Source organism: Diospyros lotus, chromosome 1 (assembly GCF_014633365.1).
Source record: "Diospyros lotus cultivar Yz01 chromosome 1, ASM1463336v1, whole genome shotgun sequence".
NCBI classification, from domain to species: domain Eukaryota; kingdom Viridiplantae; phylum Streptophyta; class Magnoliopsida; order Ericales; family Ebenaceae; genus Diospyros; species Diospyros lotus.
This window is the reverse complement of record NC_068338.1, coordinates 28,338,381-28,410,469: the sequence shown is the minus strand read 5'-3', so window position 1 is coordinate 28,410,469 and position 72,089 is coordinate 28,338,381. Positions and strand designations below refer to the sequence as shown.

Below are 72,089 nucleotides of genomic sequence, written 5' to 3'. Positions count from 1 at the left end.
GGTTCATAGCGACCTGGTTCTTGGCGGAGTCACCAATGAGACGCTCAGTGTCGGTGAACCCGACGTAGGACGGCGTCGTTCTGTTGCCGTGATCATTGGCTATGATCTCGACCCGATTGTGTTTCCATACACCAACGCAAGAGTACGTCGTTCCTAGATCGATTCCGATAGCCGGACCTTCTCCTTTCCCAGCCATGGCTCCTTTGTTTGCTTAGCTTCGAAGGGTAAGTGAAAGGCGAGAAATAGAGACAGCCAGGGTCTATAGAGAGAACACTTTATAAAGAAAGAGGGAGAGGAATTACGGTTAGGGGTAAACAAAATACAGCTGTTTGTAACTTATGTACTTTCTAGAATGTTCCTTACTGTCGACCAGTCCGATGTTATCTTTTTCCAATTCCACTGGTTCCAGTCAATGGATTCAGATTTCTTCGGCCTCGTCCTCGGACACTGTGGAAGCCCAGTCCAGTCCAATGTTTGTGGAGGATGACCGGTGTCCAGGCTTTATAAAGGTTAGGTATACAACAGTCCGATTGGAGCGATTTTAAATTAAATTTTTATTGGTGATTTATTTATTTTTTAAATTATAATTAAATCATTGTATGTTTGAAATTTAAACTATAACTTAATAATTTTGATATTTTTATTTATAATAATTAATAAAAAATAAAATATAATAACAATAGTGATCTTTTTTATTTTTATCAAAAAATTTAAAAATTTTGACATTTGTCAATTAAATTAGCCCGCCAAAATTATTAATTTGCATGGTAATTTACTCTAAATTATTAAATAACAAATTATGAATTTATTATTTACCTGACAATCAATTAAAATGTATAATTTTATAATTAAATAAAAAATTCAAACTCTTAAAAGCTTAATTTTATTTGGGATTTGGATGGGTGAATGATTTAACAATTTACTGAAATTCAAAACTTAAATTAAATCACTTTAGATAATTTTTAAAATTATAAAACCATAACCAACCGTTTCTTTAGGAGTTTGGCAATTTAGCTCTATTTGGGTTAGTTTGGTTTTAGCCACTTTTTTGAAAAAAATTATTTTCATCCACTTAAACAAATTAATTGCTGAAAATAGTCACTTTTTAATTTTGACTCTGTCAATTATTTTTGTAACTCTATCATTTTTTTATAAGTTTTAACCTATCCAATTTTGACCCTATCACATTTTTAATTAAGTACAGTTTCAAAAAAAAAAATAACTATAGAGTGTAATTACTTTATTTGAGTGGCCGAAAATGATTTTTTCAAAAAAGTGGCTAAAAACAATTATGTACATTTGTTTCGGGCTAGTTATGAATTCTTCCCAACTTATTTTGGTATTTAAAAGAAAACAATTTGGACAAAAACAAAATAGATTTGGCTTAAGTAAACATTGTCTAGCAGTGTGCTTCCTTTTGTTTTTGTTTCTAATCTGTAAATCTTGAATTAGACACGATATTGGTCATAAATATTCTTTATCTGTATGAAATTCTCACAAGTTGTGAATTGAAATTGTGTGTATGATGAAGCCTTGGGAAGATGGCTTTTCTTTTTAGCCCTTAATGGAAAGTGTCTGGAAATGATTTATTAATCAAATTTATTAATTTATTTTAATAGTAGAATTTTATTAAAAATAGTTAATTTTATTATTTAATAATTAAATTTATTAAATAAAATATTATAAAATAATTTTTTTTTCAAAATTTAAAAATAAACAAGTTTTTTAGTTTTTTATTTTAAGAAACAGTTTTTAAAAATATCAAAAAGAACATTTTTTTTAAAATCTTAAAATAAATATTCAAAATTTAAAACTAAAATACAAAGAAAACAACACTTAATCCATGCATGCATGCTTGTGACAACAGATGAATCATTTACCCACCCATTCATAAGTTATTGATATCAATTAATCAATCAAACCCAAACCCATTTGTTAAAATTTTCAGTAAAATATCTTAATTAATTTTGAAGAATTCCTAATAAGTTCATTTCTTACTCCTAGTTGATTTCCTTTTTAATTTGTAATTTTATTTTCTAATCAATTTTCACCTTTTGTTAGGCAAGGAAACCTTATTTTTTATGAACAAAGAAAACAATCTATAAATAGGATACTTGATTTGTTATTCAATATGAGCAAATTATTTGTGAGAGACAGATGAGCGATAGAAATTATGTGTAATTTGATATTTTACTCTTGGTAATAAAATAGTTTTGATAATAACTATATGAAAATCAATCTCTATCTTATGGAGAAAATCAATCTTTAAATTTCTTTGAAACAAAGTTGTGAAAATTCCTATAGAAAAAATATTAAGTATGGTTGAGTGTGATTTGTTTCAAAATATATATTTGATAATCTCAACTTGCTTTCAAAAGAATCGAAATGAGGATTTGTTAAGTTTTCATTTTTTCAAAATGGATAGTCGACTATGTGGTTCATTCTGTTGACTATGCCTGAAAATAGTCGACTATGCTGTTAAGGATAGTCGACCATGCATAAGAATAGTCGACTATGCTGATTTGATCTGTCGACTATTTAAAGTTTTTGTCGACTATTTTTGGATCTGTCGACTATCATGTAAGGATAGTCGACTATGACTTTTCACCTGTCGACTATTTTTGTTCATGAATTTCAAAATTTTCCTTGTATTTCTGATCTGTTGACTATGTAAAAGGATCTGTCGACTATGATAAGTTTTGGTTGAGAAATAGTCGACTATGCTTTCTTATCTGTCGATTATGCCCAGTTTTATTTGAAGAAATAGTCGACTAACCTATTTGATCTGTCGACTATGTGTTTCACATAAACTTACAACGGCTAGTTTTTCAATCTCCAACAGCTAGTTTCTCATTCTTCAACGGCTCAATAACGGCTAGTTTTGTGCAAGACTTTTGGGATGCTTATATATACATATCAAAGAAATCAAGAGAAGGCCAATGGACGAGAACGAATTGATTTGAACTTACATTTTATATTCGTTTGTATTTACAGTGTTCTGTGCTTTCATTGTTATACTTTTCTCTTCAAGGCTTCGTTCTATTATTGTTAATACATTCATTTAAGCCTTGTTTAATCTTGAGAGACATTGTAACTAAGAGATTCATCTCTTAGATTCTCTCACATTCTATATTTCTTATGCTTCCTAGCTTGTGTAGCTAGAGGGTCCATTTTGAGTGGGAGGTTTTGTATTTCCTAGCTAGGTGCTAGAGGGCTTGCTTGTATAAGCAAAAGGTTGTAATTTCTAGTCTTGGAATCGAGGACCTACTTGGTTTAAGTAAGGGATTTTTAGTGGATTGTTTGCAAAATCCTTAGTGGGAGCTAAGGTAATGGTTTAGGCTTGGTTAAGTCAAACCACTATAAATCCTTTGTGTTATTTATTCCTTTTGCTTTACATTTGTCATTTCATATGTTCTATGTTTTAAATCACTAAAACCTCAATTAGGTCAAAAAGTTTTCAAAGTTCTGTCAAGATTTTTTAAAATATCCAATTCACCCCCTCTTAGTGTGTGCTATAGCACCTACCCGTTTTAACATAATTGAGATTTGAGTTTAGAGAAAGGATATTGAGATTTGTTATTGAGATTTGTAATTGTAAACTTTACTACATAATGATATCTTTTTTTATCGTTATGACGACCGTGATTTTTTCCTTTTAGGGTTTTCCACATAAAGACTCGAGTTTGAGTGTGATTAGATCTTTTGTTTTTTATCTTATTTTTCAACAAATGGTATCAAAACTTTGGTTATCAGTCGCTTAATACACAAAATATATGTCAATCATGATGAAGTTTGATTTTGAAATGTTCGATGGGAAGATCAATTTTGTTTTGTGGCAAATACAAGTCAAGAATATCTTGATCAAATATGCGTTACACAAGGTGTTGAAGAGCAAACCAACTCCTGAAGGCTCTGAAAAATTTGATAAAGTAATATACTAAAGGTGTAAACAATTTGGTCATGTGAAAAGGGATTGTGGCGCTTTATAAGCGAGTTTGGTAAAAGGCTTTAAAGATAGTGATGTTGGAGTTCATCTCTTAGATTTGTGGAAGATGAAAATATTCTCTAAAAAGATTGATACATCCTCATGGCATGCCCCTAGACCACCAAAGTTCCCATGAAATTAATGAAGATGTTATACTTCTAGTAGGTCCATAAATTTGCACATGGGCATTGGCTTGGCGATGATGCAAAGTGTGTGGTGGAAATGATGTCGATGTCTGAAGAGCTCCAAAGGAAGCCAAGCATGGGGTTGCACCATAGTTTTTCAGCAAGTTGCTTTTTGACATTGTCCATTGAAAATCTTAAGGCAGTATGTGCCTAACTGGTTGTACCTTTTATGGTGGGATACGGTGATCTTGGTGATAGAGGTCATGGTGATTATTGACAATAGATAATCATGGTTATCGTCGGAGAATAGATGAATATTTTTAGGAATTCTAGTTGAGATGGTGGTTTGTTGGGATTTTCAGTGAGAAATTATAATTAGCCTTAAGAATTTCCTAATAAGTCACTTTCCTATTCTTAGTAGGTTTTTTGTTTAGTTTGTAATTCTATTTTTTAGTCAATTTTCACTTCTTGTTAAGCAGGGAAATATTAGCCTTGGTGAACAAAGAAAACAATTTATAAATAGGATAGTTGGCTTGTTATTAAGTATGAGCAAATTATTTGTGAGAGACCAATAAGAGTTATGAATTAAGCGTAATTGAAATTTGAGTTTAGAGAGAGAATATTGAAATTTATAATGATATTTTGTTTTGTTATTCTAAAGCCTATGTTTTTTTCTGTTGGGATGAGCCATAAGCTTAACCCTAATCAACCCTTATAAATTCAAATAAAAGCGACCAATCCCTTACACAAAAGAACGGACAAAAACATACAAAAGCATAAAACAAATAAGCAATATCAACATAAGAGATTTACCGTGGTTCACCCATTAAAAAGGGTTACGTCCACGTTGAGTTTCGACAAAAGGAGTTCACTGCACTATAGGGATAAAAATTTATAGCCATCGATTACAAACCAAAACAACTCTCTGATCTCATTGTACAAAAATAATCCCTCAGAAATTTAACTCTGCCCCATAACCACAATCTAAGATTAGAGGCTTACAACTTAGAGAATAGAACAAAACAGAGCATCGAAACAGAGAGAATGAGAACAAGAGAATGATCAAAACAAACCCTAGATGCAGTGGATAATCGGAGGCCGTCTCTTGCATCATCCTGAGGAGACTGTAGCTGATATAAAGGAGACTCAAGCAGTGGAGATCGAGTCGTATAAAGGAGAGAGTAGAGCATCGACGATCGGGAGAGAGAGACAGACTAAAAGACAAAGATCAGCACGCCAAATGAAACGGCGAGGGGATTGCCGTTTTGGCCCTCCACTTAGGGCCCTAAACACTGTCATTTTGGGCAGCCATAGGGGTTGCCAAAATGACCCTCCTGCCCCTGCCAGAAACGGTGCCGTATTTGAAGCTTCACTTATAACATTTTCTTTTTAGAGTTTTTCACATAAAAATCTCTTGTATTCGAGTGTGATTAGATTTTTTATTTTTTATCTTTTTTTTAACACCATTTATGATGGGTTAGTTTATGAGTTTGGATCAAACGGCCGAAGATTTTAGATATACCATTCAACATCAGTTTTTCTTTTTTGAGAAAATTCTGAAGTTTAATTATTTAGGATAATCCAGTTATTTCAAGGCCCAATTCAAATCCATTCTTTAGCGATATCTGGAGCTACAAAACTTGGACCTATTCGGGCCCTAGAAACAGGGTAGTTAATTACCTTGGACCGAGACTGGCCCATGAAGGGAAATAAAAAACTGGTTCTCATTCATTGGGCAGGTGGACTGGACTAAGACTTACACAAGTGGGGGCAAAAAAAAAATCCTCCTATACCATCAAATTAGTTAATTTTTAATATTTTTAGCAACTACCTTTATTAATTTATGGTATTTAATTTAATATACAATGGTGAAATATAGGAAATATATTAATTACAAATTAACACATATCCAAACTAAAGAAGATTGAAATACAGTGGTGAGGGCAGTGACATGGTGACATGGCATGCCAAATTTGCATCATCTTGTGAAATTAAAATGTTTACTCTGGATGAGGAAATTAAATAGAAGAGGTGGATGCTTCAAAATGGTAACAGCATGAAATATATATGACTCTTTACTTTCTTTCCTTGACTATATAAAGTGTGAATCATGTCATGCCATCTACTTTCATGTTACATGCATGTGCAATAATTATCAAAAAGTTTCGCCTTCAACGCTCAATCAACTGCATGCAACCTCATATATATATATATATATAATATCATACATGCATGCTAATACAAATGATATTTTTATAACAACAACGTTTTGTCAAAAATGAATTTATGGGAAATGAAAGGCTCCAAATCATATCCTTATGATTGTTAGGAAGTCTTAGTCATAACGTTTTCTTTATTATAAACAATGTAAAGTAAATTAATTATACATTTCTTAAACTTTAGGTTTATGACTAATTAATAATCTCTAAAATTTTATTTTTTTTATTAAATTAGTGTTTCTCTTTTCAAAAAAAATTAAAGATTGATTTAGAGATAAATAAAAGTTTAATGGGTGTCTAGGTTAAATATATAAAGTTTAGGAAGTGTTCGATAAATTTATTTAACACTATTATTAAGGGGAGAGTGTCGTGGTTAATTTTTAAAAAAAATTAAAAATTAGTTAGATGAATTTTAAAATTTAAAGATTATAGGTACAAAATAGTTAAAAGTTAATAACATATTCCATGAATTTACTCGTATATATGTGTATATATAATATCTATAAAAATAAACAGACAAATATACAGACATATCCATGGACGGTTGACATCTTGGGCTTCATCAAGGGACCATGTGGGAGCCTTTATTTTCTGAAGCAGTTGATCCCCAAGCAATTTCACAATCCACGTCAATGGAGGATCCCATGCAGAGCTATATGTATGTAAAAGAAAAAGTAGGGTTCTATCCTCAACGTCCTTAGTGTGCTGTTGATTCGAGAAAAGCATACCATAGATTTGTCCAGAGAGAGAGAGAGAGAGATGAGGAAGGAGTAAAGGCTGCAAGGTTTGCTTCCTTTCCAACCATGCATCTATATATCCATCTTCAAGGAGAGAGAGAGAAGGGGGGGAAGCTGCTTTTTGCCATGAAAATGAGTAAAAAGACTCTCTCTCCTCTGTCAAACAAAGAAAAGAAAGCTAGCTAGCCAAGGAATTAGATTCCTACACTACACCACCGTCAACCTTCATTATTTCCACTAATCTCTCTCTCTCTCTCTCTATGTATAATACAAAACTTTCATTATTATAATTTTTTGAATTAAAGATCAATGAAGCTCATCAGCTCGATCCATGTTTAACATGTCCACTGAAAAATATGAGTTTCAGAAACATTTTTGGACAAAAAGCTGACAAGTTCCGCTCACGTGATGCTATAAATTAATATCTTCAATTATAATAGTAACCTGATCAGCTCATCCTTATAGGACATCGATCATACGTACTAATTAATTCTACATGCAATCGGAGCTTACATATATTTAACTATCCATTATGCCAATTCAATCCGCTTCATGTATTCAATTACCTTGCAGTTTTCTTTTTCTTTTTTTTTTAACAGCACATCAAAGTCTCATAAATCCAATGCATGTATTTTCTTTTTCTTTCTTGTGATAATTAAATGAGGAAAAAGAAAAAGATAGAAGAGAGAATGCCTGATCTGACATTAATATTAACTGAAAATATATAAGTAATAGTCTACTAAAAATAGATTCCGACATTTCATAAAAAAAAAATTTGATAAATAAATTCCAACATCCCTCAAATCAAAAAATTCAGGTCAACTCACTCACTGATATATATGGATGATCTGTACGTGAGTAGGGTCTCAACCAACTATTCTCCACTGTTCAATCACTAATAACCCATCCAAAACATTCAAAGGTAGTATGTGATGTTGTTTATTAAATAAAAGTTAAAAAGAACTTGTAACCAGACAATTAACTTGACTTGATGGATTTGAATATATATATATATATATATATAGCATGCTGAACTGGGTGTCTTTTGTTCTCTCAAATAATGAAACCATGAAACCCCAACATGACATTGATCAAGCACTAGATTAAAGACAAATCCAAGTATCCGAGGCGTTTTGCATGGTAAAATCTTTTTGAGGACATTATTAGTTGTGTTATCATATTTGTCATTGTTGTCGCAATCATCTTTATATATAGTGTACTAAACAAACACCTTTTGCTTTTCCTGGTACCCAAAAAAAAAAATACACAGAGTCACACTCCCAAATCATTCTCTCAAACTATTTATATTATTATCATCTTGAGGTAGCTAGCTTTTCCATCAAGTTTCTCTTATCGCATTGGAAATGTACATTGTTCGATTATGCTAACGCGGTATGACTTTTATTCCGGTAACTTTATATCTTTTATTAGGATTGGATCGTAGATTCGGCACACATAAAACAAAAAAATAAAAATAAAAATTTAACGTAATTTAATTTCAATATTTACAGATAATCTATTAAAGAGTAATTTTGCACTGTAAAACTATAAAACTCTCCCAAAACATATATTTTTGCACAGAGATTCTTTTAATTCTCTCTAATCTACATATATAATCAATTATCTATATCTATTCTTCTGAAGACTATTTATTCGTTGTTAATAAGAATCTCTCTCCACAAACACAAAAATATAAATTAATTACGTCACCTCAGATTATTGGTGTGGTCCAATATATACAATTGACCTAAGTGTGGCGATTTTATAAGCAACAACTTTAATTGGATTTGGTCTCTAATATATATCTCTATGATCCCTTATTAATTTGCAATTAAATTGAATTTGATTTATTTGAAAGATTGAATCCCAATCACACATGAATTTAAGAATATTTTTTTACAGCCAAGGCACAGTGCCAAGCGAAACTCACAAAAGACAGATGTAGTGAGAGACAAGTTTAGACCAATATTCAAAAAAATTAGAAAGGGCTAAAGCATAAATCAAGATCTATAAGCCATCCAATCAACCAAGGGAAAACAACAATAACACAATGGAAAAACGGCAAAACCTAACCGAAAAAGCAAACAAATTAATAATCAAGAAATTAAACTAAATCTCCAACCCTCAAGGCTCCTCGGTGATGACACATCAAAAATCAACATGGCGCACACAAAGAAGAAGCATTCGATCAGGCGATGGGACAAAGATCAAGATTCCACACTCAGCCCCAAACGACACATTTAATTAATTTTTCTGAAGATCATTAGTTTGATCTTAATTATTTATACTAACTGCAGTTCAATCCTTAGTTCTTTGTGGTTCAATTTTGGTCATTGTATGTATCTCAGTGTCAGATTCCGAATTTCTTTTTGGGTTGTTTTGGAAGCGGGTGTTTGCGTTATTGGGACTGCATTTTGCTGGCGTGGTTGTGAGGTTGTACAATTATTCTTAATTATTAACAAAATTCTCACCTTTTATAAAACAAAATTAAGATGATAGACGAGTACTCCAAACAGGGTTAGGAAAGCACCCGTCATGTCCAAAACTAGCAAAATCTTCCAAGATCCCATGGGTGAGCCCATTACTTTAATTAGGAGTTACCTAACAGATATTGAAAAGCTTGATTAGTTTGTCATGGTTGAAGGATGAGGAGAAAGCATATTTTTGGCAACTATACATATAACTAAAAAAATCAATGGTTAAACATTACCTAGAAAAATTATGTGACAGTATTTTTTCATAAATTTTGCACAATCTATTTATTTTTGTTTGGAAAAATAAATAAATTATGCAAAATTTATGAAAGAAAGGGGAAAATGGGGTGCATGAGTGAGTGGAGGCCTTTAATTTATGGAACAATGTTTTAGGCTTTTGTGGTGTTTATCTATGCCCATTAATTAATAATTAATTTAGGTTTGTTTCAAGTCTTTTGATGCCTTTCTTTTCTAGACGTAGGTGGTGGAGTCTCATCTGAATTGTTTGCTCTTAACATATCCAATTTGGAGCAATTTCTTTTACAATTCACTGTTTTCATCAATGTTAAAAAAAAAAATGGGGAGATGATAGTGGTGGCTAACGTGCATGCTTTTCCACCGCCCAAGATCCGTATATATTCCGTAGGTTGATATACATATATATTTATAGAGAGAGAGAGAGAGAGAGAGAGAGATTAAATGATTGAGATATTAATTAAATATAGTATATGGAGAAGTACGTAGGACCCATGGAAAAGGGGTGGAATGGCAACATGAAATTCCGACCATGAGAATCTGATGAGGAGGAGTGATTGAGGCTGGACTATACTCCCTGTCTCTACATCTCCAGGCCTTGGGGCCCCTCTCTCCATTACAATGCTTTTCACGAGAGCCCATTTGTGTGTATATATATATATATATATGGCTTCTCCTCTCCTCTAGCTTTATCCTGTATCAGTACCCTATATATCAATCAAAAAAAAATTTAATTGATTATATAAAATTGCATCAACATCTCTGAAGCTGGTAAAGTCAATGGTAATGTGTTCAAACAATCCAGTCTTAATTAATTGCAGCCATATATATTGCTTAAGTTTGTTGTGAAGTCGGAATGGGAATGCATTTACTTCCAATCAGTCAATGAGATTCAAAGCGCGAGTCTGATCAACAAGTTTCCTTTAATCTTTCACTATTCTTCTACAACTAGAATGGGGATAAAAGACAAGAGCCAACCAGCAACAAACCGAGAATAAACAAAGCAAGTGGTTAGACCTGACCGACAAACTAGAGGCCAAAACCCCACCCAAAAACCAATACATACCAGGGTCTCAAGAAGACAATGCGCCCAAAGTATAGACTACTTCTGGGAATATCTGGGCGGAGCAAGCAAGGGTTGAGAGAGCTTTCTCATTCCAAAGGGGTTAATTGAATTAGCTTAACAAGCCCTACAAAAGGAAATGAAAATGACCTAAAAGGGCCACTACTGATCAAGCAAAAGCAATAGCACCAAGCTTATAGCGCCATATATCCCTAAAAAAACAAGCAAGACATATATGGCACAACAAAATTAAGAAAACAGGCCTAACTGACATGTAGATAACAATATAAACCTAAAAAAAGAGATAATCAATTTTATATTTTAAAAATGTCTTTAAAGATCTTCATTATTTACTATTTTTGTTTAAATACTTTATTCAAAGACACTTATAAATCTCTGTTGTTTTAAAAATGTCTTTACTTAGAGGTCCTTCTACAACTTATTTTTTTTTTACTCAAACAACTCATGCAAATACATTTTTAAATTGACCAAAGAGTTATTTGAGTAAGAAAAGTAAAACAAAGGGATCTTTAAAGACATTTTTAAATTATAAAAGATTTTTATACAAATATCTTAAATTACAAGGGATCTATATGTGATTTATACTTTTCCTAAATTATGAAACAATGGGGCTAGCTAGGTTTTGGTTTGAAAAGAATATATTTTCAAAAAAAAAAAATTAATAGAAACTTGTGGGGATAATGATAATCTTAAAATCATCATTTTAACTTTTTTTTCTTAAATAAAAGATATGAACCCAAAAAGGTTAGGGTAACTACGGTTAGGCACAAATTACACGTGGAGGGATATCGTGATCTTATATATAAAATTGTCACGGCTAGACAATTGATAATTAAAAGAAAGTCTTGTGACTATTTAATTATTTACAACATAAGATCCCTCTATTCAAACAATATTAGGCACCAATTATGCATGAACGAAAAACATAACCTTATAAGATTATCACGTCTAAAAAATTAATAATTAAAGACAAATCTCGTGACTACTTATTTGACATCCCTTTAATTTTAGCATGAGATCCCTCTGATCAACCAAGCGCCAGAGAGAAATTAAGCTATATATGAACCTAAAAGAGTCTACTACTGCAACCACATGCTAGATGGCATGAACTACACGTGTAGGCCTAATAAGATCATCTTTTAATTAATTAGAATTTTAATTGGTGGGTTATTCACAGTAAAATAATATACCTATGTTTAATATATTATTTTGGATTATAATTTTTTTATTAATTTCTACAATATTATTCTTTGGTTCTAAATGAAGGCATATTAATTGCTAACAAATTAACATCTTAATTAGTTTATGTGTGTTAAGTATATAAGGAAATAAAAAAAAAAGAGTAAGAAAAGAACCAAAAAGAGAAAAAATAAAATCCAAGATGGAATTACAAGTTCAAAATTAACAAAAGCTCGGCCTCAGCTCAGGCATACTCAAGTCAAGACCTGACCAAAGTCCCAACAAAAGTACACGGATTCAAATGCTTTGACCACTTCGGTTGGTATGAGCCGCCGGCGGCCGTTCCAAATCAATCCCTACTGGTTCTGGGTCGCGCAAAGTATGAATTTATTAATTCTAAGGGCATATTCTAGCTACCCAAACTCCTTGTTCTTTGAATTTCTTTTTTATAAATTTACGCAGCATTTTTTTGTGTTTAACAAAAATAATTAATATTATTTTTGTGTCTTCACGATCGAATTATATGAATTTCTCTTGATTTTATTGATGATACAATATTTTCTCCCCAAGTTTAATTTAGGTTTCATATATAGTAGGATTTTTGCATCTTAATTATTTTGTGAAATTTTCGTTTATTTCAATTGTAAGTACATTACTTAAACCATAATTAGGGTCTAATTATAATTCTCACAGATATATACTTCATGAAAAATTTGGAAATTAATTACCAATGGCAACTACATGCATGTCATATTTCAAAATTTGTGTATAGAGAAGAATTTCTCTTCCATCCATGCCCCTTTTAAAGAATCTCTTGTGGTCATTTTCAGAGAAAGTGTTACATTTGTATAATATTATAGAGAGTGCAAAGACCTTTTGTGGTCATTTGCAGTTCACTGTGGGCATGGTCAAGATGTAGTTCACTGTGGGCATGGTCAAGATATCTTAAATAATTTCCTCTAATCAACTTTGACTTAAATTTTTTTAGACTGATTTATCCATGACCATTAGTACTGCTATAGTGATTGAAAAAGTCATTTGTTTCCACGGGCAAATATGCCTTGGACAGTTTTGTTTAAATTGTTGTCTCTTGTGTGTTCTATCTTTAGCTTATGTTTGGATAAGGGGCAGAGAGGGAGAGGGGCAGGACGGGAGGAGAAGGGAGACCCTTTTCTTTATTTGGATGAAATTTCATAATAAATTAAAGTGGAGGGTCCTTCGTCCCCTTCCATATGTCTATTTTGTTTACACTCCTATATTGGGGCGTAAATAGAGAGAAAGGAAATATATTTACAAATATAATTATTAATTTTACTATCATACCTTTGTTATTTTTATATTTATTTATAAATTTTAAAAATAAAAAGTCAAATTCATATTTTTTTCTTTTTAACTTCAAATATGATATGTTGAATAATTAATTTTTATAATTTAGACTTATTGACTACTTAATTATCTAGTTAGTATTGAGCAATAGACATAGCATTAAAGGGAATTAAAGGGAAAGGGTGGGTCTGTCGTCACCCGCGAGTTGTCAATCGAAGCAAAAAGGAAGGGTCGTGATCGGTTGAAATGGGGACAGTCGATGGGAGACTTGCAGTTCTTCCGTTCTGGTTGACGGGAGACAGGAGCAAATACAACTGCCAAAGACACAGAGGAGTGGAATGAATGATAAGTTCAATTAGTTCTTATTTTGCTTTTTCTTTCTTGTATTTTTCTTTTTTCCATCTCACCTCGCATGTAATTATAGGGATCGGTCGAGATGACGACGACCATCAAGAAACTCAATTCTTCCATTCAAGTTGACGAGAGACAAGAACAAAGACAACAATCGAAAGTGAAGGGCACAAAAAGAAAGATTGATTCGATCAATTTAAATTATAAAAGTTAAGTATTCCATAAATCAGATTTGAAGCTTTGAGGGATATATAATAGCTTTATATATATAGTTTAGGGGAGAAAAAATAGGTTTGGCCAAAATAAAATGATATAATTATAATTTTATTTATTTTAACTGTCCCATCTCCAGTTATATTACATGCATGCAGTTAATTACGTTTTACTTTCCTCAAACAAATTAAGAAAGTGTAAAAATATTACGTTATTTTATTTACTTTTATGTTTTGTTCCATTACTATATAAATCATTCCGTTCTTTGTCTCGCACCTCTTCGAAACATATATAGGGTTAGAATGTGCCTTTACTTGCTCTGATTATTATTTGTTTCCAGTATTTGTATCATATGATTTGGAGCAGCTTAAACCTCATTTTGTACGGCCTCTGATGTGACTAATTAATCTGCCTCTTTTAATTATTTTACTTAAAAAAAATACATTATACCAAACACAGTGACCAGTGTACGTATGTTTGCAGCTGCAGGATATATATCTTCTAAGTACTATAAAGCTAAAGTTTATTAGATACATGGAAATGTATTGTCTATTGTGAGTAGGGCATCGCCCCATACTTAAATTACATACATGGGGGGTACTGACTGATCCCACTTCTCCATGGCTACCAAAAAGCTCTCTCTCTCTCTCTCTGCAATATGCACGAGGATTGGCTCTCTCTTTTCCGAGCACTAACTCGCAGTCCACAGCATCGCGAAGAAGCTTAAAGGCGAAGAAACTTCGTCCACTCAAAACCCTAAAAATATAATAAAACAAAAAGAGAGGAGAGGGAGAGGAAAAATAATAAAAAGCCTCTCCCATCTTTCCTTCATCTTCTTTCTCTCTTTTTCTTTCTCTCTCTCTCTCTGTCTCTTTGTTGTTTCTCAGCTGGTATTCACCTCTGATTGTTGATTCTCCACCATATATTTCCAAAAAACTCATCAACCTTTTCAAAAGAAAAAAAAAGGATGGAACATAAAAACATGGTTTTCTCATCTGTTCCAGTCTGCTTAGATCAAACCAATTGGCACCAGGTAAGGGTTTCTCCAATTTCTTTCCACATCTCTTCGTCACCAAGAAAAAGCAGATTAATTCCAAAAGATCGATATTCATATTCTTTCATGATCTCTTACTGAATATACCAGACACTCTCTTAATTTCTCCTGCACTTTCATTTCTTTCGATTTTTCAGTTACAGCAGCCGAACCATCAACTAGGAACCGCCGATGAAAACCCTCATCAGCTTCAGCCATCGCAGGCACTTCAACCTCAACCGGGCACGATCAGGCCGGGTTCCATGGTTGATCGAGCTAGGCTAGCGAAGATACCGCAACCGGAGGCAGGTATAAAGTGCCCCCGGTGCGACTCTACCAACACGAAGTTCTGCTACTTCAACAACTACAGTCTGTCACAGCCCCGCCACTTCTGCAAGGCCTGTCGCCGTTACTGGACCCGAGGCGGCGCCCTAAGGAACGTCCCTGTGGGCGGAGGCTGCCGGAGAAACAAGAGAAGCAAGAACAGCACCTCAAAATCAAATATCACGGCGGCTGAGCAGCAGACCGGACCTAAATCAACAAGTGGTAGTCCTTCCAGCTGCAGCACCGATATTTCCGGCCATTTTCCCCAGCCATCGCCGCCGTTGCCTTTCCTGGCCGGTTTTCAGAGTCTGGCTCATTATGGCGGAGGGAACATTGGCTCGAACGTCGGTGGATTTGAGACCCAGATGGCTGCTGCAGGCGGCGGAGGGCAGGCCAATTTGGCGTTTCAGTTGGGAAGTAACTCGGATGGAAACGGCGGCATTTTGTCAGGTGGAGGAGCAGATCAATGGCGATTGCCTTTCCTGGCCGGTTTTGAGCCGGCCACAAATTTGTATCCATTCCAAGGCCAAGGCGGAGATGGCCAGCTTAGGTCAATGGCATTGAGTACTGGAATTACTCAGACGGCTCCAGTGAAAATGGAAGACAACCAATTAGGGTTACAATTGCCAAGGCAGTATATGGGTATTCAAGAAAACAATCAGTATTGGGCTGGGAATCCATGGACAGATCTTCAAGGTTTTAACTCTTCTTCCTCAAGCCATCTGCTGTAACTTCTTGAAGCTTCCATTTGTTGGAGCCCTAATATGCTAACACTAAGCTGCATGCTGCTGAAAGCCTTTTCAAGCTTCAACAGTTTCAAAGATAGTGAGGTGCTGAAATTGCAGATCTCGCATCCCCATAAGTAATATTCTGAAGAAACTAAGAAATGGTAGTGTTGGTGTTTGTACTTATATTTTGTATTTGTTTATATTATTTGTCTATGCTTTCAGAAACTCCTGTTTTGTGTGGTTTTGTTTTGTTTACATGTGTGTAGGCGGACATGTGTGATTTTGTTGCCTTACTTAAATGCTGGTTTTCATCAATTTATGCTAACTTTTTTCCTTATTTTAGTCACTAGCATTAGACTTTGTTTGCATAGAGAGACACCACTACTCCTATAGATCGTAGCTTCTCTTCATCTGAATGCTTTGTATACAGTTCAATTTTTTGGAAAAAAATTAGAACTTGTTAAAGACTGGATATAAGTGTAAGAATGTGAATGTAACTTTATAATTCAGGGAAATTTCTTGTATGAAAAATTTGTAAATTTATATTCCATTTTATTGCTGCTTTAAGGCCAATTTTGATTTCTAAATAATTTCTGTTAAACATGTAGATATTCATCATATCTATTAATTGGGGGGCAGGGTGGGCATATATAAATGAAGATGATAGTACAGTTATTAATGATTTTGTAATAATATAAGTGGATGTACTTTTTTGTTGGGTTCTTTCGAAGAGTTTGACAATGATCTAGAAAACGCCAAAATTCCCCTCACAACCATGCATTTGGATCAACTGAATATTTGGTTACAAGAATGATGTACATGGGTTAAGGAAAAACGCCACCGAGTCCACCTGCCCTGTGTCTCTCCACCATGAGTAAATAAGTATAGGTGTGTGTGTGCGCGCTTGCGCTTGTATATATGTAAATAGTAGATTTAGATTGCCTTTAATTCGTGGAAAGATGATGTTTTTGTCAAAAATATTCGAAGCTATATAATAATTACATGTATTATTGTAATCAACGACTGGGGTTGGCATAGTCTAAAAGGAATCCATATATGAAAATGACTTGCTTTTGCTAAGACCAAGACCTAGCTAGCAACGACAAATAAAGCAGACCATGAAACTAAAACAGGGACCAGAAGAATGGGATTGGCTGGTAAAAGCAACTCTACGTATCTTTCTCTCCATTGCAGACGCCGGTCAAGGTTTAGCTGTAGCTAGCTAGCACACATGCAGCCAGAACAGTTAGTCGCAAAACCAACCACAGTACTAAAGAGACGACTAATAAAGAGAGAAAGAGATATGGAATTGTTCTTGTTGAATCTTCTCAATCAAAGGATGGTTCGGAAATTTATGTTTGATCTGTCCCCACCTGGATAGGCGTGAAATGTTCCTTTGTCAGTCTGTTTTCTTCCAGCTTTCGCTTTACTCTCTCTCTCTCTCTCTCTCTCATGCATGGCTCATATACAACATCTGATGAGCTGTGTGTGTGTGTGTGTATATGTATATATATATGCTTTAGCCTGTGCTTATGTATAGAATATCAGATAAGGGTTTCTAATCAATTTATAATGGATCTGTTTTGATTGATAGCATAATTCATAGGGCGTAACAAATTAAGGGAATTTGGGTTATTTATTCGTTGGATCATCATCAGTTGGGTAATTGGGTTGGGACTTAATGTATGTGTATGTATATATATATATATGGTAATTGGTTGTTTAATATGTGAGAAGTTGGAATCTGCAAAAAGCAGTATTAAAAGCAAGAGATAAAAGTATCTCCTGCAATGAATTTCATTTCGCTTTATAATTTCACTTTATTCTTGTGGATGTTATCATACTGCTAGCTTGCTCATTTAAGTTTAGCTACATATATCTATCTCTCTGCTTTCTAGCCTTAATTTGAATGCATTCATATTCATACACTTTATTAATTGTCCCATAATTCCATTTACCATATTTCCAAGTTTACAAAGGCTTTTTCTTAAAATTTTCTTATATATATATGTGTGTCTCTCTCTACTTACTTGAACATTCTCAATCATGTTATAAACTATAACGACAAAGACAATTGATAAATTGATGTCTGCTCATGATAGGCAGTATAACTGACGAAGACATCATGCTATCAAATCTCCAGTTACTTCATTATTATATTGCAAAAATATGATATCTATCTCGAATCCACACCCACACGCACTCAAATATATATATATATATAACAATAAATAATTAAGAAAAAAATAAAAACAAAAGTCTTAGATCTACAAGGTCCAATAAATATTAGACAATAAAAAGACATTATTTGATTTGCTAAATATTATCTTCTAATTAGTAAATAGTTTTATATAACTACAAGGTACATGTTCAATTTTCATAAATAACTTTATTACACCGTTATAACTTAATGAACATAGAAATCTAATTGTAAAAACGTAATATAGTTAGTTCTTTAAATAATGCTTAAATGACGTAAGTGTTAACTTGTTGTCACAAGAACAACGTTGTCAAATCTTATAAAGCGAAATTTTGTATGATATTATAATTAACGCATCATTAATTATATAAGATTGAATAATTTGATTGAAATATTTATTTTATTTTTATTTTTTTATTTGAAAGGTATGAGCCCAATAAAATATATAACAAAATGTCACCTTAAAAAGAAACAAGAAGCCACCTCCCACATGAGGTCAAACACAACGAAACAAGCTTGAGTGATAAAAAATGCTCATAGAATGAACAACCTAAGACAAACACAAAGGGAGCCCTAGCGATAAAACCAACAAACAACTACAAAGCAAATCAAACTAAAACTATAACTATATATATAGAGCATCAAAACAAAACAAATACAAAACCCAATCAATCCATAGCAATGCCACCCTTCTTAATTAAATTTAAAAAAATATATAGATTTGATTTAGGGTTTGTTTGGCTAAGCGATTTGATCGCTTATAAGCTATTCATTTAACTTATAAGTTATCAATCTTATTTTGTTATGTGTTTAGATTGTTCAAAGAACTTAAAAGTTAAATAATTTAAAAGCTCTCATACTTGTTTTTTCCAAAATCTCCCCACCCCTAGCTTTTCTAAAATGTTGCCTTTAGCTTATTTGTGTTGATCGATTAAATGATGATTTTACCCTTATAGATTCAAGTTATTTCTAACCATACCCCCATCTTCATCCTTTGCATCAACTGATCTCCTGCTGCCAAACCCATCTTCGGTCACGCCATAGTCGTTTGCATCTCGTCGTTGCCATTTATGGAAACGGGAAACATTTCTGATAGAAAACAGAAATGTGAAAACGGACATTTTTCTAAAAAAATAAACATAAATAGGGTTCAAAACGAGAATAGAAAATATTTCAACAATGGAAAAATGGCTCCTATAAGGTGTTTCCATGCAACATAGGTTGCCATCACCCTAGCCCGTCGTTGTCACCATCGCCCTAGCCATTCACATCTTGCCCTTGCCTATTGCAGCCATCGCCATTGTCGTCACTTGTTGTTTGAAACTCTTTGTAATTAGTGTATATACATATATTGTATATATATATATTAATCAAATGATAATATATTTGAAGGAGAAAAATAAAAAGTGCATATATATAATGTATTAATATATTTTTAAATAATTGTATATAATTTATCAATATCTAATGATAAAATTTTACATTATTCAACAATATATCTATTTTCATCTTTTTATCAAGTTCTAATAGTTTATCAATTCTTTCAAATTAAACACATAACTATTAACTAATAACTTAAAGTACATTTATCTAAACACGTTATCAGCTTAAACGCTACCCAAGTTAAAGGCTTTACACCACTTAAAAACTGCGATTCAAAACGCTCAACCAAATAGGGCCTTAGAGGTTGTTTGGCTAACCCTTTTTTTATATACCTTATATATAAGCCTTTATATTTATAAGTTGTGTAAAGTTTAAAAGTTGGGTAGCATTTAAGTTGATAACGTATTTGGATAAATGTGGTTTAAACTGTCATTTTATATAGTTATGTGTTTGTTTTGAAAGAGCTGATAACTTATTAGAACTTAACAAAAAGACAAAAATGGATATATTTCTGAATAATACAAATAAAATTTATAAAAATGCTAATTTTTAATAAAAAAATTATAAATTGATATCCAACTGATAAAATTTTTCCATTACATATTGATAAATTATATACAATTACTTAAAAATATATTAATACAATGTTTTATGTTTAAATTTAGATTTAATTCATAAAAATGTTAAATATATATGGTAAATTTATAAATACATATGTTATACAAAGAAGGCAGGGCGATGGTGGCGGCGACCTTGATATAGGTGATGATGGAGGCCGAGGCGACGAAATGATTGATAACAGCGATAAAGGCGACAGTGATGAAAGAAACGGGAGGCGTGCCTCAAAGAGGCAACGACAACTGCGATGGGACTAGAGATGAGACCGATGAAGGCAACGATGCGCAGGAATGAGAGGAACAACTGTGAAGGCGGAGGCGTTTAAGGGCAAAGAAGAAAAGATAAAGTTTTAGGAAAGTAAAATGATAAATTAATTGGTCAACGCAATAAGCTCTTAATAGCTTATTTGAGAAAGCTAGGGGTAGTAAGCTTATTCAAAAAGGTGCTAAAATAATTTATAAGCTCGACAACTTTTAAGCTCTTGAATTTTAACAAATAGATAGTAAAATAAGCTATGTAACTTATAATCAGAAAAGTAACTTATAAGTGGTCAAACCAAACACCCTCTTAATCACGTCGCCCCGGGATTCCAATAACCAAATGATGGAAGGACTCACATTGTTATGCTTCAAAAGTTGGCGCCCAGGTGCATGTGAACAATCATACAAGAGCCAGGGTGAAACCAATTAAACTCTGCCAAACTTCATATTATATATGAATAGGAAAATACCAAAAATTATTTTAAATTGTTTAGAGATAAATGTTACAATTTTTTGAAATATAAAATATTATGGTATGTTTTGTTATAGAATTGGAGTTGAAAAAGAGTAAATTGTACACATTACTCCTGATGATGTTTCACATAATTGCAAGGACAAACCTTCACCTTTTGAGAATAACAAAAAGTACACATCCGTTAGCACAATGTTAAATCATAATTTTACTCTTGTAATAAAAAAAAAAAAAAAATCTGATTTTAGGAAAAAAATTTAAAGAAAAAAGAAAACTAGTGATGATTGACCGTTGATTACTAACCACAATTAGCTGGTGCTGTCGATCTATATCTAAAAATAGAAAGAGAAAGAAAAAAAAAATTGATTGCATCAAATTCTCAACGAAGTCATTGGTCTATTATGTGGTAGAAACGTCAATGTTAACATTGCCATTGCTAGAAAAGGCAATCATTTGCCATAGGGGCGGAACCAGGATTTACAGTCAGTGGGGACGAAAAAGGAGGAGGAGGAAGCTGAGAGTGGAAGCCCCAATGAGGTGAGAAATGGGCTTGGCTCCCCTTGGGTTGGGCCTTTCTGAAAAATAAGGCCTAAAAATTAGGCTTATAACTTCTTCTTTTTTTTTTTTTGTCTCAATATTAAATTTTTTTTAATAATATAAAATTTAAAAAAATTCTCTAGCCTAGCTAGTAGAGGCAACTGTCTTCACTGGGCCCTATGTGGCTCCGCCCTGCCACCACCATGTTTTGAAATGTAGCCAAATCAAAGTTCTAGATGTAACATCTTGTTCTCTAGGTGTGTAAGGGCACGGGGAATTAGAGTTTTTTAATAATTGCACTTAGCCCAAAAATTACACTTTGCCCTTCCATTTTTCTTTCTTTCCATTTGACCCCTTTCATCTCAATCCTTAGCTTTTGATACATTACACCTTGGTGCAACTTAAGTTTTCACTTGAGCCTTAAATTTTTTTAGAAATTAAATTAGAACCCTCAATAATTACACACTAGAGCCCCAAAAATATTTTGAGAAACTACATTAATACCCTAATTCTTATAATTGCTGAAACACTCTTGAGATGAAAATCCAAATTACCAAAATTCCCTCTAGTTATATCTTTCAAAAAAATCATCATCTTTTTTTTTTTTTTCAATTTTCTTAAAAATTAAGAGTACTGCACTAGATCTAGAACCCCGATATAGTTCACATAAAAAGTCATCTCTAAATGGGAACCTTCATTTGGCTTGCAATTAAGGATTGAAACCTTGATTGAAAGTTTGGAACCTAGATCTAAGTTTCAATCATGAAACTAAATGATTGAAAATACATAAAGTGGAAGAGAGGAAGAGAGAAAGAGATTTGGCTATGATAACCATTATTGCTTCATGATGGAGAAAAGAAAATTAAGGTTTGATTGAACTTTATTTATTTTATCTTATTTCTTAAACAAATCAAAAAAAAAATGAAGAAAATAAAGGCTTGAGGACAGATTCACCAAATCTTAAACAAACTAGAAAGAGATAAGAAAAATGAGATGTTAAAGGTAGGTTTGATAGAGATAGCCATAACCTCACCAACTTTGTCGTCCTATGTCGTTAAGATTGTCAATGACTAGCTTATTGTTTAGAGATTAAGAATTTAACTCATTGCAATTATCGACAACAATTTTTCAATTTAGTTATCGAAGATAGGATTTTTCATTAGAAAACCAAAATAAAGAGGATTGCAATGAAAGAAAGAGGAAGAGAGAAGGGTAATTTGGGAATTTAAAGAAATCTAACACTGGTATACCAATGATGGGGGGGAAATTGCACCGTAGCATAAAAGATAGAAGATAATCAATGTATTTTCTCAAATGACATGAATATCACTTGCAATTATCCTAAAGTTTAAGAGTATCGCGTGCATTTTTTTAATTAATTAATATTTGTATACAATTAAACAATTCTTAAGTTTTGCTTGAGAGAGAATTCCTTTTTTTTTTCTTTTAAATAACGAGTGAGAATATTTATTTAAATTAAAAGAAGAGCCAAAAAAAGATGAAGCCAAGGACGGAAACAAGCAAAGGGATGACCCAAGAAGCCACAGCAAACCAACACCAAGAAATAAATAGCAAGCACAAATTAAAAACCACACCAGAGACCCCCAACCATTCGACAGACTATACTTGTTTGCCATACCCGACCCGACCCGACAACCAAAAGCATGCCATTCAAGTCACTACGCACATTAAATTGAGAAAAATTGTAGAATGAAAATAGATCTGAAACAGTATTTTTTGTGCATTTACAATTACATTAGACTTAATAATTTTCAAGAAGTTCAAACTTTTCCTTTTAACAAAAGATATTATTTTATTAGGAGGGTATTAATTGTTGTTTGTTATATTAACATTTTTCGATTTCATCCATTTCTTGAACTATTAAACAAGGTGCAAATCTTCTAACATTAATTATTTACGTTAATATTCATCCCTTAATTCTCCAAACAAATTTGTTGTGTATATATATATATATATTTAAAATATTCCATTCCATCCCATTCTATTAAATTAAGTCAATGTGTTGACTGTTGAGCCTATGTATGACTTGCCCTAGCTAAAGTATTGTCATAACAAATTGATGAGCTCCCCAAGTGATTTTTTTTTTTTGTTTTTTTTTTTTGTGTCATAAATAGTTGCCTCCTATCCACTGACCCAAAAAAGGAGGGGGGGGGGGGGGGGGGGGGGGGGCACTCTATATTCCAAGATTAAAGTTAAATTATGAATATCTCCATTTAGTTGGTTAAAAGAGTGGCAACACCAATTAATTAATTAATAAAATAAAAAGTGAAGGTGGAGAGATATAGGATCCACAATTCTCAATGGGCACAACTCGGAGGTAAAAGTCTAGGCTTGAAAGCCGAGGGCCATAAGTTGGAGCCTGGCCCATAAGGGAAATTCGGTTGGGCCGTTTGATGACCCATTAATCCTGAGGTAATGGTTGATGGTTCAGTGACTTTCTTAAATGCCTTGAATTCCCTCCATTTAGAAGTTAGACAAGAGTCAAGAGATGATGTCGGATGGATATACTGAATCAGAATGTAATTTTAAAAAATAAATAATAATATAAATAATAGTCAAACATATGATCTATATAAAAAAAAAAAAAGAAAAAAAGTTTGGTCACCAAAGATAGTTTGAGCGGTGACCTAGCTATGATTGTAGGTATGAGATTTTAGATTTAAAAATTTTCATGTCTTTTAATGTGAATATTTTTTTTATGATTTTCTATGTATAAAAAAATAAAATAAAACCCATCTTGTCACTTAATAATTCTGTAATTGTGCCAAATTAAGCGTGCTTAATAGATTCAACTACAATGTCGGCTGGATTTCCAAGCAAATTCCCATTAATGATTTCTCTTAAATGTGGTTTTTGTTTTTCTATCGCCGGTCCCGAAGCGGAAGGAGGCTTATGAATACGGAAGTTGGTGAAGCTTGACGTTCGCTGGAATATGGAGCATTGACGGAAAGAAGTAGAGGAAGATACGACACGTGCAATTATGAAACAGATTGAATGGAATAAAGGGAAACATCTCCTTCAATTAAAAAACTGAGGATGCTGCTTACAGTTGTAGTACTACTAGTAGTTACAAAGGTACACTCAAAAACATTAAATGTTATCACATTTCAGCACTTCATTTTGTTTTCTCCTTTGATGCTAATTCTGTAGGTAAATTTCTTGGGAGTATGGTCCCCAACCCACAAAAAAACAAAAGCAATTAATAATAACTTAAATAAAAAGAAAAGCGGGGGTGGTGATCTTCCACCTGCCCCTTCTAATTTGAAGCCAAACCCCCCTAAAATACTTCAAAGAAAGAACCGGAAGAACATGGTTGAGAAAGAGAGAGAGAGAGAACAGAAATTCTCAACTATCAACAGCGTTTGCTGAGGCGGGCGGCCGGGACTGCTGGTTCTGAGCCTCCGCTTGTGCCTGGGCAAGCTTCTGCTGCTCGACAAATCTGTTCATTCGCTCAAGCAACTGTGCAGCCTTTCGTTTGGCCCTCTCCGTACCATTTTGTGATAGATCAACCAGCGGCCCCATCACTCCGAGTTCCTGAGCTTCTATCATGTATTGCTGGTCACCTGAACAGAGGTGGACCAAAACTGCAGCGGCATTCTCTTTGTTCCTGGCTGACCCATTCCGAATTACCTCTACCAAAACTGGCAATGCCTCGGCAGCTCCAATGGCTGCCTTGCCTTCAGGATGGCTAGACAGTATCGCTAGTATTGCTAGTGCCTCATCCACCATTCCACCTTGGGGCTCGGTGAGCAGCCGCATCAACGTGGGCACAATTCCTGCCCTCACTGCCTTGCCTTTGTTCCCTTGGTATATGCACAAGTTAAATAATGCTGTTGCAGCATCTTTCTTGCCCCTTTGTGTACCTTCACTAAGTAGGGTTACTAGTGGCGGGATTGCCCCTGATCCACCAATCGTGACCTTATTTTCATCCACAACTGAGAGGCTAAATAGCGCGGCCGCTGCATTTTCTCGTGCTTCCATGCTCCCTTTCTTCAGCACGTGCACAATACCAGGCACTGCGCCAGAGAATATGATGCTTCCTTTGTTGTCCTCGCATATTGAAAGGTTGAGAAGTGCAGTAACAGCATGCTCTTGAGTGCGGGAATCAGGAGTGGAGAGCAAGCCAACAAGTAGAGGAATAGCACCAGCTTCAGCAATGGCGACACGGTTATCAGCATTGCGTTTGGCTAGAAGGCGAATTTCACCAGCAGCTGACCGCTGATCTTCGGGACTATTGGATGTAAGCTTACGGAGAAGAGTTTCTATCTTGGTTCGTTCAGCAGGCGAGCAAGCCGATAAAGTCTTATTGGGTCGAGAATTGGGTCGTTTTGGTGGTTCAATTCCATTTGCCTCACACCACTGGGCGATGAGGCTGCGCAGAACATAGTTGGGGGTTAGGGCAGTGCTCGTGAGTGTTTGTTGCGTCTTTGGACAAGTGCCATGCCCTGCTTCCAGCCATTTCTCTATACAGGAACGCTCATAAGTCTATACACAAAAAAAAGGGTATCAGTGACGCTTAAATGTTGTCCCAAGTTGATTTGAAAAAAGAAATTATAAGCAATAGGAAAGCTACCTGCCCCGTGGAGACAATAACAGGGTCTCTCATCAGCTCAAGGGAAATTGGACAACGGAAATCATCTGGTATAACAGGCAATTTTTGGGTCCCATCTGCAGACGCTTGTCCACTGCACTTTGACTTTTCCTGTGCAGGAGAATCTAAGTTCGGATTTTCAGTCTGCACAAAATCCTTGATTTTCTTCAGTAGCATTGACATCTTCTCTATGCTCTCCCCTGGATCCCCACCACTGGCAGATACCATCTCGTGCAAAGCTATGGATTCTTGGGTGAGGTCCGCTATTCCCATAAGTTGTAATTTTCCAGCCACTCTCCTTATTACTGTTGGATCAGCCAATGTGTCATTGCTCTTGTCATAAAGAGATAAGAGATCCTCATACAGCTCGACATTGGGTGCATCAACTCTTCCTTTGGCTCTTCTGAACTGACCAACAACAAGCTCAACCTGAAAGACATATAGAAGGGGAGAAAACATTATAGGTAAAAACTCCCGTCCTTTTCGGGAAAATTCAAATGCACGATTATTTAAGAGCAAAGTACATAAAAATAGTTTTCTAATAGGCTTCCCATTCCTTGCAAAGTGAATAGGAACGTAACTTGGATCCTTTATTCACTTCCCACTTTGAAGTCATATACATAGACCATTTCTAAATGATGCATCACACAATAATGGACAAACTTCAATTACCAAAAAACTACATACTTGGGCTCCTCCCAATCAAGTCTTTAGAATGTAAGCCAAACGTTAGTGAAGAACGTCACCTGTTCTTTGACTTCATCTGATATATCCAGTTTTTCATAGGAAATGGCACCCAAAACTTGTTCTAGACGAGCAGTCACTTCACCAAATCTATCCATAATTTGATCCCTCTCTAGGACCTGCATGAGAAGAAACAACAATATTAGTAGGTTGCAAGACAAACTAGCATACAGGGTGCAGTCCAAATGCATGAGCATTTATTATTTGGTTTAGATGTCTACACACATGCACGCATACCATAGAATGTCAAATGCCTTCCAGCACCAGAAAGTCCAGAAGAAGACCACATTTGGTAGGCATATTTGTCATCACAGCATGCATGAAAACATATGAACATACAATTTAATTATGCTTTTTACAGGCATCAAATATATATATATATATGTGTGTGTTCACATACATATCTCTTGTTTTCCTCCCCCTGGTATGCATACATATGTGCACATGCATATTGCCTCTTTATGATGATGAATAAAGAATGTTCCCAGTGCACAATACTCCGTACTTTCCAAAGGTCAAGGATAATCATTTCTTTAACACAGTTTCACCTGTACTCTGTAAAGAGGGTATTTGCACAACTCAAACCTAAAACCTTTTAGCCACAAAGAAACAACTTTATAGTTGTCACCCAGGCTCGTTATCCTTTAAGAAAATCAATATAATGACAAACATTCAAAGATTCAGTGATCTGCAATCAAAATAATCTGATTGAAGCTGAACTAGGAATGCAACCACATTTCTGAATAATTTACAATTTTAGACCAAATATCTATCCTAAAGGTACATGATACTTCAGTCCACAAGTGCAGGGCTTGACTATTAGCAGCAGGACTTCCAAAGGGTGGCATGGGTGATGGTAACCCATTTTGATAGAATCCAATGATTTGGCGTATGATCTACATCGTATGAAGTATGAACTTTGATGACCTAATGTAAATAAATAAATCTTCTAGTTCCATGAATTTAATTCACCCCCCCCCCCCCAAACCACGACCACATGATCCCTTAATATTGAATATATACTCTCTGTTTCAATGTAGAGGTCTTGAAAGTGGTTTTGGAGTGGGGAGGATGATATCCCACCTTCTCCTCTAATTACCCACCTTTTTCTTATCCTTGAGCTCTAAACACTTTTTGCATGCCTACCAATAACTAATATTAAAATAAGAAGTATAGCAACCAGCCAACTTTAATGTACAAACCACATACATGGAATCAGACATCAAACATTAGAAAGCATATACTTGCTTTTGTAGTGGTAGCATAAAAAACTGAAGGGAAACCATTGTTGCTTGCTAACTTCCTTTTTTGACCCATACTTGCTAAGTTATTAGTTACCCATTTAGTAGTCATTTGCTTTTCTTAAATAAGAAGGTTATAAGTATGAACTAAATCCCCCATCCTCCCCAAAACCAAAATGTTTTTTTGTGCAAAAAACTAGTGCAAAATGCATTGCCAACAAAATCTTTATGCAAAGTGCCTAATGGCTTATACATAGATGCCAGGGTCGTTGCACTCCCCATGGAACAATGAATCGGGACAAATGTCCCAATTCGTGGGCCGTTCTTGACCCAGGTCGCTCTGGTTGCGAACTGGATCGCCATTGTTGGATATCCAGAGTTTCAAGCAGAAGCAAACTGATAATGTTGCAAGAATAAAACTGCAGGGCAGCTTAAACAAAACTACAGTGCAAGAAGAAGCCCAAAATGTTGCTACCCCTAGTCAACTGTCTAACAAAGAAAATTCAATAAAGGGATACAAACGAAAGGGGAAGTGAAATGGGAATTAGTTGAATGACTTTGTAGCCTTTGCTAATTATGAACTATTTTGTTTCTCTGTTTACAATTTGGTATGTTTTATTTGTCATATTTTTAGCTCTTGTTGTACTTGTTTTGCACTTGCTATAATATTAGTGCGTTGGATGGTTTTGCACTTTTGTTAGCTATTGAAGGATTGCCAAAGTAACTGAGGGTAAAATTAGAAAGCCAAAAGAAAGCTTTAAAGCATCAATAAAAATATCAATTTTTTTAAGAAACAACAAAATATATAATTTAGTTAATATAAATTTAATATCGACCCAAATGGATATTCAAAACATACTGTATCCCCAACTAGGATACTGACTAAGCCTATGCCACACATACCGCCTATTATGCTATGTTACGCACCCCATCCCAGATTCCATACCACAATGCTTATACAATAATGGTGACAACATCATATACAAGCTAAAAAGACAAATCTAAAAAGTAAACAGAAGGCTTAGTTAGTTCATTAGCATAATATACCACCGCACTTGAATTAGAAATCAGCCATCGTCAATGCACTACAGAAGCTTCGTCTTTATCTTTATACTATTTTGCAATAATCAAGGTAACAAAATCCTAGACTCATGTTAAAAATCTCAGTAGATCAACTGAACATCAAACCATCCAAATCAGTGCTATTAAACTAAAAAAAAGCTCTAACTTTATTGCATCAACATGGCCCAACTTAAACAGACTTATTTCTGTTCTGCCAAATTCAGTAACATAGCCAAATATTCATAGACAAGTACATCTATCCTGCACAAGCACATTCTTACAACAAGGAACATAGTTGTCGATACTGTACTGGACAGGGTACCGGATTTGCTACTGGTACAGTACGATATTGGTACCGAGGTACCATTTTGGACTTATAATAAATTAATAATATAAATTATAAAATATATAAACATAATAAAATTTTTAATAGAATACCATAACCTAACATAAACATGTATAATCTAAACAAAGTAACAATTTTGACTAAACAACATGCGTAAAATTTTAATTTTTTGCACAATTTTGAGACCCATAAAGAGTTTTAGAGTATTGTTTTTTTTTTTCTCTTTGCAAAGTGAGAATATAAAGAAATCATGAAAAATAAAATAAAAATTTAGATTGTCTAGAGAAAGAAAATGCTTGGGGACGGGTACCGAGAGGTATCCCGATATCTTACCAGCCGAAACTGCCCCATACGACCAGTATCTGGATTGGAACGGTGCCAAGCATATTTAGTACCATTTTGGGACCAGTTCGATACATACTGCCAGGTAACAGCTGGTACAGTATGGTATTGACAACTATGCCAGTGAGTGTGGAGTTCACATGAATAGTCAAGGTATGAACTTATCAATGTTTCTACATCCATGCACTTCTAATTGTCCCTCCCCCTCCCTCCCTCTTGGCACGTGCATCCATCATGCCCACACAATTATAGATCTGCATATTACCATTGTGCTTTTTATCAGGGACTTGTTTAAGGATGTTTGGGCAAAGGCCATAATAGTAAATTCGGCCTTAGCCTTGCCACTTGAGGAATCAACACAATTACACTCTTAAAAGTTCACTTTGCAATAAATAAGGGCATAACAAATGCATGAGTCTTCTCACCTTGCAATAGTTGGGGGATAGTTGCTTTTCTACATTGTCTTACTCTAGCTTGACAAAAAGATGATTTGCCATTCATAACTAAATAAATTTTTAACACACAAAATTATTGCAATTAGATACTTGCTAAAACAGCTGCGCATTCATTTAACTATGTCAGAAAATTTTTTACATTTCAGCTTTTCAGCTTTTTCTGAAATGAGTATTGTATTATACTCAACTGAACAAAGCAACCATGCAGAACAGACAGCAAAAATTTGTGGCTTCTGAAGCCTTAAAAAGATAAAAACATAAGTGATCTTGACCTCTGATGTGTAATAGAGTTAAGAGACTTCTTTCTCATCTACGAAGTTAAGGAAATTCATAAAGTACATATATTATATATGTATATTAGAAAAAGAAAAGGTCTAAATGTGTTACATGTGTATCAATATAGGGTGGTTCTCTATGTCAACAATTATGAAACCTTACATGATTGTTACAAAAAATAAGTATTATTTGAGATTTTCCTCTCTTTTTATTGTTTTTTTAAGTTGCAGAAAGATAAGGTTTTTGGTGACACGTTGAGGCCTGGTACACACATGCAAGTGAGGAGAACAAGAAAGATTGGGAGATGCATGTTTTCCTAAAGGGTTTATCATGCAGCAGATGAAGAAATCAGATAAGTCATGGATCATGAGAGAGAGAGGGAGGGGGCAAGGAAGCAAGGAATTTCACAAAATGCCACTTATTCTGAGAAATATGTAATTTCATGACAAATTTCCAACTTATACTTTGTGTCTAATGTACCCAAAAAAGAAAAACTTTGTGCCTCTTGTGAAAAGACCTAATGTGCTCACTTAACATTTTGTGTATTTCTGCAATATTCACAAACATTGCCTACAAAAAGGAATTAGACCCAATTATTATAGATTTTCATATTGTTTCAGATAATAATGGCATACTTAAAACCTATGGTTTCTTGGTATGCATTTCTGTTCTAAAAGCCACCTAGGGTTTATTTTTTCTTCTCTATTAATATGTTATAAACTTAATCAACACTGAAATTACAACATTTAATTTCCAAATGGCACCCAAACCTCCTTAAACAACCATGTATAAAGAGTTGTAAGTGCGTCAATTATTGATGCTTTCTGTCATAAGAAATTTAGGAAGGCCAAACTTTAGATTCAACAGAATCCATATCAAAATGGATATAATAATGAACTGTACTAAAACCCATAGAAAACGACATGTTTGCCGATAGGAAAAATACAAAGCAGAATTTCAGTTTGGAACCGACATAATATTGACAAAGCCTCCACATCCAAGAAACCAGGAAACTGTATATCAATGGAATAGAGTTATATGATCATTCATCTTCTTAGAGAACAAGCAGCTAAAATGCAATTAACACTTAAAATCGTAAAGGTCGCCCTATTTCATTTCCTTGGATAATACCAGATAAACCGATCAAGTTACAAGAAATTAAGCCAAGAAATATTCAGATGTCATAATATGAAAATGGTATGGAGAAAACCATATGCAACTATTACTTTCTATATATAGGATATCTACACGATCTGTGTCCTGGAATATTCTCATTAACTAATGAGTTATACTTTTTAGCAAGTTAGAGATTAAGAAGCCTCAAGACCTTTTGCAATAATTAATAAATAGACAAGAGAATGGCAGCAAGCACACAGAATCTTTTTGGATTTTAATGCGGAATTGGTTTTTTTATATTTTCTTGCTGTTCAGCCTCAGAATTTCACTCGAATACTCACACTCGAATAATTTGTAATACATAGGCCAAAACTTTTAAATTTTGTTAGTTTTCATGGCTCCTTAGGACAGCAAAATTCTTAACACTGCAGAAAAACCAGAATAAGGAATATAACATAAAGTGGTCCAACTATGATTCCAAGCCCTAGTCTCAGCCATCATTCGGTTGCAGGGAAGACGTATGAAAGAAAAATTAAGTAAAATAAGAAAACCAAAAATCAAGCACTCAACTACCTAATAGAACTCTCATCTTGTTTAAAGTGAATTCCCTAACTATCTGAGAAGCCATCAAAGCAGGCGAAGAAAGGACTCGTCAGTTCTTTCTGGGATTTTCTTGGCAACCAGACAGATAATAAACACAATCTGAAGCCAATAGATGACTACTAAAAGAAAAAGGAAAACAAAGCAGATCTGTAGAAAGCAACAGAACAGATCACCAGAATAAATCGTCAACAAAATCACAATAATCAACAATCAGTCAACAAAATGTACTGCGTTTGGGGGGAAAAATGTACACACCAGGTAAATCTTGCTGCCTTCGCTTCCGAATCTGAGCAAGTCTCGAGCTGATTCGAGAGCTTCCTTCAAGGATCTTAGACCTTTGAAGCACTCTTCGGGGACGGGCTCTTTGCTGTCCCGAATCTCTTCGAACATTGGAGTCAACAGCTTCACCCTCCTGGCTAGGTTGCAATACTGCTTCTTGACCGTAGACCTGTAGTCTGAGATTGCCGATATCTCGTCGACGGTGTCAATCAACTTCTGCACCAGAGCTCCTTTCTCATCCTCCATGGCTTCAATAAGCTTCGCAAGGAGATCCGACTATATGAGACAAGGCCTTCGACGAATAGCTGGAGTTAACCGTGTCGATATTGGCGACGGAGTTGGTGGTGACTTTGCTAGAGGTGCTTATTGATCCTGCGGCCAGCGGAGAACCAGGTCGAAGTCGTCTCCATGAGAGAGAGAGAGAGAGAGACCTTCTCTTTGATTCTCTGGCGCGGCTAATTAGTGAGCAAGAGCTTAACCAGGGTTAGGATGTAACCGGGGCTTTGGAGAGGGGTTTATGCTGGTTCTTAGCTGGAAGAAGAGAGGATAACGTGGCTTGTTGGCGCCGCTCGACTCGACTCGGCATGGAACAAAACTGGCTCGGCTGAGAGCTGTGGACTGATTCGTGGACGTTAGGTCGTCCGGTTTCGGTTAAACTACCCCTGTAAAAATTAAAATTTGAATTTAAACTCAAAAGAAGATATGTCTGTTATTATTTAAAAAAAAGTTAATATGTCAATCCAGCTCCGCCTTTCTATGAAATAAGTTGAAAGTTGTAATTTGAACTTGTATGGAAACGGATGTGATCCGAAATAAATTGTAGGAATAATATTTTTTAAAAAATATAAGAAAAATATATAAATAAAAATAATATAAGGGTCTTTTATAAATATATTTTTAATATAAAATTTATAAAATATATATATTATTTAATCAAACATAAATATAAATTATTTTTTATCTCTAATGTGATCACTCAAAGAGTATAAATAAAATTGCTTCCATCTCTAACATGAAAGTATAATAGAAATATGTTTTTAATATTATAAAATTATCTCAAAATATTTTTAAAATGGTCAAAAAATATTTTCTTAGTGTTTCTTGGCATTTCGAGATAAGAAACATTTTGAAAATGTAAAAACAACACCATTTAAGTATTTTTATGTATCAAAATTGTAACTCATAACTCAATTTTCTTTTTTAATACTATGCTGTGAAAAATAAAGAAAATATAATGATAAAATGTTTAGGCAAACATTCCAAATTCTAGAATATATATATATATATATATGCATATATATCAGTTTAAAGAATTTATATGTATATGATACCAACACATAATAATGTTTTTATAAGAGATAACTAGAAAACTTATATAATTATATTTAATCAGTAATTATTATTGACAATGCATGATTGATTTTTGGTTTCAAAAAAGAAATCGGCTGTGGGTTCAGTATAAGTGTCTATGCTCTCAGTGGTGGTTCTTGGTTAGTTTTAAGATCACTCACAATGCTACAAATCCTTACTTAAATTCTTTTAATGGGAAACTAGGTAGTGACAATTCTGTTGTTATTTGGATGGATTAAAATCATTTGCCATTTTAAAAATTTTGTAGAAAGTAACGTTCACTCAGTGGAGGACGCGGAGACCCACACGGACATGGATGGGAGGCAACAGAAGTAAATGTGGTGGGGGCATAAATTTGTCTGGTAGGCCAAAGCAGAAGAGATTGGGGGGGGCTGCGTCTGCGTCGATGAAGATGACAGACAGGACAGTCGACAGACAGAAGGGAAATACAAACACTCGGCCAAGTTCAGGGCAGCATGGCATGCTATAATGGTTTATTATTATTATTATTATTCAATATTCAGTACTCGGTGTTCTGTCTCTGGCCTTACTGGAACAGACATTTGGTTGGAGGGAGTGGAGCTGTTTCGTGCTCTTTCCCTAAAAGGGGCAAATGAAATTGATTACGGTATCTCTGGGCAATTTGGCAAAGCCTTGGACAGTGACCACCGCCCAGCTGCTGCAAGACATGTCTGTGACTCAACTCGAACCTTCTGCCAAGAGCGAAACCCCCAAATCCAATCATTCTACAACATGCACAATATATTGCAAAATCTTCTCCTCTCTCTACATGCCCACCTTCGCCAATCACATTTGAGTAACAGTTTTCAACTTGCACTTTAGTTTTTATGTAGAAAATCATCTTTTGGGTGTCTGTATTAGGCAAGATAACCTACACAAATCATATATATATATATATATATACAGAAAATTGTATGTGAAATCACTGTAAGAACGTTTGAACTTTAATTGTGGAGAAAAGAAAATCACTACAATTACTTTAATTATTATTAAAAGAATTAGATATATCTCGTTTGTATTTGTGTGCAAAGATTGGACATAATATATGTGTGTGTATTTTTTATACGACTAACCGAATATTACATATGGCATGGTTGGACTTAACGGTCCGTAGATATTCATTTGAATTCTTCATTAACGAGAGAAAATGATTTAATTAAAATTAAATAATATTATTTAAGATTATTACGACACATCATATTTAAATATTATTTTAAAATATGAGTATTAATATGTTGTTCTCAACGCAAGCTAGCAAGGGGGTGAGTGAGGAGAGCTCGCGGTCGGGCTCATGTCCACCCTCTCAAAGTTATTTGTGTTTGCCAACATAACATCTCTGTTTAAAATATATATTTATAATTTTTCAAATTAATTAACAATAATAGAGTGGGATTATTCTTGTAATTGTAAGGTTGGATGTGAAGCAACTGATGATTACCATAGAAGAATTCTATGACAAGTCTTGGAGTTATTGCCTCCTTAATTATCGGATATCAACTATTATGTTAATGTCCCAAGGCCCAGGTGCACAAGCGCAAAAACGTCATTATGCTTCTTAATTTTTTACTATTATTACTGTAATAATTGATATTTTGTACATGAACGTGACATTAATATTCGGGTGTGCTTTAATATCTTGTTATTCAAGTTCAATTTCTTATTTATTACAATTTAAATATATAATATAATTTATATTGTTATGTAGATAAATGTAACTTATGATGTGTAATTAACACCTCCCTAAATTAAAGATATTTAATAGCCACGCATTGCTGCGGCCTAATCCAATTCGGATCGGTTCGCTCTCATTTTCATGATCTGCTCGCAATCGCATGCCCAGTCAAACATAGGGTGCGCGCTGTACATTAACCCCTAGGACTGAATCAGGGCCATAAACAAAAGATCCAAGCCGCTGGGGACCGGCACGACCCACATTGATAGAATGGGTGACCGTCAGTTTGGTGTACCTGACAGAACCCCAATTAATCGACTCGGCTTCAGCCGGCTTGGAGTGGGTCAAGCCGGTCCCGCTTAGGCAACTCCCGAGTGGCCGCTCCAACCGGGACCCGTCCGATCGAGGCATCTGATTTGTTAAACGCATGAAACGATGGACAACCTGCGGTCAGTTTAGCAAATGTCCACGAGAGAGAGAGAGAGAGAAGCTCGTGGTTGTCGGCGGGTCCCACTCGCGAACACCGCGGCACATGGTCGACGTATGCACATCATGGCCAGTCCATTGCCTACGTGGCATTACCCGATCTCGGAGACCAGAACTAATCTCCACCGTCAATCCACGATCCGCTGTCCGCCGTGGCCCCCACCCGATTCAGAACGGATCCACCGTGTATCCGCGAGGCGAGAAACGAGAATCGGAAAACCAGAAATACAGAATTATTAAGAGTCAGTCAAAAATAGATTACCCTATAATTAACAGTAACAGAGTGGTACTTAGTCGCTTGATTTAACAATTAAAAATTTTAAGGAAAATATAAATAAATAAAATAAAATTAACTGATTTGATTTTATTTGATTTAAAGTGTTTAGGGGTAATGATAAGGAAGCGGGACCCATAAGTGGGACAGGGAGGGGAGGCGCATGTGAAGGGGGGGGGGGTGTAAGGACAGGTAAGTGGGACCCCAAAGCACTAGCCAGTGGACTCAGATTTTTGGTGCGTAGCTTATAGCCTTAACCAACGCTCTTTCCTTTTCCTTCTTCTCTCTCTCTCTATTTATCTTGCGCCTCGTTTGGCATCAAAATCTACACGTGAACTCATCTTGTCTTCTACCCTTAATTCACTTTCCTTCTTCCTCAGACCATGCGTGACAGAAACTGCCATTAAAAGCCTTTGATTTTGCGAAGCATTACCATAAATTAGCTACCATATCAAATAAACATATATGTGAACTCGCTTTTGAAAATATCTAAACTTTAATTATGGGGAGAATAATAGTAGATTTTCGTCACGGGACCAACCCTCCATGTCGCGAGTTTTTCTGACTTGGCAAAGTAGAAAAGGTTGAGAATTTTTGACAAGAAGACAAAGCAGGGAAGGACAAGGGAAATCCACCAAAGGGCTTTCTTACAAAAGTTGACAATGGAAAAGGGTATTAGTAGTTTCCTTAAAATTAAGTATATTGGTATTTTGTATAATGTAAAAGTTATTTCTTATAATGTTTTTAAATATTTTGAGATAATCGTATTTATGCAGTCTTCCATCCTTTTATGTTCTTGATTTCAATAAAAAATATAAATTATATGTGAATATTTTGTTTTATTATGCAAAATAAACAATCAAACTCACGATCATTTGATTTATTTATAAATGTGAATTATAATTTATCATGTTTCAATCATTTGATTTCTCTGACAAATGTTTTGAAATATTTCAGTGGAGAATGACGTGGGAGGCAGATGGCAGTGAGATGTCCACTCTCACTCTCTTCTCTTGTCAATTGGCGTGACCCGAGTTGTTGCTACGCATGGAATCTCACCATAAATGCCCATATTGGTCTCAACACTCAACAGCTTAGGCCTTATGAGCCAGGATGCATGCCCTTCCAAGTCAGTAGAACACCTGGCCTGCCCCTCCCTCTTGGGACCCTAGTCCCTAGTTCTTGCCTCCTATGGTGTCCCAACTATTTTGACTACAAAACAAACGCACCTATTTCATTAAGGGTGATGTCAACATAATTTGATTTGATTTAACAATAGGAGTAGTTCAATCAAATCGTCCAAACCATACCTGCAAAAGAAGCATGGTAATGAAAGATTATAGTAGCTTGCTTGGTGAATAAGGTTTTAAAAAAATATATATTTTTAGATTTTTTTTTTTGGACATGTGATTGATAGATTATTATGTATATATATTTGATGAATTTAGTAAATAGATATAAATATAATAGTGGCTGTGAGTTGTATTATTAATAATAAAAATATGTAAATGTAATACACGAATAGGAGTGAGTTATATAAGTTGGTTTATAACCATTCAATATTTTTTACATCCAAGTCAAGCATAATTTGAGTTTTTCTTGTGCTTACTTGTATAGTTGATTGCATGCAGGTGACAGTCTAATATTAATATTCACATTGGTACACCTAAGAGGCCTCCCTATCATTAGTAGTGACTAGTGAGCTGCCCCTCATGCAGTAAAAGTATCTACTTGCTTTATCAAGCTGTAACCTTACAAGTAGGTTGTCCGTTGTAGCATGTTCTTCTTTATATATAATCAACTTGCCAAATATAATTAAGTTTTATAATTACTTAATTGTAAATTAGTTGTCGGCTCATATATGTCACGGCTAGATGTTTCCCAGGGGCCCAGTTGAGTTGACTATTGATCTCAACACGTAAAAGGGACACTAAAATAGTTGACAATTGTCATAAAAAAAAAAAAAAAGTGTCCCTATTTTAAAGAAAAGGTTTATATTTACACATGAACGTGTTGAGATAGCTAAATACATGTTAACCTTAGAACAAGAATACTTTTCGTGTACCGTTGGACACTTTAAAAAATTTAATCTTAGAAACATGTCTCCACTCACGATTGATTTTTAGGTAACAAACATCATGCACTGTACCTCCTATCTAATACGTTGTCATGTATCATGATTAATCATTTTCACATACATGAGATAATGTATAAGCCGAAGAGAGATTTCACATTTTACACCCATGAATACTTTTCGTGTAAAACATGTTTAAGTCCGATCTTCCTTCTTTTACGTCAAATTTCATAATTAACGGGTAAATGACAGTGGGCCACCAGAACACAACTGGAACATATTTTTAATTAATCCCTTAATTGTGCTTTTAAAAAGGGGCATATTATATCATTAAAAATCACACACAATGAGAACAAGTGACAGCCGGTGAAATGACCTTCATTGATCATTATCCCATTTCACGCCCACGCCCACGCGCGAGCCCGCGTGAGAAGAGATCGATCTTAGTTATTGAATCAGTTCAGATACTAGTTTGCTAGTCGGATCGATGATGGTTTACAAGTTTAAGTCAAATCGTGGATTCGTAAGTTTCTGTGTAATTTTATTTTAAAAATTTGTGGGCCTTTTTATTTTTATCTATAAAGACTAATTTACTCATCTATTAAAATTATTTAATAATTAAGAATTATTTAGTGTTGTTAGATAAAAATATTTAGTTTTACCAATTTGATTAGTACCCGAAAACAAACCATTTTGAGCGATTTACATATTTGCTTGATTTTTGTTTTTTTTTTTTTTCTTGAATTAAAACTTGATATCTATCTTCAGCCAGAGATCTCGACGGGCTTGACCTCGGGCTTCTTCTCCTTCCTTGCGGCAGCGTCACAGTGAGCACCCCGTTCTCCATGCTGGCCTTCACCTGGTCCATTTTGGCGTTCTCCGGCAGCCGGAAGCGGTGGAGGAACTTGCCGCTGCTGCGCTCCACGCGGTGCCACTTGTCGTTCTTCTCCTCCCTCTCCTTGCTCCTCACTACAAAAAAACTGGCATTTAGCGGCGGTTTTTTTTGCATTTAGCGGCGGTTTTTAACCGCCGCTAAGTGATTTAGCGGCGGTTTTGAAAACCGCCGTTGAACCAGCCGTCGTGGAGCATTTAGCGGCGGTTTTAACCAACCGCTGGAATAACCACCGCTAAATCACTGATTTTGCGGCGGTTTTAAAACCGCCGCAAAATCAGTGATTTAGCGGCGGTTTTTTTTAATTTTAGCGACGGTTTTAAAAATCGTTGCTAAAATTAAAAAAAATTAAAATTTTTTATTTTAGCGGCGGTTTTTCAACCGCCGCAAAAATTAAAAAAATTAAAATTTAACAAAAATAAAAAATTAAAAAAAAATTAAAATTTAAAATTTTAGCGGCGGTTTTAGAAACCGCCGCTAAAATTAAAAAAAATTAAAAATTTTTAATTTTAGCGACGGTTTTTAAAACCGCCGCTAAAATTAAAATAAAATTAAAAATTTTACTCTCTCACCCGCCCGCGCCCACACGGTTGCCCACCCGCCCAGCCACGTGGCCGCATATCCGCGCGCCACGTGGCGAGGCTGGAAATTAAATTTCCAGCCTCCCCCCTTCCCCAGTTTCGAACCCACAACCTCCCATATGCCATTGCATGCTTGAAACCGCCTGATCTACCAATTTCCCTTGTTATATAATTACATATATAAGTTATATACCACTATTTTTCAGAATTATATTTTATATTTTTTAATATAGAAAGAAAAATATTAATTAATTTATCATTTTTTAAAAGAATAAAGGAATAAATTAAAAATAAATTAATTGAATTAAATTAATTTATTAAAAATAAAAAAATTATATATATTTTAAAATTATTAAAATTTTGTTAAATTTATTTTTATTTTTATTTTTTTAAATTAAATTTTTAACTAGTGGTGAACCCGCGTGATATGTGGGAGAGTTTAATTTAAAAATAAAAAAATAAATTTATTATTTTAAATAATTTTAACTAAATTGATAATTATAATTTTTTTAATCTTTAATCATATTGAAAAAATTTAAGTTTACTTAATTATTCACTATTCAATATGCTAATGGAGAACACTTTTAATTCAATATACTTATAAATTTTTTTATTATATTATATTTATTTATAAATAAATATTATAAAATCTATAATATTTTCACTTAAAGACGTTCGTTATTTTCTATTTATTATATTATAATTATAAATATAAATTAAAACTCTTAAATATGAGTAAGAATAAGTTTTTTCAATAATAACAAAATTTAAAAAAAATAAATTTTGATTTCTTCCATAGTCTTAAAAATGTGATACCTTAAATATTAATTAGTATTGAAAAACTCTAATACTTGACAACCCTACTAATTGACATTTGGCAAAATACTTTATTTCACTATCATATTTTATTATTATATAAATATACATAGAATAAAGATATAAAAATAATATATTAAATAAATAGATACTTTTCTATGACTTAATTAATAGTTTAAGTTGTCTATTAATATTTCTCATAAAATTCATGCAAATTTAATAGAAAACAATTAGCATTGAAAAACTTGTATATTTAAAATTTATTATTAATTTTACATAATTAATATATATTATTTCGAAACAATTGAAAGATTTAAATTATTAATGCAAATTACAAAATGTAAATTATTAATGTAATAAGTATTAAATGCAAGTTTTGGGGAAAAATTTTATTACTAGTTATCATTTCAAAGCAATTGAAAGATTTAAATTATTAATGCAAATTACAAAATGCAAATTATTAATTCAATCAGTATTAATTTTAAATCATTAATGCAAGTTTTGGAGGAAAATTTCTTTTTTGAAGACTATCCTATTTTTATATATGTAAAGATGCAAATTACAAAATGTAAATTATTAATGCAATAAGTACTAAACGCAAATCATTAATTTGGGGGAAAATTTTATTACTATTTATTATTTCAAAACAATTGAAAATTTTAAATTATTAATGCAAATTACAAAATACAAATTATTAATGCAATAAGTATTATTTGTAAATCATTAATGCAAGTTTTGGGGGGAAATTTCTTTTTTGAAAACTATCCTTCTTTTATATATATAAAGATGCAAATTACAAAATGTAAATTATTAATACAATAAGTATTATTTGTAAATTATTAATGCAAGTTTTGGGGGGGAAAATTCTTTTTTGAAGACTATCCTACTTTTATATATATAAAGATGCAAATTACAAAATGTAAATTATTAATGCAATAAGTACTAAATGCAAATTATTAATTTGGGAGAAAATTTTATTACTATTTATTATTTCAAAACAATTGAAAATTTTAAATTATTAATGCAAATTACAAAATACAAATTATTAATGCAATAAGTATTATTTGTAAATCATTAATGCAAGTTTTGGGGGAAAATTTCTTTTTTGAAAACTATCCTTCTTTTATATATATAAAGATGCAAATTATAAAATGTAAATTATTAATGCAATAAGTATTAAATGTAAATCATTAATGCAAATTTTGGGGGGAAATTTCTTTTTTGAAGACTATCCTACTTTTATATATATAAAGATGCAAATTACAAAATGTAAATTATTAATGCAATAAGTACTAAATGCAAATCATTAATTTGGGAGAAAATTTTATTACTATTTATTATTTCAAAACAATTGAAAATTTTAAATTATTAATGCAAATTACAAAATACAAATTATTAATGCAATAAGTATTATTTGTAAATCATTAATGCAAGTTTTGGGGGGAAATTTCTTTTTTGAAAACTATCCTTCTTTTATATATATAAAGATGTAAATTACAAAATGTAAATTATTAATGCAATAAGTATTAAATGTAAATCATTAATGCAAATTTTGGGGGGAAATTTCTTTTTTGAAGACTATCCTACTTTTATATATATAAAGATGCAAATTACAAAATATAAATTATCAATGCAATAAGTACTAAATACAAATCATTAATTTGGGAGAAAATTTTATTACTATTTATTATTTCAAAACAATTGAAAATTTTAAATTATTAATGCAAATTACAAAATACAAATTATTAATGCAATAAGTATTATTTGTAAATCATTAATGCAAGTTTTGGGGGGAAATTTCTTTTTCGAAAACTATCATTCTTTTATATATATAAAGATGCAAATTACAAAATGTAAATTATTAATGCAATAAGTATTAAATGTAAATCATTAATGCAAATTTTGGGGAAAAATTTTATTACTACTTATTATTTCAAAGCAATTGAAAATTTTAAATTATTAATGCAAATTATAAAATATAAATTATTAATACAATAAGTATTAATTGTAAATTATTAATGCAAGTTTTGGGGGGAAATTTCTTTTTTGAAAACTAAATTAAATATTTTAATGAATTTTGCGACGGTTTTGAAAAATCGTCGCAAATATTAATTTAATTTTAATTATAAATTATTTAATTATTTTTAAATTTAGCGGCGGTTTTTCAGAAACCGCCGCTAAATTAATTTTTTTAATGAATTTTGCGGCGGTTTTGAAAATCGCCGCAAATATTAATTTAATTTTAATTTTAAATTATTTAATAATTTTTGAATTTAGCGGCGGGTTTTCAGAAACCGCCGCAAAATTAATTTTTTTTAATGAATTTTGCGGCGGTTTTGAAAACCGCCGCAAATATTAATTTAATTTTAATTTTAAATTATTTAATAATTTTTGAATTTAGCGGCGGTTTTTCAGAAACCGCCGCTAAATTAAATTTTTTAATGAATTTTGCGGCGGTTTTGAAAACCGCCGCAAATATTAATTTAATTTTAATTTTAAATTATTTAATAATTTTTGAATTTAGCGGCGGTTTTTCAGAAATCGCCGCTAAATTAAATTTTATTTTTTAATTATTTAATTATTTTCTAAATTTAGCGGCGGTTTTTTGAAAACCGCCGCAAAATGTAAAAAAAAACCGCCGCTAAAATAGTATTTTGCGGCGGTTTGCAAACCGCCGCAAAATTTCATTTTTTGCGGCGGTTTTAGAAACCGCCGCTAAAAATCAAATTTTTTGTAGTGTCTCTCTCGGCTTATCTGCAGGATCCTGCCGTCCTCAAAGTCGACCTAACTAGGCCACCTCTTTCTTGAGGCCAGGGAGAGATCGGCTTTGAAAACATCGGCTTCCGGCGTTTCTTTCCAGTCGATCCTCATGTTGGCAAATAATGCGGTGGCTTCGCCAGCCGAAGATGGGACATTGGCGAGCCCCGGAGAGGTGAAGAAGCCATCGAAAGGGGTCCCAAATGTCCAGAGATGGGACATTGTTTTGTGATCAGTTTTGAAGGTGAGGAAACAACGAAGAGACGAGAAGAGAATAGAATAGAATAGAAGAAAAAGAAAAGTCTTAGTTCATATTATTTTTTAAAATAAGTAAGATAAAATTATATTAAAATAATTTATTTAAAAAAATGATGATGCAGAGCCGATCATCTTCTTCTGTCTCGAACTAAGTATCTGCAAAAAGGGTGGAGACTTACTCCCCGTGATCCCTCCAACGTTCAAGTCAGTTCACGGATTTTCGAGCAATATAATAGTAATGGAAGATAGTAAAAGAGTCCCTTAGGAATCAGATCCTCCATACCTGTAGAGATTGCCCTCTATTTATAGATGTCCCATAGCCTTTCCAATAAGAGATAAGATACCTTTCAAAAACAGATGCTGATCCACTTTCCATAGGGAGAAAAGATAACATTCACTAATGGAGATAATTCTTGGGATGTTGGAGATATTCTTGGCTGACTGAATCTTCTTCTCTATCTCTTCCAGTTCAAAATCATAATAAAGATTATAAAAATAAGTGGAGCTCCTAAGACTTGACATGTGGCGATCGCCCATTGGCCTTTACTAGCACACATGGCTCCAAGTTAATAGTAACTTCTAGGGGTAGCACAATAAAATTCCCCCTATAAATATTCCCTCATCACTTGCCCCCCACTCCTTAAGCTGATCAAGCAAGGAGTTTGAGCAGCTGAAGGAGTAGTCATCATTGTTTTTTTGAGCCTCTGTAAAAAAGTTCTACTAAAAGTTGGGTTAGCAGTCTCGAATGCTGAATTTGCTTTTCAAGTCTCCCAGTGCCCCTTTCACTCTTCCCATGCAAAAGGTGATTAGGTCGCTCGAGGTGATAGAGACGTTCGAGGATTTTCCTATAGTAGAAAGGGGCCAGCTCTTAAATTAGTACATATATATATTTTTATTGTTATTTTTGGCCTAGGGCCGAGGCTATGCTGGTCGAGGCCGCATTCCTTATCTTCGGGGGCCGCTGGTCGAGGTTGTGGTGGCCGAGGTCGCGTGCCTTATCTTCGGGGCCGCTGGCCGAGGCTGCTTGCCTCGTCTTCTGGGGCCGCTAGCTGAGCCTGCGTGCCTCGTCTTTGGGGGCCGTTGGCTGAGGCTGCTTGCCTCGTCTTCCGGGTCCGCTGGCCGAGGTTATGGTGGTCGAGGCTGCGTGCCTTGCATTCGGGGCCGTTGGCTGAGGCTATGGTGGCCGAGGTTTCCTTCTTTCGGTTGCTTTTCAGAACTCATAAAATCTTGGCCCTTAACCATTTAGGTGTACTAGGATAAGCTCTATTATCCATTTGAGACAACTTTTTCAGGTAGCGCTGCTTGCTTAGTGAGAATTTTAATCCTTCGGCTTACGTTGGAGGTTTTTTCCTAACCGAGGGGGGGCTACATCGAACCTTCTTTTTGTTTTGGGAGTGATTCCTGAAATTGATTCCTTAATCATTAGGGGTGATCCCCTTTTAACCTTCATTTGGCGGAGGTGGGATAGTACGTACTAGGCTAACGGTATATATATATGTTAGTGGATAATGAAAATTGATTAAAGAAATATAGAAACAAATATTGATGAAAGTATATTTTGATTTGACCTCCATTTGAAAATTGACTGTCATTAATCTCTTTTTCTTGATTTAATTTTATAAACATTATTCTTTAGTATTAATTTTTTTTAAAGAATTGATTTATTTGTATTCAGTTAAGAGTTTATAGTGTAATTTGATTTAACACGTGACACTATCATGTGAGAATTTTTAATTTACTCTTGATTCGGTATATATGTCTATAGAAGATAATATTTTCACATTTAGAGAGTGTATTAGACTTAACTAAAATAATTTCCCACATTTAGGGAATACATAATTTCTTACAGCAAGGTTAGAGTTTAATTAAATTTTTTAAGACATTTCAATTGCAAAAATACTTTTTTTTTTATTTTAATTTTTCAACTCCAAGAAGATTACTTTTTTTTTTTTTTTAGCAACGTATCAGCCACACTGATATAATTTGTTGACACACATTTTTGTAACACCCCGTATCGAGCGATATGAAGGTCCGGAATAACTTACCCTAATAGGCCTACATGAACTTCCCAGGGGAGTCACCCATAATTGGATTACCCCAGATCAATCATGTTTAACTTGAGAATTCTTTACTTACATTCAGCCCAAAAGGTATCCAGGTGGTGTTGTTTCCTTCCTTAGTTATTCTCGATATATATTACCTTCCACTAGGCTCTTAGGGTATTACACAGATCATGTCATCATGGGCCCACAACTACGGGTTAACTCAAGTTATCGCCCTTCGATGACCAGGAGTCCCGCCACACTTGTGAGCCTCTCAGTCACCCTCTGGGTGACCGAGGTGGGACATACCCGGTGCATCCACACAATCCCCCTACAAGTGTGGTAGGGCTTTATTGGCCCTTCCCTTATCGGGGGTTGTAGGGACCATTATGGGGTTTCTCATAAACGACACCAAAATGTAGACGTTCAGAATTGGTCAACGGAGATTTGTTAACCCACACCCATATAGTAGATCCGAGAGGGAAATAATGAAGTATCCTTTCCGGTTTGCTGAGCTGACAGCCCATTTCTGCAAGGTACTCCGAAGCTCAAGTTAGCAAGCGAATAAGCAAGTATATTGAGTGTTTGTGAGTTGGTGGTCAAGAGTACATACATTGGCTCTCAAGAGGGCTAGTTGATATATATATATATATATATATATCAGCATAAGCTTCTTTTCCTGCTTCGTACGTGTACAGGCGATGGGATGGAGTAGCCGACCGGGGGCGTCCTTGCCGCTGCGATATGTCGATGAGACCCTCATTAATGAGGACGTGATCTGCCATTAATGTGGATGTGATCTTCCATTAATGAGGATGGAATCTGCCATTAATGTGAATGTCCGAAAATTCAAGTGCGGCTGTAATGATGTTGTTACCAAAAGGCCATGATGGGACTGGCATGGGCAGAGAGAATGGGCCCAAGGGATCTAGTCAGGGCGGCCTTGGTTTACCGGTATGCTGCGACATGCGCCCTTTCTACGATGTGAGCTGACGAGCTATGAAGGTCCTTGAGAACTTGCCTAGAGTATAACTGGGGGCCTGTTCGAATATACCAACGAGTTAGAGGTGCTACCGGGAGTTCGCTTGGTTCCGACGTTTGACCCTGAGCTTCAGCATTATCTAAGCTTGCTTTAATGAGTTCAGTTTGATTTATTGGGCCTTGGGCATTTGGGCCGAATCACCACGTTAAGTCCAGCCAGCACAGAATGAAGCGAAAAATACTCGTAACATAATTTTAATTAAAATAGATAATATTTTACGTGCAAAGCAATAAAAACTTTAAGTACAATAATACTTCTGTGAGTCTTCAAGATTTGGTCCATTTATTTGGGAGGCTTTGGGATATGTAAGCATTGGGCTGCCACAAAATAAGTGAAAATTTTCAGATGGTGCATGCATATCTCCAACCCACCATTTACTCATGCTTAAATACTACATTAGCGCTGTTGGAATGATTACGATAATATTATATTAACATAACGTTAAAATATTTTTTAAATTAAGATATAAAATAATTAATATAAGATTAAAAAATATTTTAATATTTATGTTAGATTATTTATTATTTTTTTAAAAATATATAGAGAATTGTATTTTTTCTTTTTATATGTTTGTTAAAATATATATGATAAACACTGAATAAGAATTTTTTATCAAAATATTCATATTCTCAAATTCAATCAAAATTATTTGCTCTGAAGGTAACAACCGCAAGCCAGGCAAGAAGATGGAATAAAAAAGGATGATGAAAGAAAAGAAGATGAATATGAAAGATGAGAATTTTATGAGATGGGCGCATAAGCCTTTTTTTTTTATTTGTATAATATTAAATAAATTTATAGAGAAAATGCGATAAATTTATTTATAAAATTTTATATAAAAAGTCACGTAACTTATTTTCAATGAATTGTTAGATAAATTTAATAAATATAATAAAAAATAATTTTTTAAATATTTTTTATATTCTACTTTTTACAACTCATATCTTGATTAATAAATCCTAACTAAGAGAACAACAAACAACCCAATACTTACACAAATTAACAACCTAAATCTCGTCGAAGCCCATAGAATGGTGGCTGGCGGAGGTCAGAGGAAGACGTCGGTGAGGACTGTGGTAGACTCACAGCAGGCCTTACACCACCTTCCAACCCTAAAATAATTAAAACCCAAACCCCCCTCAAAAGAATATTTATTTTAAAAACCGCCATTAGGATTAATAAGAAGGAATTAAAGAGGTAAGAGAGGATATTTCAACTCATTCATTTAATTAAATTAACAACACAAGAATAAATTAATTACCGTGGCCATGTCAACTTTCACAATTAATCTTCTCCTGAACTGATTGTTAAAAAAATAAAAAAACACGACCCTTAATATTCTATCTTCTGTCTAAATTCTCATGATTGACTTTTCAAGCTTCATATTTTAGTGAATGCTCAATAAATATGGGCAAACTAATTAATATTTACAGAAAGCTACAATATGTCTAGCTTTAAATACTAAGGGTGCATTAATTGGGGTTTTATGGAGAAAGTTATGACTATTTAAGTGGAAGCTGGTCAAGCTACTTGAAATTCTAAGAATTTTTAAACTTTTCAATCCTCATAGCCATGGGAGGATTGTGATTAGTAGAGATGTGGAGTTTCAATGAACAAGTAAGTTGGGAGACCGAGATTTATAATTCCTTCCCGTACTATGAAGAAGATGCAACTAATCAAGCTGTCCATGCAAGTAACCATTCCACCAGCTTTGGCATTTCCTTCTACTCTAAAGGTATGTTTGATTAACTATTTTTTTTTCAATGAAAAATGATTATTTTTCACCCAAATTTCAATTTTTAAGGTGTTTAATTGACTAATTTTTTTATAAAAAATATTTTTCAACTTGTGATCATGTGATACTCTTTTTCCATGAATTGATTTTTTTTATGAGAGGTAAATGTAATTTTTCATAAAAATAGAAAACCCACCATCACAATTCCTTCCCTTTTCGCCACCGCCCACCAACAGAGAAGAGAAGAGAAGGCCAGATTCGGTGATTGTAGTGGCCATCAACGAATGGACACATTATAGGAGAAAGATGGCAACGACAACGACAGTTAATGAGGATCATCCATCGACAAATGGACGCGTTGCAGCATGAAGATGGCAGCGACGGTGATGGCAATGACGACCACTGATGGCAATAGTGGCTAAACAACGACAACAACGGTGGCCAATCAAAGTGGGTTTGGGAGGCGAAGGAGAGAAAAGGAAATGGGGGGAGGCAGGGAGGAAATGAAGGTGGGTTTGACAAGGAAATTTTATTTTATAAAAAATAATTATAATTAAATATCAAAAATTAAATCAATCAAACACTATTAATTGATAATTTCTATACAAATAATTTCTAGATAATTAAATTACTTATAATTTATTTTATTTTTATGTAAATTCCATACTTGTAATCAAACACATACTAAGTTGACTTGGTCAAGTTCAAGTGAAGGCATGAGGGATATCAAAATCTTGACGACATCTATATAAAACAAAAAGGTTAGATGATGTCACTTTATTTATTTATTTTTTTAATGATGAATCTTTGAGTCTTGAAGAAGTTAGGAAGGAAAAAGAAATAGATTGAAGCCATAAATGAAGAGATCCAAGCCATTGAAAAGAACAAAACTTGAGAGTTGGCAACATTTAATTTCCAAAGGGGCACGCTGTAATTGGAGTCAATTGGGTGTCTTAAATCAAAACAAAAAAAAATATCAAAATTGATGTGGAGAGGTACAAAATAAGACTTGTAACAAATTAAAGCAAATATCACGAGCTTAGAATAGCCGCATTGATAAATATTTCCAAGATAAATGGTTTCACGAGATGCATGCATGAATATGCACCCTATGTAAAAAAGCAAAGTGGAGGCTTATTATTTGTTTGCATCTATGTCAATGATCTTAACTTTAATTTGCAGGCAAGAATCCAAGCATGGTAAAAGATTTCAACTTGTCTATGTCAAAAAAAGTTTGAGATGACCAATATGGGCCTTATAACATTTTCCTTGGGTATTGAAGGAAAGCAAATGGAGGATGGCATGGCATTTTTATCTCACATGCAAAAAGACTACACAAAGGTGGTGTACTTAAAAGGTTTAATATGATGGATTGTCATTTTATGAGTACTCTTATTGAATGTGGTGCTAAGTTGTCTAAAGAAGATTAAGTGATGCAAATGAAAGGAAGGTGAATCCAACCCAATTCAAAAGTGTTATTGAAAATTTAAGATATTTGATTTGCACAAGATTTGATATTTGTTTTTTAGTTGGACTTATGAGTTGATTCATGGAAAATCACTCTAATTCTCGTATAAAAGCAACTAAGAAGATTTTACAGTATCTAAAAAATATTCTTAATTATGAGTTATTTACTCATCTACAAATAACTTTGAATTCACAAGTTATAATGATACCAATTTTGTTGATGATGATGATGATAGAAAGAGCACCACTACTTTGGCATTTTTCTTGAAAAAAATGCAATTTCTTGGGGTCGAAAGAACAAATCATCATTAGTCTCTCTTAGTGTAAGTCTCATTATGCTGTTGCAACTTCTTATCTTTGTCACACTTTGGTTGAAGCATTTGTTGAAAGAGCTCCATTTACCTCAAAATGAAGTTACTAAGATAATGATGGGCAACAAATCAATCATGGTTTAGGCGAAGAATTCTGTTATATTTTGTGAAACATAAAATGAGGCCCAAGTCTAGGGGGCCTCTTGTGGCAACCTGGGCTACCCTTTTGGGCGCTCACTGGAGGGCCACAAGATGCAGCCAGCTTGGGCCAGCCCATTTCTCATATCCTTTGATCTCTTGTCGTTTTGTCTGCTGTTACTCCTTTTGCACGATTTAATCCAGACCATCGACGCTGCTTTTGCTGAGGCAATCCGAGCCATTCATTTCAATTATATCTCGCCTCAAGATTGTCGTTTTCTGATCGCATTGAAGACGAGTTTGATTGAGGGGTTTGGCAGAGAGTCGGTCATTTTCTAGGGTTTCATCTTTTGCTCTCTTTCTCGTTCTCTCTCTGTAAATGTTGTATAGTTCGTCTTCTATAAGCGTTCCCTGATTTTGTTTTGTGTAAGGTAAGCTCCTAATCTGTAAGTGATTTCGTGGCTTATTGTTTTAGAAAATCAGGGTTGTTTTGTTATCGTTTTTGTTGTAATCAGATTGAATCTATTTTAGTGGAAGTGAGCTCTTCTCACCGGAGCTCAAGTGGACATAGCCCTATTTTTGGGTGAACTACTATAAAATCTTGCGCCTCTTGTTTCTGGTTTATGTTTTAAATACTGTCAATATTGACTGCGTTTAATTTTTCGGTTCGTGTGAGTTCATCTGTGTGAGATTTTGACGGTGCGTTTGTGTTTAGAGATTTTGCTATCTCTGTTTGTTTGTAACAAATTCAATTGTTCAAAATCGTATAAGGTTCCAATTCATACGTGAGTGCATTGGAAAAGAGGAGATTGAGCTAAAATATGTAAAGACCTTTTGATTAACTGATTTTGAGGAAATGAGAATGCTTGTTGGAGTTGTGAAAAGATCAAATTTAGAGGGGAATGTTAGAAAATAAATATGACAAACTTTTTGATTAATTCATCATATCTCATTGAATACTCAATAAACCTAGACAAACTTTATATCTGTAGAAAGCTATGGATGTCTAAATTCAAATGCAACTCAGGTTGCATAGATTAAAGTTTTAAAGAGAAAATTATAATTGTTTAAGTGAAATCTAATCAGATTGTTTGAAATTTTAATAATTTTTATGTATTTAATGAGATTTATTGTATTTATTTTACTATTACTATGTGATTTTTCATTTGAGCAGTACAAATAACTAGTTTTTAAAGTATTATTACGTGTGTGTGAATTAAAAAATAATAACTGTAAATTGAGTTAAAATATTTATTTTTTCTCCTACTTTTGTGTGAATTAATATCCCACCAACTTCCCATAAGGATGTGTTAAGATTGTTAAGCAAAGCGATACTGGAAATGGCAGACATAGGTTGCACCCTCAGATCATCTGTCGACATGTATCTTACCGCTCCCTTCACATACCCTTCCGCCACCGCCACCGCCGAAGACGGAGATGAGAAGCTAGGCGTGATGGAAGAAGACCCTGCAAAATGTTGCTGTAATACAGAAAATAAAATAAAAATTGAATAAAAAACAAAATAAATTGAGAATAATAAAAAGTTGTGTTAGGTAAGGCATTTTTAAGAAACCATCTTTAGAATAATAATTTTTCCCACTAGATGCAAAGGTTTATGAAGATTCTAACCTTTGCATTTAAAATTAAAATTTTATTTTTTAATAATAAATTAAAATTTATTAAATTTAAACCTTTGCAAAGGTTTATAAATTTAATAAATTTATGCAACATGTATATTAAATTTTATTTTATATACAATGCCTAGCTAAGAAATTAAAATTTTATTAAATTTAAACCTTTGCAAAGGTTTATAAATATAATAAATTTATGCGACATGTATATTAAATTTTATTTTATATATAATGCCTAGCTAAGAAATTAAAATTTTATTTTTTAATCTCTTTTACCATCAACAACTCAAACTTAACAATGGAAAGAAGTAAGAGAATAAAAAAAATATATAACAATTATCAAAAGAAGAAAAAAGAGTTATTTTTATGACATTATACACTCATTTGTCCAAATTTATTTATAAACTATAAAAGAGTGCTTACCAATAAGCAAGAAACTAAATAACATAACATTTTAAAAATCATATCTCTTTAAGAAATGACTTATCCTTTGAAAAGATTACAACTCTTCAATATAAAAAAATATGGCTTTAAAATTTAAAAAAATATATCTTTTTTAATTTAAACGAAAGAACATAATTTTTCATCCCATAACTATTACGTTTTTTAAATAAAGTAGAACAAAGAATAGATCATAATATATATATATATATCATAAAATTATAATATTATTATAATTAGATAATATTAATATATATATTTATATATAACACAAAACCGCATAGAGGAGAGACCCCGCCGATCGAAACAAGCCAAGCATGCATGGGAGGGTCTGTTAAAAAGAAACTGGGAGGGGGATTGCTCTGATGAAAGGAAAATGACCTGCTGGCTGCTGCTTGTTCTAATTTGACTCGGGCGTGGGCGTGGTCGTGTTGGTGTTGCGCTTTGTGAATTGGTCCAATTAAGAAAGGGGAATATCGGAGGCTGGGAGCGGCGGTTCTCGGCCAGGGGCTGATCCAGGCCAGAGTCGCACGAGGAAGTCCACCAAGTCCTCGTCGGCTTCTGCGAAGAGCACTTTCCCGGCCCACCCCTTCGTGGTTTGCCCGGCGAAGAGCACTTTGGTTTGCGTATTTAATAAATTATCATATCTAGAAATTAACACTATTTATATGTAAATCAACCCAAAATAAATTATATATTACAGTATAATGTATATTAATAGTGTTACACAAAAACAGAAAATAGAAAATGGGCAAAACCAAACCAAACTTGTATTTATTTATTGATTTAACTTACAAAGCAAGCAAACTGGCAACATTTTCATTTCTTAGCTTTTACATATCACACTTGGGAGCAAAGACGTCAAACACACTATTAATCAGAGCTTATTTCTCAGTTTCAGAAGTAACGAGACATGATAATGATTAGTCTGAATTAGCCAGAGATCTCAACGGCCTTAACCTCGGGCTTCTTCTCCTCCTGTTTGGGCACAGTCACTGTGAGCACCCCGTTCTCCATGCTGGCCTTCACCTGGTCCGTTTTGGCGTTCTCCGGCAGCCGGAAACGGCGGAGGAACTTCCCGCTGCTGCGCTCCACGCGGTGCCACTTGTCGTTCTTCTCCTCCTGCTCCTTGCTCCGTTCTCCGCTTATCTGCAGGATCCTGCCCTCTTCAACCTCCACCTTCACCTCCTCCTTCTTCAGCCCCGGCAGGTCGGCCTTGAAGACGTGGGCCTCCGGCGTCTCCTTCCAGTCGATCCGGGCGTTGGCGAATTGCGAGGCCTCCCGTGCTGACGCCGGCGCCCAGTTGCCCAGGAGGCCGTCCAAGGGGTCCCAAATATCCAGGGAGAATGGGTCGAACACGTTGGTTCGTCGGTTGCTGAAGAAGCTTGGAATCAGAGACATCTTCAAAGATCAATGCGAGTGAGAGCTAATACAGATCTTAGTTCGTGAGAGCTTTGAACGATTAACCTGATTATCGACGAACATGGGGGAGGAGGGAGCGGGTATTTATAGCTACGAGGGAGATGGTTCCGGGGAGAGATTTGGAATGGACATTGAAGGGAGAGAGAGGATTCTGGTAGCTTCATGGCTCTTCTTTTTATCAACGTTGCCGGCCCCATCAATTCATCCATGCCATAACCCCATACCCAAGCCATAGCTAGCTGCGTCTTCTCCAAGCTTCTACCACCTTCCATCGAGAAGCATCTCTGCACTTCTCCACAATATTGGGCCTTGGGCCTTGGGCCTTGGGCTAAGGATTTCATGTTTCAGTCAGCACACAAGACATACGTTGTCCAAAACTGGCTAAATACTCTGTTTACACAGTGATTAATACTTTATGATAAATATGAAATTATAAATTTTCCTAAAACAATTATTTCCCATATGGAAAACTGACTGAATTGAAGGCCCAATACTCTTGAATTTATGGGGTTTACTTCAATTTCACACACTTAATTGCATCTCTCCTATCTGAGATGTCATATCCTTCTTGATCGATGAATGTCACTCTTACCCTTCATTATGTTTGTTTGGGCCTGGAATCGTAATGGAACCCTTGATCACAGCCCATGTAAAGCTTCATCCATAGACTAGGCCCGAATTCACAATGATCTCTTAATTGGTAATGGATTTTTGGGCCGTAGGCCCAAGATTTTGGCACCTTAGGAGGGACGGCCTCAGTAAGTTTTGTCACGATCTGTGGAACCACTCTTGCTCTCCTTGGCATTTCCAGTTCTCAGTCTGCTCGTCATTTGTGCCGTTTCGTTTTTCCAACATGAAAGCAAATTGATTTATCTATATTTTTAAAAATAATTTAATATGTATTGTTTGAGATAGCATTATCAATTCTCTTACTCGCTTTTAATATTATGGATTATTATATGATAATTAGTAATAATGAGAAACATATTCAAACTTAAAATTTAAAATTTCAGTACAAATGGGTGGCTCCACAAAATTATCATCTTGAGTGGTATATTGTAGCATTTTGTTTAATAATAAAAGCGCAATATGGTAAAATCATAAATAAAAAAAAATAACAAACGAGAATAGAGACCAGAGATTAGAGAATTTATGTATATAATAATATAATTAAAAGTTGATATATTGTTATTGTAAATAAATTCATCCTCTCAAATTAATTAACCTCCATTCCATTTGAAGCAAATCCTATTTAATTTGATCTAATTCATTGTGTTTCAAAATAGGGTGTTTTGTTATTATTGTACGTGACCAGCCCTAATAATATTCCACCAAAACTTTATCAATTAAATCAATAATCTAATGATTACATTAATGAGAATAGAAATAGAACCATGACCTTAGACTTGCAGAATGGGCAATTACGTACGAACCCTCAATTGGCATGGGGGACAAGTCTTCATTGATGAAAATGTAAAGATGGTTAATCAAGAAAACATGAGGAATTAATAAGATAAGATCAGGACAAAGTGGACCTCACCCCATTAGTTAAACACCTACTTTAATATATATATATATGCAATATAGAATCCATTAGCAGCATCTCAAATATAGTAAGTAGTATTAGGAGGGTCATTGCTGGCATTTACCCTGTTAGAAGAGATAATCCAGAATTAGATTAGATTAATCAAATTTGATTACTGATGATGTTCATTTTTAGATATTTATTCAATATAATTTATTGTGATTTGTTGAATGGCGTATTAATTTAATTTAATCTAACATCATGCACGTCCACGCTTACAGCTGTTTCGTCAGTCTATTCTAATTCCAGTCAGTCAGTCAGTCAGTCACGCCATCAACTTAGTTTGAGTCGTCCTGCCTTTAATTAGTTTGTGTTCCTTCTCTGAAGTAGTCCAATTAACCCAACACTAAAGCTCTCCAAAAAGTCCATATCTGCACTCGTCCTATTCTCATGCCCACTCCAAATTAAAGAAGAAACTTCTCTTCCACTCGTTCTAAATATGTCGCATCTAATGTTCTTGCCTTATTTTTTAATACAAGCATATATACTTACGACACTTAGTCGGGTGAATCATCCATTTCTATCACTCTCATCTTACAATTGTCTTTATTCAAAAGAAGTTTTCATTACAAAAGAAGTCTTGATTTCATCCCAAGCAAGATATCTTGAAATCCTTATGCCTTAGGTTTCATTTATTTGGTTAGTTTCTAAGTTTTGTATCTCATAACAAATTAATCACTCTATTTTAATTCTTGTCCCTACAATCACCCAACTTTGATTTTTATTACAATTAAATCCTTTTTTTTTTTTTTATCTTTTGCCAAATTTCATTAACGAAAACTAACATCAAAATTATTTGATGGCGGGGTGTTTTGTTAATTTTCACATTAAATGATTTTTGTGTTTATATTAATGTATATTATGCTAGTTGATAAGAAATTAAAAAAAAGGATTTAATTGTAACAAAATAAAATTTAGTAATCGAGGTGACAAAAATAAACTATAATAACCCATTTGTTCAAGTTCAAAAATTATTCATGTAATTACTCATAATTTAATAAAAATTAATTAAATTCGTCAGACTTGTTCCTTCCTGACCAAAGAAGGCGATCGGAGGCGGGGCGTGGGCTCCGACGATAAATCCGTTCGGAAAAGAGGGCGGCTGACGCCTGCAAGCACTCCGATGATTAAGTGAGTAAAAAAGATAGTGTATCAGTGGGTTAGGGATAAGAACATACATTGGTTCTGAAGAAAGTAGGTTGATATAAAAGAAGATGTCATCATGCATGCATGAGTCGTGCGTTTGCAAGTGACGAGACTGGATATTTGGTGCCGATAGAGATTCTTAGGCGATAGCATAGTGGCGACGGGACTCTAATTAATGTGGATGTAATCTGTCATTAATGAGGACAAGATCTAAAATTATCGTGCGGATATCTAGTAAGATTGCAATGATATTGTGGTAATTTGGCGTTGGACCAAGGTGTGATCCAGAAGGAAGACTAGATTGGGCCGAGATCGGGTTTAAGGAGAGGATTGAGATTGGGCCTAAGAGGACCAAGATTAGGCCTAAAGAAAAAATCGAGATCGGCCCAAAGGATACATAACTAAATAACATAAACTTATAGCATGGGATTCCCCTTTTTTTTAAAAGAAGATTCTGTTTGCAGAGCAAAAAGCATGGGAAGAAGAAAGTGATGTGGGAGGGAGGGAGGGAGGGAGATTAATTAATTAATTAAAATTAAAATAGCTTAAGATTAATTAAGAGGTCGGCTTCCATTTTCTCCCACTCAAAACGAACCAGCACCTGACCCCACACCCGCCCCATTATTTCTATTTGTTCAACCAACACAACGACGACGACTACTACTACTAGTACTCTGTTCTTACCATAGCTGTCTGTTCATTTATTAATTGTTAATGCTTAAATCCATTGCAGGAATTTGTCTTGCATTTATCGACCATTCTGATCTGATATGAGCTGTCCACCGACAGAATATATGTTAGTGATAGATTAATGTTTTATTTTTTATATGATTTTAATTATAAAAATTAATTATATTTTAATAATAAAATTATTTTATTAATTTGATATTTAATTTTTTTATATGATCTGTTAAGTACTAAAATAAAAATTAAATTTATCATACAATCCAACGTTAAAGAAAAATCTTGTGATAAATTTTTTAATGGCATTTGAAATATTCTGATAAAAAATATTTTTAAAAATAATTTTGAAGTGGAGAAAATATTTCAAATTAATTTTTTGACGATTGCTGTAGTAATTTTCAGAGGCTACAGTAATTTTCAATCGCTATAGTATTTTTCGATTGCTATATTATTTTTACTACGGTATTATAGTACTATCGACCGATTTGCTCTCATTTGTCGACCGTTTTCTTTAATCTGTCGATCAACAATAGTTTTACACTAAATTTGTTGACTGTTTTCACTAATCTGTCGACAAATTTTTAAAATTTCACTAATCTGCTGTCTAATACTCTTCATCTGTTGATTGTTTCTGTAACAGAAACTTCTAACAGCTAGTTTTTTCACTCACTCAAAGTGTTTTTTCCGCTACTAACGGCAAGATTCTTGAAAGGGATTGTGAAACTTTATAAATAAATGGTAGATGGATAATTCAAACCAACCAAGAGAATTGATTTGAAGTTTTCAAGTGTTCATTTTTTCAAGAGTTTAATTGTTTCATTTGTTTTTCATTTTTCTCTCTAAATGTTTTGATTATCATTTATATTATTTTATTTAAAACTTGTGTTTATTTTAAGAGATCTTATAACTAATAGTGTTTACTCTTAAATTCTCTATTTTATATCATTATTGATTTTCCTAGCAAGATTGTTGGAGTGCCTACATTGATTATAGAATATTGCATTTCTTACTTTGTTCATAGAGAGCTTACTTGTTCAAATAAGATGTTTGTAAATTCCTAACTTGTTACTAGAGGGGCTATCCGAAGATAGATGAGAATTATAGTAGATTGTTTGAAAAATCTTTAGTGAATAGTTAAGAAAGTGGATTAGACTTAGTTTAAATCAAATCACTATAAATTGCTTGTGTCTCTCATTTTGTTTTTGTTCTTGTTTTACTTATTGTGCCAAGCAATACTTCACTTGCAATTAAAGGCACATTTTTCATCGTAAAGGATTTCAAATTCAATCAAATTTCTAAATAAACTAATTCATCTCATCTTTTGAGTTTTGATGCGATTACCATACAAACCTAACAACATCTAATACTCTTGCCTTGTTCTTTAATACAAGCATATATAATTACCACACTTGATTAGGTGAATCATCATCTCTATCACTCTTATCTTACAATTTTCTTTATTCAAAAGGTGTTAATTACAAAAGAAGTCTTGGTTTATCCCAAGCAAGATATCTTGAAATCCTTAAGCCTTATGTTTCATTTATCTGGTTAGTTTCTAAATTTTATATTTCATAACAAATTAGTCCCTCTATTTTAATTCTTGTCACCACAATCACCCAACTTTGATTTTTGTTACAATTAAATCCTTTTTTTGATCTTTTGTCAAATTTCATTAACAAAAACTAACATCAAAATTATTTGATGGTGGGGTGTTTTGTTAATTTTCAAATTAAATGATTTTTGTGTTTATACTAATGTATATTATGCTAATTGATAAGAAATTAAAAAAAGGATTAAATTATAACAAAATAAAATTTAGTAATCGTGGTGAGAAAAATAAACTATAATAACCGATTTGCTCAAGTTCAAAAATTATTCATGTAATTACTCATAATTTGATAAAAAATAATTAAATTCGTGAGACTAAATAACATAAACTTAATAGTATGGGATTCCCCCTTTTTAAAAGAAGATTCTGTTTGCATAGCAAAAGGCATGGGAAGAAGAAAGTGATGTGAGAGGGAGATTAATTAATTAAAATTAAAATAGGTTAAGATTAATTAAGAGGTCGGCTTCCATTTTCTCCCACTCAAAACGGGCCAGCACTTGGCCCCACGCTCGCCCCATTATTTCTATTTGTTGCAACCCACATTACTACTACTACTAGTACTCTGTTCTTACCACAGCTGCTGTTCATTTATTAATTGTTAATGCTTAAATCAATTGCAGGAATTTGAGTTCATTACTCAACCACGTACCCTCTTACCCATCTTTTAATTTTATCTCCTCTCCTTCAATAAACTGCCCCCCTTTTTTATTGAAGATATATGACTTGGGTCCGTAAAGAATCTGAATGAATCCAACTTCTAGCTGAAGCTTCTAATTACAACATATTGTTTGTTTATTTGTTTGGGTTCAGCTATTGGCATCAGATTGATACATACAGAGTTCCTCCTCCGTTTTTGAAGAGACGTGTTATGAAAATATCTTGAACTAATTTGATTAGTATATAGATATGTGTGTGTGTGTGTGTGTATTGCTATGGCTGCAAGTCTGAAATGGATGCTTATCTAATGCGTGTTATGTTTGTACTCAACTGGGCCATATCTACTTATCAATGACATCAAAGTCAGTCAATTGTATTTATAGTTTTTCTTCTTTGATACCTCAATACATAAGAGAATTTCATTCAAAGAACTGCAATTCATTTGGTTGGTGAAAGTGAAAAGGGTGAGAATTATATTAATTAATCTGATTGTAAGGGTTACTACGCGGGTGTTAGATTCATTTCACCCATTACAAACTAAGTCCATTACCATTTTATTATTTAAATTGGACTTCAGTTGGTTGAATTGTGGAACATTAGTGTAATCACAGTTAAGACACATGTGAAATGAGGAAGAAGAAGAGGAAGAAGAAAGTATTGAAATACTTACTAAACCAACCATGGTAGGATTGGTGGCTTGGACTTGAGATTGCGTGTTGCAATCAGATTGTGTTTTTTAAGACAGAGATCCAGAAAGTCTTAATTAAGCCGTCTAAATTGTTTGGCCTCAATATTTTACTAAGTTTCACGCGGATGTGTGATATCGTATCATCATCATTCTCTAATAATAAAATTATTATAGGATTTTCAGAATTCCAACTTCCAATAATAATAAAATTATGGTTTAATTGGCGACAAAAATGGTTCAAATGTCTATTTAAGAAATTTTCTTTTGTGTTTATGCTTTTTTTTTATATTAAATAATTGTTATTCTTATTATTATTGTTGTTGTTTATAACCTTAGGTGGCGGCAGAGAATGGAGCATATATATATATATATACATTTAAGCACCAGTGGTCATATTATAGATTCCTATTCCATTGGTCGCTTTGATTATGGATCATCGGTTTGGTTCTCACTTTAGGGACTGTCATTTGAAAGCTACAAAATTTAAATCTATCATAATTTTTGAGATTTTTTTTTTTATCACTGAGAAAAGACAAGGCAGATAAAAAAATAAAAATATTAATCTTAAAATTATCATAGTCGTTGTCGCTCGTGTTCTTAATTTTGATAAAAAAAATAAATTATATATAAAAAATTTACCTTATTACATATGATAAAAAAATTAAATTTATGACTTATGAATCATAACTTATCATTATTCAAAATAAAACATTAGTCTCGAAGAACAACAGGTGGTGGGATAATATTAACATATTCTATGTAATTAAATACTAGAAAACTGATAAGCGAGTCCATTAGGATGATGTGCCCAATCTCTTTGATCTCCCAAGCATGTGCGGATCCGAAAATCTATGCTTTTCATTAATATATGATTAACATATATAATCTTATAATATTAATATTTCACTTATATCATACATTCATGCATCAATCCGCCCAAAATTTTCAACCCGCGCGTCTTTTGATAATTAATTAATAGCCATTATATTTTAAATTTTTATATATAAAATAATATATTTAGAAAATTATAATATTTTGTTTAGTTTCCCAATGTTGGAAATTGACGCAACAAAAGCAAGACTACCAAGCGTAATTGCAGATTGGAAAAAGTAAAAAATGGAGGAGTGGAGGCGGCACCGGGCAGGCAGGGCCTGGCTGCCCTACGCCGGTCCCAGTTATTGTTCTTGGGATAGTCGGAAGCAATAGATAAGAGCTGGATTTGACATTTGAGCGCTCCTTCCTGCCCCTGCCCGTGAACCAGTCAAACGAGATCATCTAATAATTCTCTCTCTGCTACGTCCAGTCTCCTCTTTTTACTTGTCTTAGGCAGGTTTTAAATTATTTTTATTAAAAATATTTAACTTAAATTATATATTAATTCAATCAGAATGCCCACAATTCTATCTACTACTAATTAGCTGTCATATATCTCAATATTAGAAAATCAAAAATTTAAAATATTAGTTTCACTTTAAGCACTCATTTTCATTGAATCACTGTTTAAATACTAATACAATTAAAAAATAATTCAAAACAAAATTAGTCAATTTCATATAAAAGAGCGCTTAAATAAACTATAGTTATTGATATCTTACATACTACTCAAAATGTTGATATTATTTTGGTTTAAATATCTATTAATATCAGTCATTAGGCAATACCAATTAATATTAATTAATAAATGAAAATACATATACGTTGTTTACGCAAAATTATTATTTTAGTTAAACTATATATGTTTATCTTAGGTTATGATATTTTTGTTGAAAAAATTATTGTATTTATATATTTTACAGCTAAAATTATTAATTTATTATAAATCAGAATAGTACCACTTCGTACAAACAAATATGATATTTTATTTAATACGATATTAACAATTATAATTAAATCACAGCTATGAATTATGATTTTAGAGAATCTCTATAATGGTGCTGCCCCAAATAAAAATATCTGGCTGCGGACCGGTGGGTCAGAGTCAGTGACTGGCCATTCCTGACACGGTCAGCTACCCGCTGCCCCCTCTTCGGGCAGCTCTAAATCCGGCGCCCCGCCCCCTTATAGCCCTGCGATGCGAACTTCACCTTTCAGCCGTTGACGCCACACCTACCTCTGCCTCCACCTCTACTTCCGGTGACGGTGGCCAATGATCTAGGTGTAGCGTCTCCGGCGGCCCTATTTTTACATACAAACACACGCACACATATATATACACAGAGAGAGATATTGGGAAACAGGGAAGAGGAAGTGTGATATTCAGTGATGGGTCAGGGGCTTAGTTGCGGAGCGAGCCCGGAGCACGAGCTCTTCACCGCCGTGCAGTTCGGCGACTTGCACACCGTCGAGGCTCTGCTGGAGAGAGACCCATCTCTCATCCACCAGACCACTGTGTACGATCGCCACTCTGCCCTTCACATCGCCGCTGCCAATGGCCGGATCGAGGTGGGTTCTCTGGATTTGTTGATCGCAAGTTGAACTTCTTTTTACTGATCTTGATTGGGTTTTGATCTGCGGGGCCTGTTTTTTCAGATTGTTTCCATGCTTTTGGATCGATCTGTTAAGCCGGATTTGTTGAATCGGTGTAGACAGGTGAGGTTGCTCTTATACTCATTCGTTTACCTTCAATTTCTAACTAAAAAACCAGAATGTGAAGTTGTGACTTCTAATTTCGATTGTTGCTTATGCTTCAGACTCCGCTTATGATGGCTGCGATGCATGGGAGGATCTCTTGTGTGCAAAAGCTTATTGAAGCCGGGGCAAATGTTTGTCAGATTCCCTGATATCTTTTATCAGAAGTTGTGTGATTATGTTTTTCATTCTTATATTTTATCGACTGTTTTCCCAGATTTTGATGTTTGATTCAAGCCATGGGAGGACCTGTTTGCACTATGCTGCTTATTATGGCCATTCTGATTGCCTACAGGCCATTCTCTCTGCTTCCCGTTCTTCCCGTATTGCTGCCTCTTGGTGGGTCTTTCTCTCTCCGTGTGATTGTTTGAGTACTAAATTGGACGGTTCATAACTGGTTATTGTATTGTATTGGATTTCAGGGGTTATGCCCGGTTTGTAAATATTAGAGATGATAAAGGAGCAACACCTTTGCACTTGGCGGCCCGACAAAGACGATCGGAATGTCTCCATATTCTCTTAGACAATGGAGGTCTGGTCTGTGCTTCAACTGGTTGTTATGGGTAATAATTGGCTTAAGCTCATCATTGTTGTTCCAATCTTTGGATATCAATTGTGCCTTTGTCTTGATGAATTAATTCGATTTCTGCAGCTTCCCGGGAAGCACTCCTCTCCATTTGGCCGCTAGAGGGGGTTCTCTTGATTGCATCCGTGAATTGTTGGCTTGGGGCGCCGACCGACTCCAAAGAGATGCATCGGGGTACTGCTCGGGTCACCTTTTGAATTTAGGAATGGAGACTTTCCAATTTATGCCGTGTCAGCTAATCCAATGTGCTTATGTATAGTTTGAAGGTTTTTCTTTGAATGATCTGTTATATTTATTAAAATGAAAGAAGTCCTGTATTGGATCTGAATCCTGCAGCTAGGACCTAAGTTCGAAGCATGGTATTATCTGTACTTCCTCTATAATAACTTTTTTCCTTAACCCGGGTCACGGTGCAGGAGAATACCGTACATGGTTGCTCTAAAGCACAAGCATGGAGCGTGTGCAGCCCTGCTGAATCCTTCATCGGCAGAGCCTCTTGTATGGCCGTCACCTTTGAAGTTCATCAGCGAGCTGAGTGCAGAAGCAAAAGCTCTTTTAGAACAGGCTCTGATGGAGGCAAACAAGGAGAGGGAAAAGAATATTTTGAAGGGGACGGGTTACTCGCTTCCATCTCCATCACATTCTGATGCTGGAACTGATGATAATATTTCTGAGGTAACTTATTCCTTCCCATTAAGGTGCAAATCATTGTTCTTAATCAGGTTGTCCTGGATGAAAATTAATTAAGCTTCATATGTATAGGCCTAATTGATATTAGAATCATATGCAGAAAATATCCACTAGAAACTCCAAAACTGTGGAATTAATTACTAAAAAGTTTCAATGTTGACTTGGTCCTGGAAGCTTGCTACTATAGTTAATCTCCCGGCAAAGCTGACCATAAGCATTCAAATGAAGACGGTTTTGCTTGGCCTGTGAAGTCAAGTCTTCTCGCTTTTGAACTGGTCTGTGGGGGGTGTAACTAATATCAGCTTTCGTTTAAAAGATATTTTCTTAACGTATTATTTCCTTGGCTATACAGTCTTGATATTGGTGGTCTATTTCGAGTTTGCAAACAAATATTTGTTTTGACTGCTTGTTTGATTACCTGCGTTTACACAAGGCGGTTTTCTTTGGGATGAATCATCAAATTTGTCTTGATTTTAGATTTAGCTGCGTCAACTATGTCCTTCCTGTCTGCAGAGGGACAATGAACCATTATTTACAAGAAGATGACCAACTTTTAACTAACAATTTGATCGTTTACTCTGTGCAGGTGAGCGACACAGAATTATGCTGCATATGCTTCGACCAAGTGTGCACAATTGAAGTTCAAGGCTGCGGCCACCAGATGTGTGCACAATGCACGCTCGCGATATGTTGTCACAACAAGCCCAATCCGACAGCAGCTTCCCAAACCGCACCAGTTTGCCCATTTTGCCGGAGCAGCATATCCCGATTGGCTGTCGTGCAAGTTAAGGCTGAAAACCTCAGTAGTAGTGACCACGACACCGCCCCCTCAAAGCTGAGGAGACTGAGGAAGTCGAGGAACTTGAGCGAGGGCAGCAGCAGCTTCAAAGGCTTGTCAGCCATGGGTTCGTTTGGCAAAATAAATGGGCGTGGCTCGGGAATGATAACAGCCGAAAACGAGTGGGTTGACAAGCCTTGATATCCGGCAGAAAGTTTGGTTTCTAGAAATTGATTTGGCAGTGAAAGGAGGAGCCCCCCATGGCCCGACCATTCAGGGCCCCCATTTAATGGGTATATATATATATATAGAGAGAGAGAGAGAGAGAGAGAGAGATCATCTGCAGTGTAAGATTTGAGAAATAAGCAAAAGTATTGAAATTTGCAGGTTTTGGTTGGTGAGCATTGTTGTGTAGTGTGGGGTCAATCGTCAATATATTGTTGTAAGATTGGTTTACTTCAGCTTGAAGAAGCAGTGGCCAGTGGGGGGGGTGCGTACTCCAAAGAAGAAAAGAATTCTTTCTTGTTTCCTTTTGTAAGGTGAAATTCAAACATTCTTCAAATGCCTAGTTGATAATCATAAGTGAAATTCAGCATTCTGCAGTGCTGCTTTATTATCATAATTCTATGTTGTGTTATGATCCTAATCCAACATATATCTTAAGCTTTCATTTCACTTAATCTTGTTGCTTAACTTTTATATCATATTTAAGAATCTTTCAACTAAATTTTTGTAGAGTGAAATAGAATTTAAAATGTATTTCTCATTTGGGATGGAATTATGGGAAACAAATGTTTTTTTCTTTTGACTTGAGATGATATAATGAAAATGGATGAAATAGAAAAATATTAAATATCATAAGATTACTATGCTTATGTCGATGGTAATGAAAATGCATAATATTTGGTAATGAAAATGAAAATGCACAATAATAATGAAATTGAATATTAAGAATATTGTAAAATTCTCTCTCAAAGAGTAATTTTATTTCTATCGTATGATATCAATGTACAAGACCAAATTTATACATAAAGAAAAAGATAAAAATATGCCATAACCTATCTATCTAATAGCCGAACCTAAACAAATAATAAGTCAAAAAAATATATACCCTGAAAATTTAATTCGATGGTCCTCCAGCTGGTGGCGATGGTCATGTGATGATGCCTTCAATAATATAATTTTTTTTTAATTGTGCGTTATCACTCACGTTTCAATAGAATCCGTTGCGTCTATTGTCACTTACTAATAACTATTCCCAAAAAAAAATACAAAATTTTTACTTTCCCTAAAAATCGATCACATACTACTAAGAGTTTCCGGCAAGAATTTACAATCTCCGTATTTGTCGCCCAGCTATGTCTTTGGGGACTGACTTCAATAATATTTGATTTTACAGGTGCGTCTACAGACACAGAAGCCAATTTGAGGGGGGTACTTCACCATCAGCGTCAATGTGACCCCGTGGGGCTTTGGCTTTGGCTTTCAAATGCCACCTGACATGGTTGGCTTGCCCTTCTCTTTCCTGATTTAAGTCTTGTGTGGTACTTCCAATTTGGGAAAATTATATTTTGTATATTATTTTTTTAAGAAAATTAAATAAGATAATAATACTTTTATAAATTATGTGTATATATATATATCATATTGGTTAAGCATATATATATATATATAATTACGTGCATATATCAATATTACTTTGCGATCTGTACAATAACTACATAGATATTTATTAAAAATAGAAAGTCATCTCAATTGTAAATCTAAAATTGTTTTTATATAAAAATTGTGGAAAAATAACGTTCTCTTTAAAAATTAAAGGTTAAAAGAGACAGACAAAAAAAAGTAGAGGAGGAGGAGGAGATTGACTTGAAAGACTTCCCATGTGGAGCCCAATATTTGTATTGTATTGTAAAAGCGGCGGCTGATTGAGAGACAGCTCAGACAGCCAAAGATTCTAACGCTCTCAGATGGTTTACTTTTCCCAAAATGCTGTATCTATTGGTAAATAATTTTTATAAATTAATATCATATATATAAATTTAGAATAATTTTATTTAAAATTAATTAGGGGTCTTTTGTTTTTAACCAAGTAAAATTATATTAAAAACGAGCAGTTAGCCATTGATTATGGGATTGCAAGCCTAAGAATCTATCAAAATGACTTAAAAATAACAAATTTCGGTGATTAAATTAAATATTAATTAAAATATTACAAATCAAACATGAATCTTGAATCGAATTCATAAGATAAGAAAATTTGAACAACACGAACAGTCCTCTAATAAAAAAGACACCTTTTATCACTTAATATTTTCTTTGTTTAAGTGATTATCATAAGGTATGAGTCTAAGAAGTGAGACTATTTTCTATACCCTTGAATTTCCTAAAAGGAGGATGATGAATGCCATTTAAGCTCAATAAGAGGTTGGGATTGAAGTTATCAATTTATCCAACAACTTATTGGCCACACAAAAGGGATATTGATACAGAGAAAAGGGATATCTCATACCTGCTCGATCTCGACGAAACACATAATCCTGAAAAGGTATTTAACATATGTTATCTTCGTAACCCATCAACTGACACAAGTATTGATTCCGTTAAAGAAATATTAATAACGATAATGAGAGATATAATTTATATTTATCATCAATCACTAGATCTAATAAGTGCATGGTGTAAGGTTTTGGGGACAAGACAGTAACATCAAAGTTTGGCTCACTTTGATCGACAAAGATCAAATTTAGTTCAAATGTGCCAAAGAAGATAGGATCAATCAAGGTCCCTTGTTAACTAAAGACAAGTAACATTTAAAAAAGTCAGCATTACATTTCATATGATTAAGTAGGGACAAGCAATGGGTGTTGTGTTACTTAAAATTAGAAAGCATGCAAGAAAAATATCTAAGCCGACCAAAATTAATTTCCCATTGTTGAGTCAACAAAAGAAAGGCTTTGAAAATTCAGTTCCAACCATAAAGTTGAAAAGTCATAGATATATATGCTATTAATAATCCAGCAGCTTGTTACGTACGCCAAGAAAATAACAAGTCATACATTGTTAACTTATTTATATTTGCCATTGCAATTAATCTGGTTCTTGGTAAGACCTAAAATAAAGGGACATCACGAGGTACAATATCTGCACTCAACCACCTCTCATTTAACATATTGGAACCCACCTTAGATTTTTAATTAAGGTTAACTTAATGATCCATTCACATATTATAATGATTTATTTTACGAATATGGTCCCTTTTTTGTTATTATTATTATTATTATTATATTTGTGTGTGCACTCAATAAATTTATTTTTTTCGGGTGTCTAATAAAGTTGGGTTAATTCTTTTTTCTTTTTTTTTTGTTGTTTTTTCCTGATCGAAATTTTAAATGAAGCGAAGACAATAGAAGCGGGCCGAGCCTGGGCCGTTCCACCAAGTTGTTAAGCTGCTTGTATTCTTTAGGCCCATTCTCCGGCCCGCTAAGCTTCTCCATTGCATACTTACGGCCCCAAGGTTACATTTTTTCTTTTTTCTTTTTTGTTTTAAGTATTGGCCTGTACAGTACATATTGTATCCAAACAAATCTGGTACAGTAATATATTTCATTTTTCAATCAATTATGGGTGTTTCTCGTGTTTTTGCTAGTTTATTGATATATATATATAACTGTATATATTATATATAGGTGTGCATTTTTACTTAAATGTTTTATTTAAAGAGTTATTTGTTTGTCTCTTAAGAAAATACTTTAATGTGCTTCAATCATATAATTTGTAAAGTTGCATTCCAATTGCGTTCCAAGTATAGCGTGGGAAAGCATTTGGAACTTAGCAAAACGATTATAGAACAAATAAATGTGTCGGCTTTATGATTACTGTTCTCATTAAGAAACATTAATGCGTCAGCTTTGGCCTTTGGGTGGGCAGAGAAAGGCAATTTCTATTAAGCTCTACTGGGTTCCACTGCATCTGGCTGTATAACAGCTCATTTTTTATAGGTGGAAATTTCCCCATTTCATAAGCTGTCTCATGTTATGTTGTCGGACAACATAATATTTGTGATCTGATACAAATAAATTTAAAAAAAGATATGGGCTTCATCTTTCTCTCTCTCCCACCCACCCTTTACGTGGTCTCATACGAATAACGTAACATTTGTCTGATATAAATAAATTTAAAGTAAGATATGAAGTTCATCTCTCTTCCCCATCTACTTTTTACATGCTCGCATCGGATAACAAATCATCTCTTATTGTATTTAATTAATTTGTATATAAAACCATAATATTTCACGTGAAACTAAATATTTGTACATAATTCACCTTGAATGTTAAGTCTAGTTCATTGAACAATATTATTCATTATTCCACCAAGAACCCAAAAAATAATGAAGCTTTCCTTACTTTTTTTTTTTTTCACATTTTTCATTCTTTTGGTAAAAAAGAATAAACCTGCATACAAGTTAGGACCCTTTGTTTACTTACTGCAATCTTCCGCCAACCGAGAATACACTAGCTAGGGATTTTCTTCCCCCTACTGGCTGAATCAACGTTGAAGAATGTCTAATTTTCTCGGGAAAGTCAATAGACTTTCCTCTAAAACAAACACGGTAAGTCATGCAAACATTCGCAACCCACAACACGCGCAGACACAAAGTAATCTTTTAATTTCTGATAAGTCTAGAAAACGCGATCTTGATTGCATTTCACCAAAGAAACGATCGACATTGAGCTGAGAAAACTAACCCCTGAGAAGATTATACAAAAATGGAGCATGCAGATCATTACCACACCTATATAAAATAAATGATGATAACCTGATCTAGTTTACTTTTCTGGCTTTCTTGATCCTACCGCTCTCGCCGAGATCTGCAACAAGTGGCGTAGGAAACAGTGATTCAACCTCGCCCGACAGATCGAGAAGGAGTCGCCGCCGGGTCGCCGCGTTTCTTTTACCCGGAGTCAAAGGAAGCGACTTGGGCTTTCTGGGCGCTGGCGGGCATTTGGGGACCAACGGAATCCTCTGATCCGACGAAGTTGGAGTTCGACACCTCCCACTATCATGATCGTAATCATCATCGGCGGCGTCAAATTTCCCGAGAGACGGCGCCGTAGTCTTTATCGTTAGAGAAGAAACCAAATTCTGATCTTGAAGCTGATCATGATCGCGGTCTTTTGAGCCCACAATTAAGAAAGAAATAAATTTCATGGCGCCGTTCAGAGCCGTCTCTGAGATGCCCGTAGATAGCGAAAAGGAAATTGATGACCTGGGTGTTATTCGCTCATGCAGCTGATGAGCCAGAGAGTACGGAAGGAGAATATTTGGGGTATCAGTATCTTTCAGAAGAAACGACAGCGAGGAACAACAAGGAGACTTTTTAGAAAAGCTGAAGACTTTGGGTGAGAAAAAGGATGGATGAGGATGATGGTGATATAGAATTGGGCTACTTGCTAGTCAAGAAAATCATCATCATCGTCTTGGATTTCAATTCGTTGAGTGACTTGCTCGGATTATAGCCATCCCAATGTTTTCGCCCGCTTCGCCCAGAGGATCCAATGCTGAATTCAATACAACATGTGTGTGGCCGCGCGCGCGCCTCTCTCTCTCTCTCTCTCTCTCTCTCTCTGAAAGCACTGAAATACAGGCGATTGATTCTTGGCAAGTGATTGATTCTCGCGTTTTCCCTATCGATTTCAACGAGCTTTAAAGCGGCAAAGCACGTGGTCATGAGCTGCCAAACCATCTTAACGTTAAATACTTCAACAATATTAGGGAAATTAAGTGCGTTGCTGGCCCAAATAAAATTATGAAAAATTAATTTATTAAATATTAAATTTAACCAATCAAATAGTAACAGTACTAAAATAATAATTAAATTTAAAGAACCAAAACGAGTTTTATCTTTTTATACATGGGTGCCCCATTATACCCTTTCTTTAGAGATGTAAATCATGTATAATGCTATATTATTTTAATCTTTAACTTATTTTTTTTATATGGACTATATCTTATACTTTAACAACTCTATTAAGATAACAAATGATTATAATATTTACAGTGAATAATAGGTCAGAGCTTTACTTTTAATTTTATAATATTATTAGTGGTTATGTATCTTATTTTAAAATAACATGTAAACATAAAAATAAATTTATAATACTCTTATATGCACATTTTATTTAAAAAGTATCTCTCCAACTTGGTAGGCTGTAGGCACTGTCACGTCACGGCAAGAATGCTTGGAAAAGCGGGGGGGGACCCGACCTGATTAGATTGCTTGGATTTCACCATCATGCACTTTCTGTCCTATTTTCTTTTAGCATATATTATATATTCATTACCTTATTTATTAATTTAAGAATAATAGTTGAGAAATATGTTTATTATATAAAGATGTCTATTCTTATTTTTAACTGTATTTATTTTTTGTAATTCGAATTATAAAATATTTTAAATATATCTAAAAAATATTTATTTCTATACACTTTATTTAAAAAAATTAAAATATTTCATAACTTTTTTTTTTTTTTTTAAATAGTATAGTCTGAATCGAAAATCTCATCCACTCACCTCGTGCTTGTGGTTAATGATTTTGGTTCCCTTCCCTCACCTCCCATCATTATAATGTCCCCATCCATATCCAACCATTTCAAATCCCCTGGGCCTCCCTGCCCTGCTGTTGCCATCCACTTTTTTTCCAATTAATTACTTTATTTTCATCCATACACTTTTAAAATTATTAAAAACTTCAACATTAAGACTCATATAACTATCATTCATTGTGCATGCTAGCTCTATTAATGATGATATTTTTCGTGTCAAAATTTAACATCTTAAGTTTGAATCTAATACTTAACGATCGATTGCTTAGATTAGTGTTATTTAAGGAGTGAGCTTTCAATTGTTTTGATTAAGTATGAATAATTTAACAATCGAGTTGGATTTATATACATATAACATATATACCACACAAAATTAAAATCTAAAGGTCAATTTAATTGAAATACAGTTAGTCAAATTAATTAAAATAATCAAATTTTGTTCAA

At 34.1% G+C, this 72,089-nt stretch overlaps 5 protein-coding genes and 2 pseudogenes across 6 annotated transcripts; 2 read left to right on the top strand and 5 right to left on the bottom strand.

The window, feature by feature from the left end:
• LOC127788193 (heat shock cognate 70 kDa protein 1-like) overlaps positions 1-196 on the bottom strand; it is an 11,940-nt pseudogene extending 11,744 nt beyond the window's left edge.
• Positions 197-14,592: 14,396 nt separating this feature from the next.
• LOC127797598 (dof zinc finger protein DOF3.6-like) lies at positions 14,593-16,443 on the top strand. Its single transcript, XM_052330636.1, has 2 exons — positions 14,593-14,981; positions 15,140-16,443. Exons 1-2 carry the CDS (start codon positions 14,916-14,918, stop codon positions 16,034-16,036), a joined length of 963 nt encoding a protein of 320 aa, XP_052186596.1. The 5' UTR covers positions 14,593-14,915; the 3' UTR covers positions 16,037-16,443.
• Positions 16,444-24,519: 8,076 nt separating this feature from the next.
• Positions 24,520-33,063, bottom strand: LOC127811833 (U-box domain-containing protein 13-like). 2 transcript variants are annotated; one of them, XM_052352022.1, is made up of 4 exons: positions 32,556-33,063; positions 26,862-26,978; positions 26,098-26,544; positions 24,520-26,009 (listed from the first exon to the last, which is right to left on the bottom strand). In XM_052352022.1, the coding sequence occupies exons 1-4, from the start codon at positions 32,823-32,825 to the stop codon at positions 24,870-24,872; spliced, it is 1,974 nt and encodes a 657-aa protein (XP_052207982.1). In that variant the 5' UTR covers positions 32,826-33,063; the 3' UTR covers positions 24,520-24,869. The 2 variants fall into 2 exon arrangements, with proteins under 2 accessions (XP_052207982.1, XP_052207989.1); XM_052352029.1 differs by lacking the exon at positions 32,556-33,063 and adding an exon at positions 29,842-30,048.
• A 6,157-nt stretch (positions 33,064-39,220) lies between these two features.
• On the bottom strand, positions 39,221-43,728 carry LOC127786459 (class I heat shock protein-like; annotated as a pseudogene).
• A 9,576-nt stretch (positions 43,729-53,304) lies between these two features.
• Positions 53,305-54,124, bottom strand: LOC127797408 (16.9 kDa class I heat shock protein 2-like). The gene has a single exon (XM_052330278.1). The coding sequence runs from the start codon at positions 53,966-53,968 to the stop codon at positions 53,501-53,503; it is 468 nt and encodes a 155-aa protein (XP_052186238.1). The 5' UTR covers positions 53,969-54,124; the 3' UTR covers positions 53,305-53,500.
• Positions 54,125-62,414: 8,290 nt separating this feature from the next.
• On the top strand, positions 62,415-65,662 carry LOC127791081 (putative E3 ubiquitin-protein ligase XBAT31). Its single transcript, XM_052320831.1, has 8 exons — positions 62,415-62,800; positions 62,888-62,947; positions 63,049-63,120; positions 63,204-63,325; positions 63,409-63,549; positions 63,639-63,746; positions 63,989-64,247; positions 64,849-65,662. Exons 1-8 carry the CDS (start codon positions 62,621-62,623, stop codon positions 65,239-65,241), a joined length of 1,335 nt encoding a protein of 444 aa, XP_052176791.1. The 5' UTR covers positions 62,415-62,620; the 3' UTR covers positions 65,242-65,662.
• Positions 65,663-69,504: 3,842 nt separating this feature from the next.
• LOC127814128 (cyclin-dependent protein kinase inhibitor SMR3-like) lies at positions 69,505-70,700 on the bottom strand. The gene has a single exon (XM_052355405.1). It carries the CDS (start codon positions 70,249-70,251, stop codon positions 69,865-69,867), a length of 387 nt encoding a protein of 128 aa, XP_052211365.1. The 5' UTR covers positions 70,252-70,700; the 3' UTR covers positions 69,505-69,864.
• Positions 70,701-72,089: the final 1,389 nt, after the last annotated feature.

What these genes read in the sequence shown, in the direction of transcription:
- LOC127797598 (XM_052330636.1), top strand. Translation starts at nt 14,916, where the DNA reads ATGGAACATAAAAACATGGTTTTCTCATCTGTTCCAGTCTGCTTAGAT. An exon ending in ATCAAACCAATTGGCACCAG is followed by an intron (nt 14,982 to 15,139) that starts GTAAGGGTTTCT and finishes TCGATTTTTCAG; the next exon opens with TTACAGCAGCCGAACCATCA.
- LOC127811833 (XM_052352022.1), bottom strand. Translation starts at nt 32,825, where the DNA reads ATGGAGGATGAGAAAGGAGCTCTGGTGCAGAAGTTGATTGACACCGTC. An exon ending in AAGGCAGCAAGATTTACCTG is followed by an intron (nt 26,979 to 32,555) that starts GTGTGTACATTT and finishes CTTCTCATGCAG; the next exon opens with GTCCTAGAGAGGGATCAAAT. An exon ending in CAGATGAAGTCAAAGAACAG is followed by an intron (nt 26,545 to 26,861) that starts GTGACGTTCTTC and finishes TATGTCTTTCAG; the next exon opens with GTTGAGCTTGTTGTTGGTCA.
- LOC127797408 (XM_052330278.1), bottom strand. Translation starts at nt 53,968, where the DNA reads ATGTCTCTGATTCCAAGCTTCTTCAGCAACCGACGAACCAACGTGTTC.
- LOC127791081 (XM_052320831.1), top strand. Translation starts at nt 62,621, where the DNA reads ATGGGTCAGGGGCTTAGTTGCGGAGCGAGCCCGGAGCACGAGCTCTTC. An exon ending in CTGCCAATGGCCGGATCGAG is followed by an intron (nt 62,801 to 62,887) that starts GTGGGTTCTCTG and finishes CTGTTTTTTCAG; the next exon opens with ATTGTTTCCATGCTTTTGGA. An exon ending in CTCCAAAGAGATGCATCGGG is followed by an intron (nt 63,747 to 63,988) that starts GTACTGCTCGGG and finishes GTCACGGTGCAG; the next exon opens with GAGAATACCGTACATGGTTG.
- LOC127814128 (XM_052355405.1), bottom strand. Translation starts at nt 70,251, where the DNA reads ATGAAATTTATTTCTTTCTTAATTGTGGGCTCAAAAGACCGCGATCAT.